General features: G+C 40.9%; 2 protein-coding genes and 1 pseudogene across 15 annotated transcripts in view; all 3 read right to left on the reverse strand.

Annotated features, from left to right (window-relative positions):
• Nucleotides 1-15,723: 15,723 nt before the first annotated feature.
• ZNF280B (zinc finger protein 280B) lies at nucleotides 15,724-35,970 on the reverse strand. The gene is made up of 3 exons (XM_027575922.2): nucleotides 35,864-35,970; nucleotides 34,999-35,059; nucleotides 15,724-17,548 (listed from the first exon to the last, which is right to left on the reverse strand). The coding sequence occupies exon 3, from the start codon at nucleotides 17,476-17,478 to the stop codon at nucleotides 15,844-15,846; it is 1,635 nt and encodes a 544-aa protein (XP_027431723.1). The 5' UTR covers nucleotides 17,479-17,548; nucleotides 34,999-35,059; nucleotides 35,864-35,970; the 3' UTR covers nucleotides 15,724-15,843.
• LOC113912979 lies at nucleotides 35,756-49,645 on the reverse strand (annotated as a pseudogene).
• Nucleotides 49,646-68,481: 18,836 nt separating this feature from the next.
• PRAME (PRAME nuclear receptor transcriptional regulator) overlaps nucleotides 68,482-72,089 on the reverse strand; it is a 13,131-nt gene continuing 9,523 nt past the window's right edge. For 13 of the 14 annotated variants that reach the window (XM_027575929.2, XM_027575930.2, XM_027575924.2 and 10 more), the window contains 3 exons: nucleotides 71,498-71,817; nucleotides 70,485-71,093; nucleotides 68,482-69,349 (listed from right to left, as the gene is read on the reverse strand). In XM_027575929.2, the coding sequence (XP_027431730.1) occupies nucleotides 68,773-69,349; nucleotides 70,485-71,093; nucleotides 71,498-71,817 (1,506 nt within the window). In that variant the 3' untranslated portion in view covers nucleotides 68,482-68,772. The remainder of the gene's footprint in view (nucleotides 69,350-70,484; nucleotides 71,094-71,497; nucleotides 71,818-72,089) is intronic. The other variant, XM_027575936.2, reaches the window with a different exon arrangement.

Consider the following 72,089-nt stretch of genomic DNA (forward strand, 5'->3'; position numbering starts at 1 on the left):
TGCAGGGCATGGAGGACACTTGTAAGTCTTTCGGTGTAACAAATCCTCTCAATCTTTGTTTCCATTATTTTTCCTTATTATATCTTTGAGAACATTTAAATATTGATGTTCTAGGGGCACCTAGCTGGCTCAGGTGGTAGAGCATGCAACTCTTGGTCTCAGGCCCTTGAGGTCAAACCTCATGTGGGGCATGGAGCCTACTTAAAATTTAAAAAAAAAAATTGAAAAAAATCTTGATGCTCTATTTCATTAGTTCTAGCTCATGTTGTTAAAATGTTGAGTTGATGCCTCTTTTTATATAGTGATCCTTTTTATTTAGTGTATACATTTCTACGTGTCTTTTTATTTTTGTGATCATTCTACAAGGATATCAGCTATTTAGATTAGAAAGGTGTCAGGAGAAGGCACTGAAGTGTTACCTCTGTCAATTTAAGTAAGGAGGAGTGATCTGCTCAGGAACAGAGCCCAGGGCTTAGAGTATAGTAGAATCCACTCTCTTCTGTTGGTTTTGCCCCATCAAGGTGACTGTAGACCCCACCACTCCCTATCTCTGTTTCTCTCCTCCTAAGATTGCTTTTTACAACCTGTTCATTTTTTTTTTCTTGTAAATTTAGGGCCTAGAGGAGGACGAGTGAAGGAAGAAATACTTAAACATTACCTGCTGTGCAGCTCATCCCTGCTGCCCCATTGTTAGGCTGCAAATTCAGTTTGGCCTGAGCTGGGTATTTTGTTTCTTATCTCTCAGTGGTGAAGTACAAGCAGCAATCCAGCCAGGACAGCAAGGGGGGAGAGAAAAGAGCCTAAAATTATTTTGCCAACTCTTTGTCTCACAAAGAAGCCTGATCTTCTAAGTCCTATGCCCCAAGATGATGCTTTCTAGATGTAAACAAGGTCTCTATGTCCTGATTCCCAGTCCCTCTTTCCTTTAAAAAAAAATTATTTCCACAGATTGGTGCTTGCTTCTCTCTTCTGAGCTCTTTCCATGGAGGAGTGGGGGTTGCAGCTTGTTATTCTACACACACACACACACACACATACACACACACACACACACACACCCCACACACACATGCCCCATTCATTTTTCAGACCTCTGCAGAAGGATTTCCCTGTCTGTTACCTCCTCAAGTGCTCTGATTAATGATGTCAGGAAGGAGCTTCTAACTGACAACTTCACGGGTACATTTTACTTTTCATCTAACTTGCCCCCTTACTATCTGTTAAAAGTACTAGGGTGCCTGGGTGGCTCAGTCATTAAGTGTCTGCCTTCGGCTCAGGTCATGATCCCAGGGTCCTGGGATCGTAGCCCCGCATCGGGCTCCCTGCTCCGCGGGAAGCCTGCTTCTCCCTCTCCTACTGCCCCTGCTTGTGTTCCCTCTCTCACGGTCCCTCTGTCAAATAAATAAAATCTTAAAAAAATAATCTTTAAAAAAAGTACTGACATCTTCCTTCTTGAAAACATCTTTTCCTTTATTGTTTTCCTAAATTACAAGTATGCTCCTGACACTTCTCCCTTCAAAAGTCACATACACAATCTAAGACTTCAAGTCCAAAAGCCTAACTGAGATATTCTCAGCCCTTTTCAGCATTTGTGACCCAAATTCTCAGCCCCATCCTTCAGTCCAGTCCAGTCAAGTTACTTTCAATTATTTGGATAACACATTTCTTTCTTGCCCCTAATACTTTATGTAGGATGATCTCTCATTCAGAATGCACCATCTGACCAACCCCCACCCCTCTGCCCAGCATCCCCTTTATGTCTGTCTCCATGCTGGTCTTTCTCAAAGGTTGAATTTCATTCAGATTTTTACCTCCTCTGAAAAGTGTCCCTTGACTTCTCCAGACAGATTTGCCCCACTTATTCATGTGTGATAACATATTTTCTCAGCTATATATTTTTCCCAGTCTCTTCTCAAATAGACTCTAAATCCAAGAGGATGGAATTTGTTTTCAAATCATTTTCTGTTTGTAATAAAAATTTTATGAAGTTGAATGCATGGATGAATGAATATCTAAATCCTTTAGTTTCCAAAGGCTCTATCACATCAGCACCTCCATGACTGGAATCATCTTGATGTACCCCAGGAAAATCCAAACAATCATAACCTCTCATTTCAGATATGGTCCAGAAGTGGTTGTGCTGCAAGACTGTAAACCTTTTCATGACAGGATCTGTTGCCATTCTGCTCTCTGATATATTCCTCCTGGTACCTAGAAAAATGTCTCCAGTACAGGAGCTGATGAGTTTTCATCCAATGAGTGAACTCAGGCATGAATGTATTCTTGAATGAAGGTTCCTCCTCAAGATATACCCATCAGTTGTTTTAGTAGGAAACTCTGCATACAAGGGTGAAAAAAGTGTCCAGGACTAGCTGTGTGAGCCTAGGGGAAAAAAAAAACACATTTCTTTTGTGCCATCCTCAAAATATCTTAACACCCAAGTCTTAAAAAGGCCTCATCAAAAATTGACAGTAGTCAGGGCCTATCAGTGGTTCCAAGTGTTTATTTCATTCCTTTAATCTTTATGTATGTCCATCACTGTCAGCAATTAACATGTGTTCCATCCATGATGAAAAATTTTTGACAAAACTATAGAGATGGAGAGACTACATTAGGGTTGCCAGGTAACAAAGATGGGAGAGGTGTGCAAATACAAAGGGGTAGCATGAGGTGATGCCTTTGTCATGCTGGAACAATTCTGTATCTTGACTGTGGTGATGGTTACACAGATGTAAACTTAAGATAAAATTCTGTAGAACTAACTACACACACATACAACACACACAAAAATGTATGCATGTAAAATATGGTGAAAAGTAGACAAGGTCTGTAGTCTAGTTAACAGTACTATACCAATATTAAGTTCTGGTTTTGATATTGTTTCATGTATGTAAGATGTCACCAATGTGGGAAGCTGAATGAAGGGTACTTGGGACTCCATGTACTATTTTTGCAACTTCCTGTGATGATATGATTATTTTAAAATAATTTTTATAGAAAGGTTTTTTAAAATTAGTGTTCAAGAAAATATAATCCAAAATTTGGAAATACAACAAAAAGGTAATCATATGACTCTAGAATGTCACACTAGAGATTTTTTAATGGTCCCATCTGACCTTAAAAAATTGTTTAATTTATTTGTCTAAGAATTGATTAGGGTCCAGATATTTTATAACTGGTATGTTTACATTAGCATATAAAAATAGATTGAAGTAAAATAAAAAAGATAATCCCAAGGGTTATTTTTTTAGGATTTTCAACCAGCTTTGTATTTAATTTAGCAGACCTACTTTAGCTATCTTATTTCAACATTTTCCCCACTGACTATACAAATGCTACTCTGAAAATAAATAAATAAATACAAATAAATAAATAAATAAATGTATGTTGCTCTGTATATCCTTATTGAATCAGCTTTGCCATTCTGGTTGCTCCTTCATTAATGGGATACTTAAATTAGGCATGTACTCACTGTTTATATGATAACTATGTTTTCAGTAATATGAAAATTATATTTCACAGTACTTGAATGTACCACCAAAATGTGATTACCTCATGAAAAATCCCTGGGGTAGGCCCTATGTCAAAGAACAACATGACAAGCATGCTTTCAAGATCCTTTATGTTTCCCTGAACTTCATGATTCATGAAGTTTTAATTGATACATAGAAAATAGTATTCATTTTCATTGCTTGGACACGCCAAAGCCTGATGACCTAACACATGTCTACTCTTCATACAGAAATATATGCATCCTCTCCCAGAAAGTGTCAACTTGTGTTGTCATATTTTAATGACTTATTATTACATAAAAAGTAAAATATATGTTACTGGAAACTTCCTTCTTAAAAAGCCATTAAAATGTTACCAATGAAAGTTTGTGAAACATTTTATGGAAGGGACCAAGCTTACCTAATGTTCCTCATCGAGGTGAAACCTGAATTAAATCAGAGATTTCATTTTGATTCAAAAAAAGTGAGGAAGACATAAAAATTGGAAAGGAAGAAGTGAAAAATTGTCTCAATATTTTTAAGATATTACATATCTCCAAATTGTAATAGACATTCAAACCAATCCCAAAATTCCAATGGGTTGGCAAAAATTATTAAATGATTTTAAAGTTACCTGGAAATCTAAAGGACCTAGACTAGCTCTAGTAATCTTGAAAACTTCTATAAAACTATAGTAATCAAGACTGCGTGGTATGGGAAACGACAGATGTTGGCGGGGATGCAGAGAAAAGGGAACCCTCCTACACAGTTGGTGGGAATGCAAGGTGGTGCAGCCACTCTGGAAAACAGCATGGAGGTTCCTCAAAAAGTTGAAAATAGAGCTCCCATATGATCCAGCAATTGCACTACTGGGTATTTACACCAAAGATACAAATGTAGGGATCCAAAGGGGTATGTGTACCCCAATGTTTATAGCAGCAATGTCCACAATAGCTGAATTGTGGAAAGAGCCAAGATGTCCATCAACAGATGAATGGATAAAGAAGATGTGGTATATATATACAATGGAATATTATGTAGCCATCAAAAGGAATGAAATCTTGTCATTTGCAATGACATGGATGGAACTGGAGGGTACTATGCTGAGTGAAATAAGTCAATCAGAGAAAGACATGTATCATATGACCTCACTGATATGAGGAATTCTTAATCTCAGGAAACAAACTAAGTGTTGCTGGAGTGGTGGGAGGTGGAAGGGATGGGGTGGCTCGGTGATAGACATTGGGGAAGGTATGTGCTATGGTGAGCGCTGTGAATTGTGTAACACTGTTGAATCACAGACTTGTACCTCTGAAACAAATAATACATTGTATGTTAAAAAAAGAAGAAGAAGATAGCAGGAGGGGAAGAATGAAGGGGGGGAAATCGGAGGGGGAGACGAACCATGAGAGATGATGGACTCTGAAAAACAAACTGAGGGTTCTAGAGGGGAGAGGGATGGGGGATGGGTTGGCCTGGTGATGGGTATTAAAGAGGACACATTCTGCATGGAGCACTGGGTGTTATACGCAAACACTGAATCGTGGAGCACTACATCAAAAACTAATGATGTAATGTATGGTGATTAACATAATAATAAAAAAAAGACTGTGTGGTATGGGTGTTTCAAAAATAAACCAACGCTTTATACTGTATTGTATACTTTAAATTTGCTAAGACAATATATCTTAAGTGTTCTCTTCACATACACACAAAAAGGTAATTATGTGAGATGATAGATGCGCTAATGAACTCAATTGTGGACATCTCTTCACAATGTATACATATACCAGATCATCACACTGTACACTTTAAATATATACAATTTTATTTGTCAATTATACCTCAATAAAGCTGGAGAAATAAACAAATAAACCAAGACATTTAAACAAGTGTTACAAGTTACAAGTGTGACTACTTGATTTTTCAACAAAGCTACCAATGAAAGTCAAAGGAAAAAAGTGCTTTTAATAAATGATACTAGAACAACTGGATATTTGTATTAGAAAAGGAAAAAAGGAAATTTGACTCCCTACCTCACACCAAACACAAAATTAATTCAATATGGATTATGGACCCAAATGTGAAAGCCAAAACAATAAAGATTTAGGAAAAAAAGAGAGAGAGAGAATATTTTTATAAGCTTGCCATGGACAAGGCACAAAGATACCAAGGATACAAGAAAAAAAATATGATAAATTGAACTTCATAAAAAGTAAAGCTTCTCCGGTACCTGGCTGGCTCAGTCAGTAGATGCGACTCTTGATCTCAGGGTCATGAGTTCGAGCCCCACATTGGGCGTAAAGCTTACTTAAAAAAAAAAAAAAGTAAAAGCTTCTGCTCATCCAAATATACCAGGAAGAAAGTGAAAGGCAAGCTACAAGTTGTAGGGGGAAAAAAATCAAAGGAATTAAAACAATATTTGTTAGTTGAATGAATGAACAGATGATCCTTCATTCTCCCTATTTCCCATCACCTCAGCATTCACCTTCTCTTGAAGAAAGCCCTCATGAAGCCCTCATGTGGCACTATGCATTCCCTCAGAAGTAAGCACAGTCTGAAACAAACTCAGAGCTCCAAATTACAAGGGTTCTGGACTCAATGGCCCACATAAAAGGTTGCTTCATCAGGTAAACTTGTCTCTTGGCAAGGGAGCTGCTTTTCGAGCTGAGGACACAGTTGAGAGACTAGTAAATGGAACAGATTGGCATAATGCACCACACAGATATCCTTCACCCAGGGTATTGAGGAGGGAATAAAAGAGCCAATAGAGAGCTCAGCATCAGCTGAGAAGCCAGTAGATCCTTGGGATGTTTGCACCATGGCCTAGGTCCCTCCCCTTGTCCTCCCTCTACTCGTTCATTGTCCAGGTTCATGGAGATTTCAGAGGCTGGTCTTTGGAGTGATCCTTCTGCTCCTGTTCTTCATTCCTGAGTCTGTTTTCAGTTTCAGAGACCAGTCGTCAGGCTATGGTGACTCAAGAGCCCTTCTGACCATCCCCAGGAGGGACAGTCACTCTTACCTGTGACTCCAGCACTGGAATAGTCACTAATAGTAACTATCCTCACCGATTCCAGCAGAAGTCTGGACAAACTCCCGCAACACTGATTTATGACAAACACAACAAACACTCATGGACTCCCACCCAGTTCTCATGCTCCCTCCTGGGGTCAAAGCTGCCCTCACCTTTTTGGGGTCCCAGCCCAAGAAGGAAGCTGAGTACTACTGTATGCTGGTCTATCCTGGTGCCTGGCACAATGAAAAACCCAGATGAAGAATGGTGGCATGAACCTGCCACCTGGCTGAGCCTGGGTCTACATATTATCAATCTGACTTGATTATCAAATGGATAGACATTTTAACTCACCAGGAAATTTAAATGTTGGTTACTTATTTGGGACAAAAGTCAAGGGAAGGGGGCTAAAATGATTCAGTGAATATTTTGGGAGAAGGTGGATATAGGAAAAACAGAACCTAACTATTTTGTCAACCCATAGGGCACAATGGAAGCTGTAGTAGTTGAAGAGTTTATAATCAATTCCTGCCCTCCCACCCTGTCCCCCCAAAAGCATGTAAGATATATTTCCAACTGCTAGTTGGAGCAAAGAAAGTAAGCTCCTCATTTTATATGAATAAAATTTTCAAAACAATGCAAGCTCACTGCATAAAATCTGGAAATATTTTTAAGGAGTGCTTGTTCCTATCCTATAAAGACGAAATAATTCAGAAGTTGGATGAGTATAGAAGTTACTCTTTTAGTCTTTTTTCCTTCATGTATTTTCTCCATAGTTCAAATCACAATGTATACAGAACTTTGTATCCTGCTAGTTTTACTTCATACTACTGCAATCTATCTTTAATAAATATGTGTATATGTGTGTGTATATATAGCTATTAAACAGGAGTACCAAAGCATTCAATTTTTGGGCAATTATTCCCACTTCCTATAAGTACAAACTACAATCTTGGATTTTCTTGTATGCTACATTTCTGATATATAAACATTCTGTGAATTTTTACTGAATTTGTAAAATATATCTATGAAAGAATATGACATTATTGCTTTTTAATTCACATTTTAAAATAACTTCCAGAATGATTTATACCCATTGGCACTTTTCATCATATTCTCATTGGCAATAGACATTATATTTTCTAGAATATCCATCAATAAGATACCATTGTTTAATTTCCACTTCTATGTTTACCATTGAGATTGAGTATTTTGCATTTATTTATTAAGTAGTTATATTTCTTCCTTGTGAAATAGCCAGGTGTTTTTTTTTCTTTACAATAATTTCCTATCAGTGCATTAGAGATTGCTCTAAGTAATCTTTAGAGACACTTCAAAAAAGGGACACCTGGGTCACTCAGTGGGTTGAACGTCCAACTCTTGATTTTGGCTCAGGTCATGATCTCAGGGTCCTGAGATCAAGCCCCACATCAAGCCCCGTGTCAAGCCTTGTGTCAGCCTCTGCACTCAGTGTGGAGTCTGTTTGTCCCTCTCCCTCTGCTCCTCCCCCACTCACACACTTTTTCTCTCTCTCTAATAAATAAATATCTTTAAAAAAGATATTTCAGAAAAAAGCTTTTAATTAGTTCTTTCATATTTTTAGGTAATGATTTTGCCAATTTATATGCCATAAGACATTGTGAAATTGTTACATTTTCAAAAACAAAAAAGCAAGGTGAGAAAAACTTAAAAAAGTAGAAAAAATAAATTATCTAGAAAGCTAAAAAAGAATCTGAAAATTGTTACACTTTTTGATGTTTGAAGAATGTGAATGTATTACATATTCAAAGTTTTTAAACTAATGTACTTACTCCTAAAAGAATCTCATCTCAAGCTGGTCAGTGTCAGCCAAAACAGCAAACTGGAGAGTGGGAAGGTAAAACCATGATCATTAACTTGATTTTATCTGCATTCCCTGTGGAATGTCACAAAAATTTCTAACGTTCCCTTCTCCCCAAAGTAGCTCCAAGATTGCCCCCAAGGATTCCCCACCCCCTGGTATTCCTGCCCACATGTGGTCAACTTCCATATTACACCAAGATTGGTCTGTGTGACCAATAGTATATAACAGAAGTGATGTTATTCATCTCCCAGCTAGGTTGCAGCTCCTCCTTGCTCTCCTTGCTCTTCCTTGCACTCAACTATGCTAGAAGCCAGCTGACAGGACACAAGGAACATGTGACAAGTAACAGAGGCCTCCTGCCAACAGCCATGTAAGTTTAGAGGTTGATTGCCTTAGTCCATTCAAGTTACTGTAATAAAATACATAGACTGGGTAGCTTATAAATGAGAGAAATTTGCTGCTCACAGTTCTGGAGGCTGTAAGTCCAAGAGCAGGGTGTCAACATGGTCAAGTGAGGTGAGGCTTCTCGTATCTTCGCATGGTGGAAAGGGCTAGGGAGCTCTGTGCAATCTTTTATAAAAACACTAATCCCACTCAAGAGGACTGTACCCTCATGACCTAATCACTTCCCAGAGGCCCCAACTACTAATACCATCACTTTTGGGGCTTAGGATTTCAACATGAACTTGGGGGGAACAAAAACATTCAGACCATAGTACTGATCCTCCAGCCCCAGTCAAGCCTTCAGATGCCAGAGCTGTAGCCAACACCTTAACTGCAACCTCAGAAAAGAAGCTGAGCCAGAGCTACTCAGCTAAGCAGATTCCAAATTTTTGACTCTTGAAAACTGTTTTAAACTGGCAAGTTTGCCCTGATATTTTACACAGTCATAGATAGCTAATACAGATTTTGGCACCTGGAAGGGGAATGCTGCTATAACCAATATCTAAAATATGGCTTTGGAACTGGGCAGTGGGCAAAAGCTGGAAGGACTTTGAGGAGAGTATTAGTTCAAGACTGAGTAAAAAAACAAACAAACAAAAAAACTGAACTTTGAGAACACTCCAGTATGGCTTAAAAAGGAGGAACAAGCTATTAGAAAATTGAGAAAGGGGTTATGTAGTGGTAGAAAGTTTGGTAACATTAACACCTTCCGTTATATGAGAAGGAGAAAATGTACCTAACTAATTGAGTCATCTCTCTAAGGAGATTTCCAGCCGGAGAGCTGGAAAGTACCACCTGGCTTCTTCTTATTGTTGATTATAGTACAATATGAAGGTGATGTAATGTATGGTGATTAACATAACATAATAATAAAAATGTAGGTAGGGTATAAAAATAAATAAAAAAAAATAGGGTAGGACTATTAAATAAAACAAGAGCCAGAACTTGCAGGTTTTGAAAATTTCCAGTCTCTTCAGATGGCAAAAGATGCTGAAATTAATGGCTACCAAGCAAAGAGCATACCCAGGGCACTGAAATAATGTGGTCTAAAGATTCCTGGAAATATGACTATAAAATTCTTTAAGGCTCAGAAGGATGAAAGGTGATGCACCAGAGCACCATCCAGTCAGGCCAAGGCCCTCTAAAGATCACCTCAATCACACAATAGGGCTTCTACTAAGTTTAAGGGTGTTGTCCCTCAGCTGTCTCAGCACAAAACCAAGATGGAAAAGGTTGTATCTTGAGATGTGTGGTTGTGGCTTTGGAGTGGACTTCTTTAGCATGAACACCAGTAAGATTAACAGGAGACAAAGTTTCTAAGAGAATATACTTGAAGAAATGTCTCTAGCTTACACTGAAAGGGCCAGAGAGTACAAAATAAAAGAGAACTTTGGACTTCTACCTGCTATGAGCAGGAAGCAGGCTGAGCAAACGATTCAGCTATAACCATGTACTGCCTTTCATATAAAAGGAAGTATGTCGTAGGGAAGGATCAAGAGTCCTGAGATCAAAGCCAAGAGAATTTCCAGGCCTTGACTCCTAATCAATGAACACCAGCATGTACTTAGTGGGATTTCAGAATTGCTGACAAATGACTGCCATCTCCCCTTCCCCTTTATGAACAGGCATGTCTATAAAGGTTGTCTCATGCCTGTCCCACCTTTGTGTTGGATGGAGATGTAGGTGGGCAGATAACTCATCTCTTTCGTTCACAGGTCTTAAGATCTAGAGGAACTGTTCTTGAGATACTGCACATGAGGAATACCACCCTAGAGCCTGATCCACATCTAGACCTGATTTAGATGATGAGATTCAGGAGGTGAATGTATTTTGCACATTAGGAGGTATGTAATAAATAATGTGGCCCAAGTATGAAACATGGTAGTTTAAAATTTAAAAATGCCCGTATTTTTTTCCCCCTTCAAAGGTTGAGCCTAATTACCTTCCCCTTGGTGTGTGGGCTGGACTTGTGGCTCACTTCTAGTGAATAGAATATTGTAGAAATGAGTAAAATGTCTGAGACTAGGTCATAAAAGACAGTGCAGCCTCCTTGCTCACTCCCTGGGAATACTTGTTCTATAAGCCAGCTAGGCATGTCCTAAGAACACATAGGTAATCCAGTAGAAAGGCTCATATGGAGGAACTGAGGCTTTCTCCCAACAGTGAGCAAGGAACTGGAGTTTCCTGTCAATAGCCATGTGAGTGAGCCATCTTGGAAGCAAATCCTCCAGGTTCAGTCAGGCCTTCAGGTGACTGTACCTCATGGAACTCTGAGCCACAACAACCCAACTAAGTTGCTCCTGGATTCCCAAGTCTCAGAAAGAGTGGGAGATAATTTTTTTTAAGCTGTTAGTTTTGTGGTAATTTGTTATAAAGCAATACTCCCACCTTGGGCTCTGCCTTTAGTCGTTTTAGCAAGAATCCTATTGGGTCAGTTTAGGGAAAACTCCCCACCATTGATACCTGACCACACTTGATATCTGTTCAAACCCCTTATTCCACACCCTAGATGTCATGAATAATTTTTCTTTTAACATTTCCAAGCTTTGTTATTAGGAATTTCCTTCAAATGAGTATTTTCATACTTTTACCTTTTATACTGTATTCATTTTGGGGGGACAGATTTCTAGAATTAAAACAGTTTATATTTTTATCAAATATTTTTTAATAACCCATGTAGTAATTTGAAAAGGATGTGTGTATATAAAGACATTTAGTGTATACCCACACACAGTGTATAACCTCAAAGCTCCAAGGAAAATTTAATTCACAGTAAACTGTAAATTCAGACTAAAACATTCAGCCTGCATACCTTTGGGATTAACTTACTCAAAAAAGTATGCTGAATGAAAACTTTAATAAAAATGAAAACATGCCATCAAAATATTGGGGATTCAAAGCTGTAAACAAAGGTAGGCAAAGTTTAAATACTTTATTAAAGAAAAAATAGATTTTGACAGAGAGAGACACAGTGAGAGAGGGAACACAAGCGGGGGAGTGGGAGAGGGAGAAGCAGGCTCCCCACGTGAGGAGCCCGATGCGGGCCTCAATCACACGACCCCAGGATCATGACCTGAGCCGAAGGCAGACGCTTAACGACTGAGCCACCCAGGAGCCCCCAAAAATAAAACTTTTAAAATAAAAGGTCTTTATAAAAAAAGAACAATCCTAAAGAAAGTAGAGTATAGAATGAATTAAGACAAAAATAGAGAAAACAAAATTAGTTGAGATAATAAATCAAGGGTTGCTCCTTGGAAAAAGGAAATCAGAAACATTGATAAAACTGTGGCAAATCTAATGAAGGGAAAAGGAAATCCATTTCAAAATTAGAAATGAGAAAAGGAATGAGATTCTGAGTAGAAGTGGAAATATTCAGGAGAGGAAGGTTTCAGGATGCCTGGATGGCTCCTTTGGCTAAGGTCATGATCTCAGGGTTCTGGGATCAGAAGCATCTTGCCTTTGGCTCAGGTCATGATCTCAGGGTTCTGGGATCAAGCCCTGTGCCTGGTTCCCTGCACAGTGGGGAGTCTGCTTGTCTCTCCGCCTCTCCCCCTACCACTTGGGCTCTTGCTCTTGCTCACTCTCTCTCTCAAATAAATATTTAAAAAAAAAAGGAGAGGAAGGTTTCTAATAGAAAAGTTGTGAATCAGGCTGAGCATAACTTCAGGATAGTAAAGAAAATGTAAATGACTGTCTCAACAGACATTGTAAATTATCCAATAAAACTAAGCAATTTTCTTTAAAAATTCTAAAGGCAGAAATTCATTAAGCAATATGAGCATTACCTTTAATGGTAAAGCATTTCTCACTAAAACCAAGAACAGAAAAGCTCATTTACATCTCACTGTTTCGAAGTTTTGGCCAATGCAATATGATTAAAAATAAACACAACTGGCAGGAAGGCAAAGAATCCACATAGTGGTACCAAATAAAATTTAACTTAAACTTTACTGGTGAAAAGATAATAAAACAAAAAGTTTTTTTTTTCAAAACATTTTATTACTACAATTGCTATTTTACTTACAATTTTTGGCAACATTAACAAAATAATAAATTTCATCTTAAAGAACAAGCAAGCAAAATAGACATGGAAATTCACAAAGGGCAATAACAAAATAGTAATCTTGACAGATATTCAATATATTTGTAAACAAAACAAAGTGACATTGCATTAAAAAAATATAGAGGTATCAGTAGAAAAACAGAGAAAGCTCCTGAAAGAACTGAACTCACTATATTCAGTTTCTTTTGGTTATAGGCACGGAAATTGACTCAAGCTAGCTCAATTCTAAGAAAAGCAAAGCTTTTGATGATTATCTTCCCAGCTTTTTGTGAAAATCTAGGAAATTTAACCAGGTTGGAGAGGAAACAGGGAGTGGGGAGGCTTAAAGTGCCTTTAAAAGGGTGAGTAGTAAGGAGGATGGAGATTTCATTGTATCTTTTAAGAACATTGGTGAAGCTCAACAAACTAAAGGAAGTATCAAACAATTAAGCGAGGTAGCAAGCCATGCAGGCCTAAGAGAAAAGCATTCTAAGAGAAGAGCAGTTGCAAAGTCTTTGGAACAGGAAGAAATGTGATTTGCTTAAAGAAAAGCAAGGCCAGTGTGTCAAAAATAGTGCACCAGTGGGGAAAATGGCTGAGTAGCATGGCAGAGAATGGAAAGGCGAGAGGAGGTAGACAGGGGCCATATCACCAGAACCTGTAGTTGGCAATAAATAACAATTTGTACTCCTTAGGGTCATACTTCAGTTAAACAGCAAACAACAGTTAACAGTGTTGATAATACCAAGCAACCACAAAAAGACAGAACTAAAATATTTCATATTTTCACTGTTTTCAAAACAGAATTTCTGTTATAGGAACAGAATAAGGGAGATAAGTATGCAAAAGTCTGCATATCTATTTATATACAAGTTTCTACCTGAGACTAAAACAAGTGTGCGCATACACACACACACTCTCTCTCTCTCTCTCTCTCTCTCTCTCTCCACCTAAAAAAATAGGCTCAGGCTAAAATATTAACAAAGTGCCTTGGCCCAAGCAAACTAATAAAAAGGCCTAGTAAAGTGTTTAAAGTGCAAATCAATCAATCAAGCATTGAGCAAATAAATATAATAGAATCTACACTCAGGAAATGCTTTAAACCATAGACAATAAACTCACAACTACCTATGTTATCTGTCCTCCTTCCCAATTCTATAAGGGGTACTAAAGCCCCTGATGACTATCACTTCCCAGCTTTCTGTGAAAGCGTAGGGAATTTAACGAGATTGAGGAGGGAAGAAAGCAGTGGGGAGAGATAAGGTACCGTTAAAGAAGAGGAGAAAGCAAGGGAAAATAGGAGACATTTCTCCTTGCTCAGGTCTATGGACAGCATCCTAGTTTCCTTAAGTCATGTACAGAGGCTTCTAGGTACTTGAGTCAAGGTGGAAAAAAAAGGGATGGCACTAGAAACTACCCAGGAGACTCAATCCTGGGAACCCACAGAAACAGTCACGGGTGATGTTCAAGAACCAATACTCAGAGAGCACTCCTGTTATGTGAAAGTCCTTGGAAATGGCAAGGGGAAAAGGTTCCCCCCAACAGTACAGTCAAGGATTAGACAGTTGGATAGATTAGTTGAAGGACAATAACTCTAAGACCTAATACCTAGTGAAATAAACGGGACATTTCTTAACACATCGGAGGGTGTCAAGGACGACTTTAAACTCAACTAGTTTGATAAGGGAAACTATACAGAGTAACTGTTAACTGTAATACATTCATGTCTAAGGCAAGAAACAAAATTGCAAATTTCACATGTTCAACTGGGCTAAGATATATGTACGTGGAAAAATATAAGGAAAAGTCCTATAAAGGGTTTAATTCTACTCAGTCACCATGGGCTGCTTTTATCCACTGTACCTACTATTCTTGGACAACCCCCATTCCAGCTTAATAGTAAGAGAACTAAATTTAGCCTAGTCCTTGAACTGGATAGATACCATTTGTTTGGCGCTTTTCAGTTCAAACTGTGGGTCCAGTGCAGTTCAAACTATGGATGTCAGGGCTTCTTTCCCTTGAGAAATTTTACTTGCTTTACTGATGTGACTTAGAGGTATACAGCTAATTCGTTCTGACCAAAGGCCAGCCAAAAGGGAGAGGGAAGGGAACAAACTGAATTCTTCTTTGGATCACTCAACAGGAGGTCCACTGGCACCAGGCCCCATTCTATTCATTACCCCTGCTTTTCCATCTGAAACCAATGGTACAGTGATTGTTTCCTATCTGCAAGAGTCCCTTGCCAAAATACCAAGCATTTTATTTTAATGGTTTTGCTTCCTTGGATGTTCTTGTGCTAGGAAAAGATACTCTGAGACAGTGGTCCTTCTGCCTTGGCTCCAAGAGTAGAGTGAGTGAGTGTGATAGAGTGTGTGTGTGTGTGTGTGTGTGTGTGTGTGTGTCCTCAACCAGAATAAGAAGCCACTGCCTTCCACTGACTAACCTCCCAGTTTCTGGTTCCCATTCATGCCACACCTTGTCCCTCAACTTCTCCACACTCAGGATCTCAGAGTCAGATTACGTTAGACAAGCACAAGACAGACACTTCTGGGAGCTCAGCAGCAAATGGGACCATGATGTAACAAAGCCATTCAAGTCTGACTAGAGTTAATATTGAAATCTTCAAGGCATGGAAAAAGTTGAAGATAAAATTAAGTACTTAAAAAAACTCTATAGATTCTATATATAGAAATTAGAGCTTTCAAACTTAAAACATGAAATATCAAAATAATAAATAGCTTTCCACTCTTTTCTCTCACACACATACATACACAAAACATCTTTTATGTGTTAAGCCAGATACAGTACATGAAAACCAGGTAGCAAATTTTTAAATAACATTTCAAAATTCAGATCAGACAATACTGCATTTCATGAATTTAAAAAGAAACTCATAAATGACTCATTGGTTTCACTATTTTTGATGCTACTGAATACTGTATGGTTTTTTTTTTAATGGGTTTTTTTTATTTTGATTGAAATACCTGCTTTAGATTTACTGAAACTAGAATTAACGAGGTTTTTTTGAAATTCTACTTTTAGATCTGGGGGGTGATGGTTCAGAATCAGATGTGCTCACAGTAATGGATGCTACTTCCACTGATCCTGGTTGAAGAGGTCCCAGTGACACTTGAATAACAACCTTTGTTTCAGGGGGCAATCCCTCTAGTTGCTTAGGCTTCTTAAACATTTGATGACACTGAGTCTTGTGCTCCATTTTCTCCTTAAAAGTTAAAAACTGTAGCCGGCATTTGGAACACTGGTGAACACTCTTTTCCCAGTGTCCCCTATAATGACACATGTACGGTGTTGCAGTTTTAAAGATTTTGAGACAGAATGGACAGAGCAAATTTTTAGTGTTTTCATGGCATTTTCTGAAATGTGTTTCCACATCAGCAAAGGCTGACGATCTGTAATTGCAAACCTGGCACACATAGGGCATTTCGCCAGGCTTATGATTGTCCTTCATGTGCTGTAAGAGAACCTGATCTGTTTTGAATGACAATTCACAAATTTTACAGACAGCAGAAGGCTCCTGGATGGTGTGTACACTTTCAATGTGACACTGCAGCTGGAAGGGAGTGGGAAACTGTCGGTGGCAGTGCTGGCAGGTGGTGTGGCTTTCCCAGCTGTCACCCCTCTGCTTCTCAAGTTCCAAATGGTGCTTCATGTGATTCATAAACTTGACATTTTTTAGAACTTTCAAGCAGCTGAGGCATTTAAAGGTTGTATGAGTCTTCTCTTCTGGCTGACCGTCTCCTTTATGTTGCCCATAATAAAAGTCACTAAGTAATATGACCAGACTTCCTTTCTTGGGATCAACAATCTGGTTTTGACTTGCTAGACTCAAAAAGTCTGTTTTTGCCGGTCTATTTTCCTTAACAGGATTTATAGGCTTGAAATGGACACTGTCCTTTGGAAAAGCTGTTGGAAAAGGTGCTCCATTCTGAACATGGCTTAATGAGGTATGAACACTGTCTGAGAATGTGCTTTGCTGCGAAGTCATTGTATGAAAGATACCTGAAGGGGACAAAGCTGAAGCATGTCCCTCTATGATTCCATCACTGAGTTTAGGCCTTTTGGGATTTATGTCATTTACTTCAGCAGGGGAGAGTTGCTTTGATATGCAAGGACTTTTATTCATACCTCCTACAGAAAGTGCTGTTCCTACTGGATGCTGTAATGAACTTGTGAATGTAATCAAAGGAGAACATAACTCTGAAGAGCTATTAGGCACGACTTGTGGTGAATTATTTTTATAATCGGGTTTAGACAAAGGCTCAATAATAATGGGACTATCTGTTGATCTTGATTCAGATTCAGAAACTGGCAAGGCAGTCACTGCTTCTGATATAGGGGTCACATGACTTATAGGCTGAAATTTGTGAGTAGTACCTTTTCTGAGGTGACCATACTTTTTTCTCCTTGAACATGAACCTGGGGTGACTCTGTTCAAAATATTTGAAACAACTGGTTTTGAATTTGAAGTCACCCCAACAAAGATCAGCTCAGCATCGTCATTTACACGTTCCACCCCAACAAAGATCAGCTCAGCATCTTCATCATCTACTTTTTTGGTTTCTTCTATGTTCTGCTGTGGTTCAGGCTCTTGTTCTTCCTCACATAATATAGAGGGCTGTTCCATTTTCTAATTTTTTTTTTTATTCTTGAAGGTGTGGCCACAGTCCCAGTGCTTTCTTTATATAAATTGCCACCTAAGTACAAACACACTAAACATCAGTAAGTACGGAAAAATGCATTATCTTATTTAATTCTCTCCAAAACTCTACGGTAGTTATAAACACCCTTATTTTATAAGATAAGGACACTAAAACTCATAGAGGATAAATGACAGCTTTAAAGCCTGCTATTATTATAAGTCTGTGCAACTCTAGAATCATAGCTTTGCCTTAAGCTGATTATGATTTCTTCTACTAAAAAAAGAGGAAAAAACTAATAACTAATCACTAGGTGAAATCATATGTAAAGGATACGTTATTTTACAAAGGCATCATTGTGCAGTGTTTAGAAACATGGGTTTTGGAGTCAGAGAAGATTAAGCTGGAATTCTAAGTCAGCCACAAACCAGCTGCATCTTCTTTGGCAAGTTTAAAACTTTTAAATGTGTTTTATCTTAAAGGCAAAAGTTCTTATTTCTTAGACTTAAGGTAACAGCTCTTTTTAAAAAGCACCAACAATTCAATGGTACCTTATTTTGTAGCTGAATTAAAGAAAATTTTATAGTAAATGTATATATCCCAATTGATTCATACATACTAATTTTGTAATATTAATGTAGAAAAAAAGAAGTGTCAAATTCAAAGAACAGAGTAAGAGTAAGAGTGCTTACCCACTGTCAACAAACAGCATAATTCAATGTCAAGTGCTTAACACATGCCTAGCAAATTGGGAACAAACTCTCTTGATAATCTCATCTCAACTCAAGACCTTAATTATAGTCCATTCACTGATGTCTCCTAAATTTCGCCCTCTAATCCTAACTTCCCCACTGAACTTATATCCAACAGGACTTCCTCCCTCAGCCCACCTCAGTCTCTTTTCCACATAGCAGGCAAAGTAATTCTGTCAAGTCACATTCTATCACTGCTCAGCTCAAAACCCTCCAACGGCTTTCTAGTTTACTCAGTAAAAGGCCAAGTGCTTCTAATAGCTCCAATGCCTGTAAGACCATGCTTCCAAGCCTACGTACTGCCCTGCAATTATGTCCTACTCCTCTCCCCTATCCATCTCACTCTAACCACACTAACCACCTTGGTATTTCTTGAACACATTAAACACTTTACCTTGTTTAGGGCCCTGTATTTGCTGTCCTTCTAATATGAATGCTCATCATCCAGATACCTGCATGGCTGAATCCTCACCATCTTCAGACGTCTGTTGCAAGTCTTCTCCAAGAGGTTCTCAAATACTCCAACCAACTGCTAATTCACATTCCCAATCTCTCTTCTCTTCTCCTCACCTTCAAGTCCTTATCACCACCTAACACATAAACTTTATCTATCTTGATTATTTTCTACTGTCCATCCAGTAAAATGTAAACTCCAAAAGACAGAGATTATCTTTTGTTGACTGTTGTATCCTCAGCACAAAGAACAGTGCCTGGCACAATATGGGAGGATTTGTTAAATGAATTAACAGTAACTTTCATTAATCAGAACCTTTATTTGTAGAATAGACTGTACTCCATTAATTCCACATTTTCTATTTTTACTCTTAGAACCTTGTCCATGTCAGATACTCTGTAGGCCTGTGAAGGACTGAAAGCTGCTAGCTTTTTACAAACATTTTTTATCACAACCCATAATGAAAACAATGTATATGGAGTCTCACTACACAAACATATAAATAGCAATTGCTTTACTACATGGGATGCTTATTCTAATATTTTCTATTTCATTTTTCTTAAATTGACCATGACCTACAAAATTAATTATGACTCATCAATGGCTCACTACTAGTGGTTTGAAAAACATTGGTTTTAGGCTAGCAAGACATAGGTACTTTAAACTCTGGATCATAACTCACCAGTTTCTGAAAACCTGATGTCAGAATTCACTGTAGTCCAATGTAGACCCTTCAAACCCCAACTATAAAAATTAAACTGGCATCTAATATGTGCCATGTACCTCCCACCAATTTAATTAGCACAACAGCATATAATTTTGGAACAAATAGATATTTAATCCTGAGATGTGTGTACCAACTTAGAAGTCAAAAAATAGAATATGAAGCAGAAAAATTATTTATTATTTTCATCACTTGTTCCACAACTATATTTTGCTTGCCCAACAGTGGTATGACACTAAACACAAGTACTAAGTAGAAAGTGGTGAATGCGTGAAGCTTACAGTCTAGTGTGTCATGAATAGTGATTTACAACCTTAAAATTAATATCAAGTACATAATTAGGAAATATGTAATGCAAGAAAGCATATAAGGCACACCTGAAAACACTGCTCTTTAGAGTCACTGAAATTGGTTTGGTCTGACTCTATACAATTTCAATCATCTAACTCCAGGATGATGCCACCTAGTCCACTGTTTCCCAACATAAGTACCACTAACATGTCTGGACCAGATAATTCTTTGTTGTGGGGGGGCTGTTGGGTGCATTTAGGATGTGTAGCAGTATCCCTGACCTCTACTTATGAGATGCTAGTAGAAATGCCCTACACGTGCATCAAAAATGTTCTATGGGAGAACTTCCATCCTTAATCTAACCTCCTGAGTATCACCGTCCACATTTCTAGTGACTATCTTCTAGGTAATTCTACATGATGCTCTAATATCCTCTCCCAAGAAATAATTCTAAGTAGAAATTATTAATATTCTCCCTGATATCATAAAAATCAAAATAAAATTTAAAACTTGAACTTAAAAAATAAAAATTTTAAATAAAAAATAGAATAAAATCTAATTTGACAACCAATATGACCATAAGAATTATCTGAGGATAAACTTTTCAAGCCTAGAAAAATTTATGATTCACCTAAATTTACATGTAAAGTCTGGAGACAGAGTTAGGACTAAAGTTCATGATTCCTGAAATCTAGTTCTGTGTTCTTTCCGCTAGAACTCTAACTTAATGCATGTCTAAATTCTGGTGATGGTGCTATTAATTGCTTAGTCTCTAAGGATCAGAGTCTCACTGGATTCAATTTTAATCTCCTTGTATTTTATAAAAACTGTTCAAATCTCCCCCAACCTCCATCAAATTATTCAAAGAAACTTATAAGTGGTTCTAAATAACTTTTTAGAGCATTAGTCATTCTACCTTTCATTTCCATTCCTATTAAAGCTCCTCCCCCAATTTCTAAGTTTGAGTCCACCAGTTACTTCATGTTTGTACATCTGCACTAGGCTCCAAATTGTCATCTCTCTGTCCTTCAAATTATCGCCAACTGCATACCACCACTAGGTGAATCTTAAAACAACTCTGTTATTATATCACTCCACTATCCCTACATGTTAAATGACTCCTCCAATTTTAGAGAATACATATTATAGTATGCTATGAACCAAACTGTGTCCTTCCAAACTTCATATGTTGAAGCCCTAACCCCCAAAGTGATAGTATTTGGAGCTGGAACTTTGGGTTCCCATCTAATTAGGTTTAGATAAGTTCATGAGGGTGGGGTCCTCATGATGGGATTAGTACCAAGAAGAGATATCTGAGAGCTTGCTTCTTCTCTGTCTCCCACCCACTATGTGAAGACACAGTGAGAAGGTCTGCAAGCCAGGAGGAAGCAAGCAAATCAGCCAGCACCTTGATCTTGAATTTTCCAGGCTCTAAAATCATGAGAACAAATTCTGTTGTTTAAAAAAATAAAAAATAAACTGGGTTCCAAGAACATTGTCAGATTTTTCACCCAAATGATCTTGGTAGGATTTTATAGCTGTTGACCACATGGATTAACTTTCCATCCAACCAATTATTCAAGGTGAAAAAAAGAGAAAAAAATCAAACCTAAAGTGAATAAATAATGAATGAGTTCATTTAGAAAAATAGTAACATCAGGCCATGGGAATTTTCTTAACACTTCTCTTCTGGTACCTTTATTTTCTACAATTTACCAGAATCTTAAGATACTTGGGGTCATGAAGTTGGACATGCCAAAGACCTACTAGATCTAAGGAGTTAATCCTCAAAACCACTTCATATCCCCCATCAACAAAGCTGCCAAGGGCTGTGGAAGGAGTTAATGAGAAGATTTCATGCCAAAGATAGCTGAGATGGCAGTGGGTGATAATTCATCTCCCAGGTTATTCCTATGCATTTAAACAATGTCCCTCTTCATGGGTCTTTGTTATAGCTACACACCACCTTTATTTCAGGCATCAGTCTTTCTTGAGTAGCTTCCTGAGATTAGGCTAACAGGACTCCTTTGATACCTATCCTCATTCTTCACCCTGCTACCACTCCTTCAAATTCCCATCCCTACCCCTTCACTCTTTCCCCATCCATAGCACTCATGTCTCTCTCCCACTACTCTTCTTACATCTGCTACCTTAGAATTTAATGCCCATTAAACATATCCTTGGGGAAATGAGAGCCTCACAGGGTCCTTAAAACTACATTAAACATGTATATTCCCCTTTAGGACAACTAAGAAAAAACAAAAATAATGTTCTCATGAATATTTTTTAATAAATATTTGTTCATAAATAAGCTCAGAATGGTAGAGGAGTATAAAAATGGGGTTTAGGGGCGCCTGGGTGGCTCAGTTGGTTGAGCAACTGCCTTCGGCTCAGGTCATGATCCTGGAGTCCCAAGATCGAGTCCCGCATCGGGCTCCCTGCTCAGCGGGGAGTCTGCTTCTCCCTCTGACCCTCTTCCCTCTCATGCTCTCTCTCTACCATTCTCTCTCTCAATAAATAAATAAAAATCTTTAAAAAAAAATGGGGTTTAATCTAGCATGGGAGTCTAAAAAGGGAACAACTATTAAACCAAGGTTTTTCTTTGCCAAAGACAGGATTATTTCTGTAGATTGGACTAAGAAAAATTAACAATTTATAGACCCTCACTACCTATTTTCACTCTTGCTACCTCTCTGACTTCTTTTTCCATTATTCTAACACTCATTCCCTGCAATCCAGCCACAGTGGCTTCCCTGTTGTTCCCTTTAGGCTCTGCCTGAAATTCTTGTCTCCCAGATATCTCCATGGCTAACAAGACTTGCTCTGATCACCCGATCTACAATTACAACACTTCTACCTACCCAACATTCGATCCTATGACCCTGCTCTATTATATTCTTCCTAATTTCATAACATCACCTTCTATATCACCAAAGCTTGTGTTATATGTATATATAAATATATGTGTGTGTATATATATGTGTGTGTGTGTATAATGTTATATTATATTATATACCTTTCTTCTCCACTGGACTGTCAGTTCTTTCCATTGGAAAAATTCTGTTTCGTTTTTTAGCTTGTTTTTGTCTGTTTTGTTCATTGATTTCTCCCAAATTCCTAGAGCAGTCCTGGCACATAAATCTTAAATATATGTGAAAGGAAAACGATTACCTAGGAGTTAGAAATAAATTCAACAAAGGAAAGTGGGCTGAGGGAAGAAGTAGGAAATGTTCAAACCTGAGGAACAGGCAATTTTTTCAAGTCTGGGAGCCACTGAAGTGTACTATTACAGCAAATGTGAGAACCCTGCAACCCTGGGACTCAGGAGAATGACCACAGTCACTTTCAGCCATTTTCCCTTGTCCTTCCTTTCCTCCCAAGAGCAGGATCTTAGCAGAATCCACAAACTAGAGATGAGCAGGGTGGCAGTTCAACCTAAAAGTGGCCTATTAGTTCAGAAGCAAGTTCTTTCTCTAAGACCAAGTGTTTAGAGAGGGTTTGGAAGTATCAGGTGACTGGTGAATGATTTAAAGAGGGGCTGCAGAGAACCACAAAAAAGATGACTTAAAAAATAAAAAGACAATGTTAATTTGTTAAATGCCAGCAAAAGGTAAGGTCATAGGGAATGGTGAAATATGAAACTACAAACATTCCTTCCTTCATAAAAGCAAAGAGAACAACAGCAAAAATTGTCAAAATCAAGCTTTTTCATCCCAGAAATTAACCAAAGGTTTGCAAAAACCAGAGGATTTCTGTGGAAAACATTATGGCAGTTCCTCAAAAAGTTAAACATTGAATTATCACATGACCCCACAAGTCCACTTCTAGGTATTGCCTGATTAGAACTGAAAGCAGGTAGGTACTCAGACAAGTACATGTAAAGTACATGCTTGTTTATAGTAACATGACTCACAAGAACTTTATGGTGAAAATAATACAAATATCCATCAGTGGATGAGTAAACAAATTGTAGTATATACAAACACTGGAATATTATTCAACCATAAAGGGAATAAAGGCTCCTCCATGTTCATTGCTGCATCATTTATAATAGCCAAGATACAGAAACAACCTAAGTGTCCACAGATTGGTGGATAAAGAAAATGTGGTATGTACAAACAATGGAATACTATTCAGCTGTAAAAAATATGAAATCTTGCCATTTGCAACATGATGGACCTGAGGGCATTATGCTAAGTGAGATAAGTCAAACAGAGAGAGACAAATATTGTATGATCTCACTGATATGTGGAATCGTAAACAACAATAAGCTCATAGATAAGAAGAACAGACTGGTGATTGCAGAGGCAAGGGAGAGGGGTAAAATGGATGAAGGGGATCAAAAGGTACAAACTTCCAGTTATAAAATAAATAAGTCATGGAGATGCAATGCACAACATGGTAACTATAGTTAATAATACTGTATTGCATATTTGAAAGTTGCTAGGAGAGTAGATCTTAAAAGTTCTCATCACAAGACAAAAAAAAAATATGTATGGTGACAGATGTTAACTATACTTATTGTGGGCATTTCACAATTTATATAAATACCAAATCATGCTGTATACCTGAAACTAATATAATGTTATAGGTCAATTATACCTCAATAAAAATAATTAACTTAATTTTTAAAAAGTGGAATGAAGTACTGATACATGCTACAACCTGAATAAACCCTAAAAACATGCAAAGTGAAAGAAGTCAGACAGAAAAGTTCACATATTGTATGATTTCATCTACAGGAAATATCCAGAATAGATAAAGGCATAGAATCTAAACACAGATTGGTAGTTGCCAGGGGATGAGAGAGGAGAAATGGAGAGAAACTGCTTAATGGTAAAGAATTTCACTTTGGAATGTTTGAGATGTTTTGGAACTAGATAGAAGCAGCAGATATACAATGCTCTAAATGCCACCGACTCTTTCACTTTAAAGTGACTGATTTCATGTTATGCAAATTTCACCCTCAATATATTATTTTTTTAAATAAAGAGGGGATATTACTACCAACCACACAGAAATTACTACCAACCACATAGAAATTTTTTTAACGTTTTTTAAGATTTTATTTATTTGAGAGAGAGAGAAAGAGAGCACGTGAACAAGCAGGGGAAGGGGCAGAGGGAGAGGAAGAAGCACAGAACAGGGAGCCCCCCAGGATGGATCCCAGGACCCCAAGATCATGACCTGAGCCAAAGGCAGACACTTAACCAACTGAGCCACCTAGGCCCCTGAAATTAATTTTAAAAAAAATTAAGGGAACACTATGAACAATTCTATTTCAACAAATACGATAACCTTGATGAAATGAACAAATTCCTAGAAAGACACAAACTACCAAACTGACTGAAAAAAACCTAGAAAATATGAATAGATCCAAAACAAGTAAAGAGATTAAGTTAGTAATAAAAAAAATTCCCAAAAGAGAAATCCAAGATCAGATGACTATCCTGGCAAATTCCATCAAAACAATCAAGAAGAATCAACTCTCCAAAAATTAGAAGAGGAGAAAAAACTTTCCAGCTCATTCTGAGGTCAGTACTATTTATACCAAAATTAAACAAAGGTATCACACACCAAAAAACAAACAAACAAAACCTAGACACCAATATCCCTTATGAATAGAGGCAAAAATCCTTAACAAAATACTAGCAAACACAATTTAATAACATATAAAAAGGGCTATACACCATGACCAACTGAGATTTATGTAAGAGATGCAAAGTTGGTTCATTATATGAAAATCAATCAACATTATACCATTTCAGGGGCGCCTGGGTGGCTCAGTCAGTTAAGCGGCTGCCTTCGGCTCAGGTCGTGATCCCAGGGTCCTGGGATCAAGTCCCACGTCGGGCTCCTTGCTCAGCAGGGAGCCTGCTTCTCCCTCTCCCTCTGCCTGCCTGCCGCTCCCCTGCTTGTGCTCGCTCTCTCTCACTATCTCCCTCTCTCTGTGTCAAATAAATAAATAAAATGTTTAAAAAAAATTATACCATTTCAACAGAATAAAGGACCAAAAAAACCCATATCTGCCCGCTAAAAAAGCACTGGACAAAATCTAGCACCCTTCTGCAAGGAGAGAATAAAAACACACTCAACAACCAGGAGAAGGGAACTTTCTCAGACAAAGGGCATCTGTAAAAGACCCACAGCTAGCGTTACACTTCATAGCAAAAAGACTGAAAGCTTCTCCTCTAAGATCAGGAACAAGACAAGGATGTCCACTTCTACCATTCTGATTCAACATTATACTGGAAGTTTTAACCAGGACAATCAGACAAGAAAATAAAAATAAAAAAGCATTCAGACTGGAAAAAAGAAATAAAACTATACTGAAGAGGACATGATTTTGTATATAGAAAATCCTGAGGAATTAGTATTAGAACTAATAAACAATATAAGATCAATATAAAACATCAATTATATTTCTATACACTAGCAATAAACACTATGAAAATGAAATTAAACAAGCAATTCTATGTACACTAGCATTAAAAAGGGTAAAATACTTAGGAGTAAGTTTCCAGAAAAAAATGCTAGACTTTCATACTGAAAACACTGAATTATACTGAATACATTGCTAAGGCAATTAAAAAAGATCTAAGTAAATGCATACATCCCATGTTCATTCATAAGATTTAATATTGTTAAAATGGCAAGATTCCCAATAGTGATCTGTCAAAATCCCACCTGGCTTCTTCACAGAAATTAAAATTCAGATGGAAATGCAAAAGACTCAGAATAGCCAAAACAATCTTGAAAAAGAAGAAATGAAAATCTCACAATGATTTCAAAACTTACTGCAAAGCTACAGTAATCAAGAGTGTGGTACTAGCAAAAAGAAAGAAACACAGATCAATAGAATACAATTCAGAGTCCAAAAATAAACCCATACACTAATCGTCGATTGATTTTCAGCAAGAACAGCAAAAAATTAAGTTGGGAACAGATAAGTCCTTTCAAAAAATGTTGGAACAAGTGAACATCCACATCAAAAGAATGAAGTTGGACCCCTACTCACAGCATATTAAAAAAAAAAAAAACAAAAAACTCAAAATAGACTGTAGAACTAAATGTAAGAGCTAACTGTAAGTCTTTTTTAAAAAAATAGAAGAAAATGGTTTTTTAGACAAGGTACCAAAAGAATAATGACAAAAGAAAAACAAACAGGATTTCATCAAAGGGAAAGCTCTCACACTGTTGGTGGAATGCAAGCTGGTACAGCAAGTCTGGAAAAAAGTATGGAGGTTTCTCAAAAAGTTGAAAATAGAGCTACCCTATGACTCAGCAATTGCAATACTAGGGATTTTTTTTTTATTTTTTTATTGTTATGTTAATCACCATACATTACATCATTAGCTTTTGATGCACTACTAGGGATTTACCCCAAAGATACAAATGTAGTGATCTGAAGGGGCACCTGCACCCCAATGTTTATAGCAGCAATGTCCACAACAGCCAAACTATGGAAAGAGCCCAGATGTCCATCAACAGATGAATGGATAAAGAAGATGTGGTATATATATACAATGGAATATTATGCAGCCAGCAAAAAAAAAAAAGAAATCTTGCCATTTGCAATGACATGGATGGAACTAGAGGGTATTTATGCTAATCAAAATAAGTCATTCAAAGACAATTATCATATGACTTCACTATTATGTGGAATTTAAGAAACAAAACAGAGGAGCATGGGGGAGGGTGGGAAAAATAAAACAAGACTAAATCAGACAGGGAGACAAACCATAAGAGACTCTTAATCATAGGAAACAAACTGAGGGTTGCTGGAGGGGAGTGGGGGGATGGGGTAACTGGGTGATGGGCATTAAGGAGGGCACAGGATGTAATGAGCACTGGGTGCTATATAAGACTGATGAATCACTGAACTCTATCTCTGAAACTAATAATACACTATGTTAATTAATCAAATTTAAATAAATTTAATAAAAGAGGATTTCATCAAATTAAAAACTTCTGTCCTTCAAAAGATACCATCATGAAAGTAAAAGGACAACCCACAGAATGGGAGAAAATATTTGTAAATCATATATGTGATAAGGGAGTTGTATGCACAATACATAAAGACCTCTTACATAAGAATAAAAAGACAACTCTATTTAAAAATGGGCAAGGCGGTTGCCTGACTGGCTCAGTCTAAAGAGCATGTGACTCTTTTATTTTTTATTTTTTTAAAGATTTTATTTATTTATTTGAGAGAGAGAGAGAGAGAGAGAGAGAATGAGAGATAGAGAGCACGAGAGGGAAGAGGGTCAGAGGGAGAAGCAGACTCCCCGCTGAGCAGGGAGCCCGATGTGGGACTCGATCCCGGGACTCCAGGATCATGACCTGAGCTGAAGGCAGTCGCCTAACCAACTGAGCCACCCAGGCGCCCAAGAGCATGTGACTCTTGACCTCATGGTTGTGAGTCTGAGCCCCACGCTGGGGTGGGGGGTAAGATTAAATAAAAACTAAAAAAATGGGCAAGGGAATTAAATAGAAATTTCTCCAAAAATGATATACAAATGGCCGACTATATGAAAAGATGTTCAACATGACAGTAATCAGAGAATTGTGAATCAAAACCACAATGATACATCACTCACACCCCTTAGGATGGCTACTATTAAAATATATAAAAATAAATAAATACACCAGAAAATAACAACTACTGGTAAGGATATGAAGAAATTAGAATCCTTATGTGCTGTGGTTGGAATGTAAAATGGTGCAACTGCTATGCAAAGCAAAAGAGGTTCCCCAAAACATTAAAAATCGAACTACCATATGATCCAGCAATCCCACTTCTGGATATATATCCAAAAGAAATGAAAACAGGATTTCAAAGAGATATTTACACACCCATGTTCACAGCAGAACTGTTCTGATAACTAAAAGGTGGAAGCAGCCCAAATGTTCATCAACTGATGAATAAATTTTAAAAATGTGTATATACATACAATGGTATATTATCCCACTATAAGAAGGAAGGCCTGTCACATACTACAACACCCATGAATCTTGAGGACACATTATGCTAAATTAAAAAAGCCAGTCACAAAAAAGACAAATACTATATTAATTCCACTTATGTGAAGTATCTAAAGTAGTCAAAGCAGGGGCGCCTGGGTGGCTCAGTCGTTAAGCGTCTGCCTTCGGTTCAGGTCATAATCCCAGGGTCCTGGGATCGAGCCCCACATTAGGCTGCCTGCTCAGTGGGAGCCTGCTTCTCCCTCTCCTACTCCCCCTGCTTGTGTTCCCTCTCTCACTGTGTCTCTCTCTGTCAAATAAATAAATAAAATCTTAAAAAAAATAAAATAAAGTAGTCAAAGCAACAGAAAAGAAACAAAAAGTAGAATGGTGGATACCAGGATCTAGGGAGAGAGGGAAAAAGGAACTTTGTTGTTTAACGGGATGGATACAGAGTTTCAATTTTGCAAAATGAGAAGTTCTAGAGATCTGTTTTAAAACAATGTTAATATATTTAACACTTAAATGGCTAAGATGGTAAAATTTATGTTACCTGTTTCTTACCACAATAAAAAAATGAGCAAAAAATTTGAATAGACATTTCTCCAAAGAAGATATACAAATAATATAATACAATAAGATGCTGCTCAACACAATTAGTTATTAGGGAAATGTAAATCAAAATCACAATGAGATACCACTTCATATCCACTGGGTTGACTATAATCAAAAAGAGAAACAGTCAAGAGTGTCACAGAGAATGTGGAGAAATCAGAATCCTCATATATCATTAGTACAACTGCTGTAAAATGGTCAGCCACTTCGGAAAACAGTTTGGCAGCATCTCAAAAATTAAATATAGAGGTATATGCTCCAGCAATTTTACTCCTAGGTATATACCCCAAAGAGTTGAAAACGTTAAGTCCATACAAAAATTTGCTCAACAATGTTCACAGCAGTATTATTCATAATTGCCACAAAGTGCAAACAATCCAAATGTCCATTAACTGATGAATGGACAAACTGTGGTATAGCCAGCCATACAATGGAATGTTATTCAGCCATGAAAACAAATAAAGTACTGCTGAACATGTATGACATGGATGAACCTTGAAAAGATGCTAAGTGAATAAAGCCAGACACAAAAAGGCCACATATTGTATGATTCCTCTTACAAAAAAATGTCTACAATAGGCAAATCCACAGAAACAGAAATAAATTAGTGGTTGCCATGGGAAGGGGTGGGGGGAGAATGAGGAAATGTAGTTGGTTGAATAATGACCTCAAAAAATATTGGATCCTAATCCCTGAAACATATATATGTTATCTGGGGAAAAGGGTCTTTGCAGATGTAATTAAGAATCTTGAGATGGGAAGATTATCCTGGATTATACAAATGAGCCCAAAATACCATCATAAGTATCCTCAGTAAGAGGCAGAAGATATCACATATACAATAGGAGAAGCTTTGTAACAAGACTGGAATGACATGGCCACAGCCAAAGAATGCCAGTTGGAAGAGGCAAGCAATGGATTCTCCCCTAGAGTCTCTGGGGTAGGGTGGCCCTGCCAACACCCTGATTTAGGTCAGGTGAAACTGATTTCTAACTTCTGGGCTCCAGAACTGAGAGGGAATAAATTTTTGTTGTTTTAATCCACCAAGATTGTGGTAATTTGTTATAGTAGCCACAGGAAACTAATACAGGGTTTTAGGGTTGATGAAATGTTCAGGAATTAGATAGTGGTAAAGACTGCACTATTTTGTGAATAAACTAAAAATCATTCAATTTTGCATTCTACTGAGTGAACTGTATAGTATGTGAATTATATCTCAAACAAAAAAATGCCTAGCAATAGGCTGGTGTGACCCCCCACATCCCAACAACTGACACTAAATTTTCAAAGCCCCTAAACAGACTCCATTCATGTAACAAGAATTAGGTAGTTAGGATTATGGTAACAAGGCAAACTAGTCTAGCCCACAAAGAGAGTTAAACTAGTATCAAGTGGTCAATTTACAAATTTGTAGTGGGAAGTATACATTCCTAGGGATGGACGGATATCTTCTTGTAGAGTGGACACCATTCTGATACTAAGGTCTTGAAACATCAATTATCATTAGGACTGCTAAATATCCTGATTTGACCAGGACAATCGAGTTTGACCTGCTGCCCCTATGTATTTTTTTTTTAAGATTTTATTTATTTATTTGACAGAGAGAGACACAGCGAGAGAGGGAACACAAGCAAGGGGAGTGGGAGAGGGAGAAGCGGGCTCCCCGCTGAGCAGGGAGCCCAATGCGGGGCTCGATCCCAGAACCCTGGGATCATGACCTGAGCCAAAGGCAGACGCTTAATGACTGAGCCACCCAGGCGCCCCCGCTATGTATTTTTTTAATAGTGCCACTTTTCACTCTTAAAAATACCCCGATCTCAGGGAGTCTGGGTGGCTCAGTTAAGCATCCGAATCTTGATTTCAGCTCAGGTCCTGATCTCAGGGTTGTAAGATCAAGCCCCATGTTGGGCTCTGCGCTCAGAGGGAAGTGTGCTTATTTTCTCTCTCTTCCTCCCCCATTAATAAAACAATTTCAGTGATAAATTAATCAACCTACTTGTAAGGAATCTGGAAGTTGTGAAAGTGGTGACAGCATATTCTATGCACCCTAGATGTGCCCTGACATGAATCTCTATGTAACATGTATCTCCCTGCTATTGGAAAGCTCCCAAAGGAAAAATCCTGGTAAGACTTCCACAAAGCATCCATACTTTGTTTTCAAATGTATACAATTCTAATGCTTAAGCTGAACTCTCAGAACTCTACTATTCAGTGTTACTCAAATGACTAATTTATACATTTAAAGGAAAGAATAAGGAATGCACCTAAGAATACTTGTGGTTGATAAGTGTACAGAACTTACAAAGGATGGCTTAAAATAACTTATACCCAAATTTTTTAAGTGTTATGAAACCAAAATATGATAGTCACTATTATTTTTTTCATATCAAATTGACCCTAACATAATAATGCTGTGTTAGAACTTCTGGGTGCAAAAAAAGGAGGAAGGGGTAATTTCTTTTTCTTTCTTTCTTTTCTTTTCTTATCTTTCTTTTTCTTTCTTTCTTTCTTTTTCTTTCTTTTCTTTCTTTCTTCTCTCTCTTTCTTTTTCTTTAAGAAATTAGGAAGAAAAGTGTTACTCTATGGAAAGATCATCATAAGTTCTATGAGTGGTCATACATACAAGGTTGGTAACATTCTGATGTTCACTATTTTGGATGAACTACAACTATAAAACATATTAAATTAGTAGAATTAGAACATATTCCTGTCCACAAAAGACTGAGAAACAAAGAAATGACACAAGAGCATAATCGTAAAGAATCATACAGTTTTGACAATCTCCTAACCCTAACCCCTAACAGAGAAAAGGGGAGGGAGAAGCATCAAGATAGTGTTTGTGAGGAATTTGAGTATTAGGAAGTATTTGGTGATCCTACCATATGCCAGGTACTTGTCTAGGTACTGGGAATATAGTAGTGATTGAAACAAAGACCCTTTCTTCAAGGAGCTGACACTGCAATAGAGGTAACTGGAAAATACATTTAAGAAAATATACACACATAATGTTATTGCGTGCAATGTTATAGTATCACATATCACATATTTTAATACATAAATATAAAATATAAAATATTTTATATTATTATATGTGTGTATACATAGATATAAAATTTCGAATGGTTATAAATGCTATAGAGAAAATAAAGGCGGAAATGAGCCAGGTAGTATGAAGGCAGGCTGATATTTGTATGGCATGGTTATGGAGGTCCAGCAGAAGGAAGAACAAATACAAAGGCTCTGAGACTGGAGCATGCTTACCAAAGTTAAGGACTGGTCAAGAGGCTAACACAGGCAAGCCAATGGAAAGGGAGAGAAACTGGAGAGGAGATCAAAGAATGAGTTTGTTGTAGTATGTTAATGTAGTCCATTCTAAGTTCTTTGGTTTTTACTCTGAGTATAATAGGTCACTGGGAATTTTGAGTGAGGAGTGATATGATCTTTCATTTCAAAAGGATTACTCTGGCTGCTGTGTGAAGAAATAAGACTTTAGAAAGTAATAACTGGAAGCAGGAAGGCAAGTTAAGAGGCTACTGAAATAATACAGACAAAAGATTATTATAATACAAGCCAGGGATACTGAGAAGGGGTCAAATTCTAGATCAAAACCTGCAGGTCCACAAGATTTGCTGAAAGATTGGATTTGGGATGTGAAGAAAAGGATGACACATATAAGGGGTGATGCTGAGCAAGTAAATATGAGACCAAAGCTCAGGCAAAGACCTGGGCTAAGTACACAAATTTTGGAGTCTTTGGCATGTAATGTTATTTAAAACACAAGACTGGATGAGGTCATCTAGGGAAAGAGGTCTGATATCCAAGTCCTGGGGCATTCCATTGGTTAGAGGTCAGGAACATGAGAAGAAACCAGAAAAGGATACGAAGGAAGAGTTACTTAGAGCCAACTAGGGGTGGGGTGGTGGGGAGTGATAAAAGGAGAATGGAAAAAAGCATGTTGTAATCCAAATGAAAAATTATTTTCAGGGAAGAGGAAATGAATGACTCTGATAAATGCCACAACAGATCACATAAATTAATAACTAACAGTTCAGAACGCCTGGGTGGCTCAGTCAGTTGAGCATCTGCCTTCGGCTCAGGTCATGATCTTGGGGTCCTGAGATCAGGTTCCGCAACAGGCTCCCTGCTCTGCGGGGAGTCTGCTTCTCTCTCTCACTCTCCCTTGGTGCTCTCTCTTTCTCTCTCTCTCTCTCAAATAAATAAATAAAATCTTAAAAAAAAATAACAACTGACCATTGGGTTAAGCACTGTGGAATTCACTGGAGATCCTAACAAGAGTGGATTTAAAGGAGAATGGGAGAACCAGAGGAAGCAAATATGGACAACTCTGGAGAAATTTTCCTCTAATGAAAAGCAAATATGAAATAAAATAAGCAAAAGGGAGATGTGCAATTAAAAGATGGATTTTTAATGAGAGGTGACATTACAATCAGTCTGTTCGCTGATGAGAATGATCCAGAGAACCTGAAAACTTAATCCAGGACAAAGAGGAGACTTGCTGGAACAATATTCCTGAATAAACAAAAACTGCTTGGATTTAGTACACAAGGGGAGGTTTTGCCCTTAGCCTGGAGCCAAATAATTCACTCATAACAATAGAACAATATGGAGAAGAGTTGAAATGGTGGATAAATGGGTGTGGTAGCCAGTCTCCAAGATGGCCCCAAATGATCTTGCCTCCTGGTATTCACACTCTTATGTAGTCCTCTCCCACACTACCACAGGGTTAGCCTATGTGACTAAGCAAATACAGAAGTAATGGTATGCAACTTCTGAAAAAGACTCTACACTTCATCTTGGGAGCAAGCTCTCTCTTGAATCACTCACTCTGAGGGAAGCTACAGCTGCCACGACAGGAGCAGCCCCATAGAGAGGCCCACAGAGTGAAGAACTACAGTCAAGTGAGCAAGCTCAGACACTGATCATCCAACAAAACTCAAGTCTTCAGAGACGGCCAATCCTGCCAAAAGCTTCACTACAACCTCATAAGATACCCTGAGCCAGAATCACCCAGCTAAGCCAGTCCTAGATTCTAGAGTATACCAGTGAAATAAACATTTCTTAGGTCATTAAGTTTGAGACAATGTGTTACACAGCAATAGATAACTAACTATATAATGGGTCTCACTGCGCTTATATACACAAGTTACTGGGCATACAACTTACTTATTGTTTTGCCTACTGGTATGAAATGAATTCATATGGCCTCCCCTACCCAGTCACATTCAATTACTTCATGAAATAAAGCCCTTAGGAAAAGGTTGTAGAAATGAACAAACTAAACCTATGTAATCATTTTTAACCAATACACATTTACCCTGAATGAACCATTTTAATACTTTAATACATTAGCTGAAATCTTAGGTATGCATAACAGCCCATTTTAGCCTCCTACTACCACTGTAAAAGAAGTCAGTTTTACATAGCTTAAAATGTATGATCCTCTTACTTTCTTTTTCCTTTCAAGAGAGCAGGTGAAAGAATGCCACCCTTCCTGTTTTTAAGGAAGCAATATAGAGAACTCCAGAATTACCTAAATCAGTGATTGGCTTGAATTTATCAGACATATTCAGGTCATACACACTCAGGAAACACTGTCTAAATAGTAGTATTTTAACACAGAAGAAAATAAGAGAAAACTGAAGAAAAGTGGTACAATCTTGGTCCTTATAAAGACCTCTCATCTTACCTCAGGTGTGCACTGAAACTTCTAAGAACTTGACATATTCCAGGCAGGAGAAGGTCACATCCTTGAGGCAACCATAGAGGAGGATTAGGGCTACTTACACGTTACAGGAATATTTCATATCCCACTGCCTACCTGATGTTGCCATCTGGATGTTCATCAAGCATCTCACACTTAACCAGAAGAGAATTGGTGTCGTTTCCCCCACACCTGTTCCTCCCCACTACCCCCTCTCAGGAAAGAAAACACTATGCCTGCCAACTGCCCAGATCCAAAGCCTGGAAACCACCCTGGGCCCTGGCTGTCAGGAGGACTTCATTAGGGTGAAAGAGTCTGAAATAGAGTCCAGGCAGAGATGCAGTAAACCAGAAAAATTAACAAGGCGCTGAGGCAGGGGCGAGGAAGCAATAAATGAATTTACAAATGCTTGAATCGCCTTAAAGGGTCTGGGCCGACAGATGCCCAGAACGGGGAGGAGGCTGGCTGGGGACGTTTAAATGTCTTAAGTTCCACAAGAGACCCCAGCGGGCCGGGGGAGGGGAAGGTATTAGGAGCCAGAGCAGGCCCCTTCTCCAGGAGGCCCAGGCTGGGCCCAGGCTTGGGGGATGGGGGCGGCCCGCCAGGGTGGGGGAGGGGATGCTGCCTGAAAGGCGCCCGCAGAGATCGGGGAAAGGGGTGTGCGTGAAGGGGGTCTCAGGACCCGCCAGAGGCCGCTTACCCGACACTCCCTTCGGAGGCCGCAGCAACAGGCACAGGCCGCTCAGGCAGAACGAGACCAGGAGCGGTGTGGCCCGCGGGGCTGCGGCCGCGCAATCCCTCCCATCTCCCCTCTGGGAACACTGGGGCCGCGCCACGCCCCCGTCCTTACCGGCCCCGGTCCGCAGCAGTCCCTGAGCTGCCTGAGGCGCACCGCCCCGAGGCGCTCCCCAGGCGAAGCCCGAGGGGACGACGCCTCCTCAGGCCCCAGGCGCCGCCGACGCCGCCGCCTCCGCACGCGCGCCCGCTGCGATCTGTGATTGGCTGCCAGGTGCGGGCCCCAGGCCGGCGCGGCTCTGGGCGCTGCGATCTGATTGGCGGAGAGGCCGGTCCAGCGCCTGCGCGCGCTCTGGCGCCCCTGGTGGCGATCCCTGGGCGCGGGGTCAGGCTGAGATGGTTTAGGGCGTCAGCGATGACCTTCAGTCCCCGGAGGAGTCTTGGGAAGTCAAGGTTGCAGAGCCGACCAGGGTTCAAGGATAAGGGCAGGCTCCCAGCCCATCAGGGGATACCTTTGCCCACCTGGAGGTTAGTTCTCATAATCCTCAGGTGTGGTCCCTTTTTCGTAAAACACTAGCTGCCCGCCCCATGTTTAAGAGAACTTGACCACGCAACTGAGTCTTGACGCCCATACTCTTGATGTTGCATCTAGTCAAGCTATACAAAAATAGACTGGCACCTATTTTTGTATAGCTTGCAGCGACCTAAGAATAAACTTTATGTTCGTTAATGTCTGGGAAAAACCCACAAAGAGAATGTTATTTTGCAACGTGAAAATTACGTAAAATTTAAATTTCAGTGTCCGTAAATAAAGTTTTATTGGAACACAGACATATCCATTCCTTTAGGTATTGTCTATGGCTGCTTTCCTCTTAAAACGGCAGTTGATTAATTGCCAGAAATCATATTCAAAAGCCTAAAATATGTACTATCTGGTCCTTTACAGATTTTTTTAAATTGCCATTTCTGCCAGAGGTCTGTCTAGTTTAGTCATGTTTCGAAAAGAAAAAAAAAAGACAGCTTTTGGGTTTGTTAAACTATAATGCGATTTTCATCTCTAGCTCATTTATATTTTCCACTCTTTACTTTAATCTCTATAGGTTCTGTGGTTCCTCTTTACAATATTTTTAAGTTTTTTTAAATTGTAGTGTAGTTGATATATGATGTCATATTAGTTTCAGGTGTACAATGTAGCGATATGACATTCTATCCATTACACAGTAATCACCGTAAGTGTGGTTACCATCTGTCACCATACAAAGTTATCCTCTTTACAATTTTTTGAGATAAATGCATAGGTGGTTTATTTGTAAAATCCCAATTATTTCTCTTGTATGTAATGCTATAAATTTACCTTATTTACTTAAGTACCAATTTAACTGTCCTATAATGTTTGCTTCATAATATGTTCATTATCATTCAATTCTAAGTATGTCTTAATTTCCCTAGTAATTCTCTTTTTAACGCAAGGGTTATATAGTAATATGGTATTTATTTTCCAAATGTGTGGGATTTTAAAAAGCAATTCCTCTGTAAATTTCTCATCTTGTATTATGGTCAGATCACACAGCCTAAATATTATTGATCCTTTGCATTTGAGGATTTCTGTTCAGTGAAGTATACCGTGGGCAAAATGAAGAGGTTATAGATACAGAGAAAGCATTTTCAGTGTCTAAAATGTGTATTTGGGAAATTACCTCCTTTAGGCCTCAAAATTACTTCAATATCCTTCATTAGGTTGCTATAACTATGCTCCAGGCTTTATCCAAACATCACTAGTTTTTCTACTAACGTCCTTTTTCTGTTCCAGATTCCCATACAGGATACTGCACTGCACTTAGTCATAGTGTCTCCTTAGCCTACTCAGGTCTATGACAGTTTGTTAAACTTTCCTTGTTTTTCATGACCTTGACAATTTTAAGGAGTCTTTAAGGATCAGATATTTTGCAGAATGTCTCAATATGCGTTTGATGTTTTCCTCATGGTTACACTGGGGATATAGGTTTTTAGAATGATACTACGGAGGTGTTATGTCCTTATCACTTACCATCAGGGATACATGGTATCACTGTGACTTACCACTAATTTCTCCACTGTAAAGTTACTTTTTTCTCCTTTCCATATTCCACTCTTTGGAGGCAAGTCACTAAATCTAGCCCACCCTCCAGAAAGGACATATAGTCTCATTGAGGGGAGAGTGTCTATGAGATACACAAATTATTGAGAGTACAAAAATTATCTGGACTTCATTTATAAGGAAGATTTGTTTACCTTACCTTTAAATTTAATTTTAAATTAATCAAAATTAAATAAATTAAAAATCCGGTACCTCAGTCATACTATAGCTACATTTCAATGGCTCAGCAGTCACATGTAGCATATTGGCCACAGCAGATATAGAACATTTCCATCACTGCAGAAACTTCTATTGACAGAACTGTTTTTTTTTTTTTAAGATTTTATTTATTTATTTGACAGAGAGAGAGCAGCAGAGGGAGAGGGAGAAGCAGACTCCCCACTGAGCAGGACTTGATCGCAGGACCCCAGGATCATGACCTGAGCTGAAGACAGACACTTAACCAACACAGGCACCCTCAACAGCACTGATTTAGATCATTATTTTTCCGAACTTTCTTCTCCTTCTCTTCCCTCCTCTTCTTCATCGAGGGACAATTGACATAAATATTATATTAGTTTCAGGTGTACAACATAACGATCCAATATTTGAATATCTGTATATATTGTGAAATGATCACAATAAGTCTAGTGAACATCTGTCCATCACCAAACATACCTACAAATTCTTTTTCTTGTGATGAGAACGTTTAAGATTTACTCTCTTAGTAAATCTCTTCTCATTAGTATACATATATTCTAGAGAAATGACTACATGTGTCTACCAAAAGACATGTACCAACTCATGGCAGCTTTATTCCAGATAGCAAAAGAATCAGCCTCAAAGTCCATCAGGAGTAAAATGGACATATACAACTCTACCATATTCATTCAATGGGATTAAGCAATATCGTATTATTAACTATAGTCACCAGGCTATACATTACCTCCCCATGACTTATTTTATAACTGGAAGTTCGAACCTCTGGATCCCCTTCACCCATTTTGCCCACCCCAACCCTTCTTCTTTTCAAATATATGCAGTTTAAATATGAATTCCTTTTAACTGCTTTAGCTCCATTTTATAATGAGCAAAGAGAACAGTATTTAAGAGATTTGTGTAAGTGCAAAAATGGTCCTTTGCACTTTAGGCCCCTGGCTTCCTATACCCTAGTCCCAGCCCTGTTTTTAATTATATTGCTTAATTTCTGAACTTTGGGTTTTTTTTTTCTCAATTGTCTTTCTGTTATTGATTTCTAGCTCAATTCTCCCAAAGTCAGTGGGTAGCTACAAACAGCCCTACAGCTAACACCATGATTAATGATGAACTATTATATATGAGTCTAAGAACAAGACAAGGATGGCCATTATAACCACTTCAATTTAACAAAGCACCTGAATAGCCAAGACAACTTTGAACAACAATGCTGGAGAATTTAAACTCCCAGATATTTGTATTAGTCAGCGTTCTCCAGAAAGACAGAGCCAATAGGATAAAAAGAGAGAGAGATGGGGTTTATGCAATTATGGAGACCAAAAGTCCCACTAGATGCTGTCTGCAAGCTAGAGAACCAGGAATGCTAGTGGCGTAATTCAGTCTCAGTCTGAAGGCTCAAGAACCAGGAGCTCTGATGTCCAAACGCGGGAGAGATGGATGTCCCATCTCAAGAAAGGAGAGGGGAAAATTTCTTTTCTTTCACTTTTGTTCTCTTAGGGCTCTCAATGGATTGGATTGGATAATGCTCACCCATGTCCCTGAGGGTTTGTCTTGCTTACTCAATCTGCTGATTCAAATGCTAATCTCTAAATGCAAAAGGCTAAACTGTAAAGCTTCTAGAAGAAAACTTAGGAGGAATATATTTACATTCTTAGTAGACAATAATTTCTTAAATATAATGCACCATGAAGCACCAACCCTAATGCACATATATACACCCATGAAACCACCATCCAGGTCAAGATGTGGGACATTTCCAGTGCCCCAGCAGTTCCCTCATGTCCTTCCCAATTGACAGTCTATTTAAAAAAAAAAGAAAAAGAGAAAAGAAAGATGGGGCACTGGGGTGGCACAATCGTTTGGGCATCTGACTCTTGGTTTCAGCTCAGCTCATGATCACAGGATCCTGGGATCGAGCCCCGAGTTGGGCTCTGCACTCACTGCAGAGTCGGCTTGAGATTCTCCCTCTCTCTCTCTCTGCCCCCCCCATTCCTGCTCTTTCTCTTTTTCTCTCTCTAAAATAATAAATAAATAAATAAATGAGAGGGGGCAATTAATAAAACAGGATGGTATTCAAGTGGCCAATGATCATAAAAAAAAAATATTCTCCAGGTCATTACTCATCAGGGAAATGTAGATGAAAACAACAATGTCGTACCACTACAAAACTTCAAGAAAATGGCACTAATGGAAAGGACTGACAGTACCAAGTATTGTATCTGCAACAATGGAATTCTCAATACTGTTGGTGGAAATATAAATTATGTCAATCACTCTGACAAAGTGTTTGGCAAAATCTGCACTAAAAAGCTAACTCAGTGTAGTTCTAGAATTTCTCATTAGCATACATATATTGTAGAAAAATGACTACATATGTCTACCAAAAGACATGCACCAACTCATGGCAGCTTTATTCCAAATAGCAAAAGAATCAGCCTCAAAGTCCATCAGGAGTAAAATGGACATATATGACTCTACCATATTCATTCAATGGAATTCTACCCAGCACTGAAAAAGAACATCCTATGCTTACATACAGCAAGAATGCATGCATCCCACTTATTTAAAGAAAAACAAAGACAAAAATCTATTGTGTGATTCCCATTTACTTAAAGCTTCAAAACAGGGGAAAAAAAATGAATCCTTGGTAGTAGAGGTCAAAATAGTGGTTACTTTGCAGGGAGAGGTTGCCTGGGAAGGAGCATAATGAAGCCTTCTATGCTACTTCTTTTATTTATTTATTTATTGTTATGTTAATCACCATACATTATATCATTAGTTTTTGATACAGTGTTCCATGATTCATTGTTTGTGCATAACACCCAGTGCTCCACGCAGAATGTACCCTCTTTAATACCCCTCACCAGGCTAACCTATCCCGCCACCCCCCGCCCCTCTGAAACCCTCAGTTTGTTTTTCAGAGTCCATCATCTCTCATGGTTTGTCTCCCCCTCCGACTTACCCCACTTCATTCTTCCCCTCCTGCTATCTTCTTCTCTTTTTTCTTAACATATATTGCATTATTTGTTTCAGAGGTACACATCTGTGATTTGACAGTCTTGCACAATTCACAGCGTTCACCATACCACATACCCTCCCCAATGTCTGTCACCCAGCCACCCCATCCCTCCCACCCCACCCCTACTCCAGCAACCCTCAGTTTGTTTCCTGAGATTAAAAAATCCTCTTATCAGTGAGGTCATATGATACATGTCTTTCTCTGATTGACTTATTTCACTCAGCATAACACCCTCCAGTTCCATCCACGTCCTTGCAAATGTCAAGATCTCATTCCTTTTGATGGCTGCATAATATTCCATTGTATAAATATACCACTCTTCTTTATCCATTCATCTGTCGGTGGACATCTTGGCTCTTTCCACAGTTTGGCTATTGTGGACATTGCCGCTATAAACATTGGGGTGCACGTACCCCTTCGGGTCCCTACATTTGTATCTCTGGGGCAAATACCCAGTAGTGCAATTGCTGGATCATATGGTAGCTCTATTTTCAACTGTTTGAGGAACCTCCATACTGTTTTCCTGAGTGGTTGCACCAGCTCGCATTCCCACCAACAGTGTAGGAGGGTTCCCCTTTCTCCACATCCCCACCAACATCTGTCGTTTCCTGACTTGTTAATTTTAGCCATTCTGACGGGGGTCAGGTGGTATCTCATGGAGGTTTTGATTGGATTTCCCTGAAGCCGAGTGATGTGGAGCACTTTTTCAGGTGTCTGTTGGCCATTTGCATGTCTTCTTTGGAAAAATGTCTGCTCATGTCTTCTGCCCATTTCTTGATTGGATTATTTGCTCTTTGGGTGTTGAGTTTGATAAGTTCTTTATAGATTTTGGATACTAGCCCTTTATCTGATGTGTCATTTGCAAATATTTTCTCCCATTCTGTCGGTTGTCTTTTGGTTTTGTGGACTGTTTCTTTTGCTGTGCAAAAGCTTTAATCTTGATGAAGTCACAAGAGTTCATTTTTGTCCTTCATTCTCTTCCCTTTGGCGATGTTTCTAGGAAGAAGTTGCTGCGGCTGAGGTCGAAGAGGTTGTTGCCTGTGTGCTCCTTTAAGATTTTGATGGACTCCTGTCTCACATTTAGGTCTTTCAACCATATGGAGTATATTTTTGTGTGTGGTGTAAGGAAATGGTCCAGTTTCATTCTTCTGCATGTGGCTGTCCAATTTTCCCAACACCATTTGTTAAAGAGACTGTCTTTTTTCCATTGGGCATTCTTTCCTGCTTTGTACAAGATTAGTTGACCATAGAGTTGAGGGTCCATTTCTCGGCTTGCTATTCTATTCCATTGAAATATGTGTCTGTTTTTGGACCAGTACCATACTGTCTTGATGATGACAGCTTTGTAATAGAGCTGGAAGTCCGGAATTGTGATGCTGCCAGCTTTGCTTTTCTTTTTCAACATTCCTCTGGCTATTCGGGGTCTCTTCTGGTTCCATACAAATTTTAGGATTATTTGTTTCATTTCATTGAAAAAAGTGGATGCTATTTTGATGGGGATTGCACTGAATGTGTAGATTGCTCTAGGTACCATTGACATCTTCACAATGTTTGTTCTTCCAATCCATGAGCATGGAATATTTTTCCATTTCTTTGTGTCTTCCTCAATTTCTTTCATGAGTATTTTATAGTTTTCTCAGCACAGATCCTTTTTCTCTTTGGTTAGATTGATTCCTAGGTATCTTATGGTTTTGGGTGCAATTGTAAATTGGATCGACTCCTTGATTTGTCTCTCTTCTGTCTTGTTGTTGGTGTATAGGAATGCCACTGATTTCTGTGCATTGATTTTATATCCTGCCACTTTACTGAACTCCTGTATGAGTTCTAGCCGTTTTGGGGTGGAGTCTTTTGGGTTTTCCACATACAGTATCATATCTTCTGCAAAGAGTGAGAGTTTGACTTCCTCCTTGCCGATTTGGATACCTTTGATTTCTTTTTGTTGTCTGATTGCTGTGGCTAGGACTTCTAATACTATATTGAATAGCAGTGGTGATAGTGGACATCCCTGCCGCGTTCCTGACCTTAGGGGGAAAGCTCTCAGCTTTTCCCCATTGAGAATGATATTTGCTGTATGTTTTTCATAGATGGCTTTTATGATATTGAGGTATGTACCCTCTATCCCTATTCTCTGAAGAGTTTGATCAAAAAAGGATGCTGTACCTTGTCAAATGCTTTTTCTGCATCTATTGAGAGGATCATATGATTCCTGTTCTTTCTTTTGTTAATGTATTGTATCACGTTGATTGATTTGCAGATGTTGAACTAACTTTGCAGCCCAGGGATAAATCCCACTTGGTCATGGTGAATAATCCTTTTAATGTACTGTTGGATCCTATTGGCTAGTATTTTGGTGAGAATTTTTGCATCCATGTTCATCAAGGATAGTGGTCTGTAATTCTCCGTTTGGATGGGGTCTTTGTCCGGTTTTGGGATCAAGGTAATGGTGGCCTCATAAAATGAGTTTGGAAGTTTTCCTTCCATTTCTATTTTTTGGAACAGTTTCAGGAGAATAGGTATTAATTCTGCTTGAAATGTTTGGCAGAATTCCCCTGGGAAGCCTTCTGGCCCTGGGCTTTTGTTTGTTGGGAGATTTTTGATGACTGCTTCAATTTCTTAGTGGTTATAGGTCTGTTCAGGTTTTCTATTTCCTCCTGGTTCAATTTTGGTAGTTGGTACATCTCTAGGAATGCATCCATTTCTTCCAGGTTATCTAATTTGCTGGCATAGGGTTGCTCATAATATGTTCTTATAATTGTTTGTATTTCTTTGGTGTTGGTTGTGATCTCTCCTCTTTCATTCATGATTTTGTTGATTTGGGTCATTTCTCTTCTCTTTTTGATAAATCTGGCCAGGGGTTTATCAATCTTGTTAATTCTTTCAAAGAACCAGCTCCTACTTTCATTGATCTGTTCTACTGTTCTTTTGGTTTCTAGTTCATTGATTTCTGCTCTGATCTTTATGATTTCTCTTCTCCTGCTGGGTTTAGGCTTTCTTTGCTGTTCTTTCTCTAGCTCCTTTAGGTGTAGGATTAGGTTGTGTATCTGAGACCTTTCTTGTTCCTTGAGGAAGGCTTGTATTGCTATATATTTTCCTCTCAGGACTGCCTTTGCTGTATCCCAAAGATTTTGAACAGTTGTGTTTTCATTTTCATTGGTTTCCATGCCTTTTTAAAATTCTTCTTTAATTCCTGGTTGACCCATTCATTCTTTAGTAGGATGCTCTTTAGCCTCCATGTATTTGAGTTCTTTCCGACTTTCCTCTTGTGATTGAGTTCTTGTTCAAAGCCCTGTGGTCTGAAAATATGCAGGGAATGATCCCAATCTTTTGGTACCGGTTGAGACCTGATTTGTGACCTAGGATGTGATCAATTCTGGAGAATGTTCCATGAGCACTAGAGAAGAATGTGTATTCCGTTGCTTTGGGATGGAATGTTCTGAATATGTCTGTGAAGTCCATTTGGTCCAGTGTGTCATTTAAAGTCTTTATTTCCTTGTTGATCTTTTGCTTAGATGATCGGTCCATTTCAGTCAGGGGGGTGTTAAAGTCCCCCACTATTATTGTATTGTTGTCAATGTGTTTCTTTGCTTTTGTTATTAATTGCCTTATATAATTGGCTGCTCCCATGTTCGGGGCATAGATATTTACAATTGTTAGATCTTCTTGTTGGATAGACCCTTTAAGTAGGTTATAGTGTCCTTCCTCCTCTCTTATTACAGTCTTTGTATTAAAGTCTTATTTGTCTGATATAAGGATTGCCACCCCAGCTTTCTCTTGGTGTCCATTAGCATGGTAAATGGTTTTCCACCCCCTCACTTTCAACGTGGGGGTGTCTTTGGGTCTAAAATGAGTCTCTTGCAGACAGCATATCGATGAGTCTTGTTTTTTAGTCCAATCTGATAGCCTGTGTCTTTTGATTGGGGCATTTAGCCCATTTACATTCAGGGTAACTGTTGAAAGATATGAATTTAGTGCCATTGTATTGCCTGCAAGGTGACTGTTACTGCATATTGTCTGTGTTCCTTTCTCGTCTATGCTTCTTTTAGGCTCTCTCTTTGCTTAGAGGACTCCTTTCAATATTTCTTGGAGGGCTGGTTTCGTGTTTGCAAATTCCTTTAGTGTTCGTTTGTCCTGGAAGCTTTTGATCTCTCCTTCAATTTTCAATGAGAGCCTAGCTGGATATAGTATTCTTGGCTGCATATTTTTCTCATTTAGTGCTTTGAAGATATCATGCCAGTCCTTTCTGGCCTGCCAGGTCTCTGTGGATAGGTCTGTTGCCAATCTAATGTTTCTACCTTTGTAGGTTACATATCTCTTCTCCTGAGCTGCTTTCAGGATTTTCTTTTTGTCTCTGAGACTCGTAAGTTTTACTATTAGATGCCGGGGTGTTGACCTATTTTTATTGATTTTGAGAGGGGTTCTCTGTGCCTCCTGGATTTTGATGCCCATTTCCTTCCCACATGAGGGAAGTTCTCTGCTATAATTTGCTCCAATATACCTTCTGCCCCTCTCTCTCTTTCTTTTTTGGGATCCCAATTATTCTATTGTTTCATCTTATGTTATCACTTATCTCTCGAATTCTGCCCTCATTATCCAGTAGTTGTTTATCTCTCTTTTCTCAGCTTCTCTATTTTCCATCATTTGGTCTTCTATATCACTGATTCTCTCTTCTGCCTCATTTATCCTAGCAGTTAGTGCCCCCATTTTTGATTGCACCTCATTAATAGCCTTTTTGATTTCGACTTGGTTAGATTTTAGTTCTTTTATTTCTCCAGGAAGGGTTTCTCTAATAACATCCATGCTTTTTTCAAGCCCAGCTAGTATCTTTCAAGTCATGATTCTGAACTCTAGGTCCGACATCGCCCTAGTGTCCATATTGAGTAGGTCCCTGGCCGATGGTACTACCTCTTGTTCTTTTTGTTGAGGTGATTTTTTTCATCTTGTCATTTTGTCCAGAGGAGAATAGATGAATGAGAGAACAAAATGCTAACAGGTTTACAACGTCCCCAGAAAATATACTCTAAACAAATCAGAAAAGACCTGAAACCAGGGGAAAAGAAAGGGAAAGAAAGAAGAAAGAGAAAAAAAAAAAGAAAAAGATAAAAACAAACAAAAACAGAACAAAACAAAACAAACAGAATATGATCAATTATGATCAGGCTGGTGCATAGATCAGTGCCACACACTAGATTTTGGGTATATTTTGGTCTGTTAGAAGAAACTGCCTCCTAAAACTTTAAAGAAAGAAGGACTTATATATGTACAAAGTAAGGGTTGATACAATGAAGGGATGGAATATGACTGTAAAAATGAAAAGTATAAAAAATTTTAAAAAAGGAATTGATCAGAAGGTGTTTGAAAAAATAAAGAAGAGGATTAAAAAAATGGAAAGAAAGAAAGAAAATAAAGGGGAGAGAACGTGATCAGGCTGGAAAAAAGCCACACACTAGAGATTTAGGGTATATTTTGATATATTAGAAGAAACTGTATCTCAAAATTTTAAAGAGATACAACTTATATATATATGCCAAAAATAAAGGTAACTACTGTGAAGGGATAGAATATGACTCTAAAAATGAAAAATAAAAATTTTTTTTTTAAAAAAGGGATTTATGAGATGTTGGTTGGAAAAGGGAAAAAGAAAAATTGAAAAAAAAAAAAACAGTTTAAAAAATTAACTTTGAAAGACTAATGAATCACGGTAAAAAAGCCATGAATTCTATGTGCAGTATTCCCCTAGCGCCGGAGTTCTGCCATTCTCATTGATCAGTAAACTTGGTCTTGGCTGGCTGTTCATGCTGATCTTCTGGTGGAGGGGCCTGTTGCCGTGGTTCCCAAATGTCTTTGCCGGAGGCGGAATTGCCCCGCCCTTGCCGGTCTTGGCTAAGTAATCTGCTCGGGTTTGCTCTTGGGCGCTTTTGTTCCCTGCAAGCTTTTCGTACAGCTTTGGAGGACGACAGCGAAAATGGTGGCCTCCCAATCTCCGCCGGAGGAGCCGAGAACTCGGGGCCCCGCTCCTCAGTGCGCCCCCAGAGAAAAGCAGTCAGTCATTCCCGTGTCCCCAGTCTCCGTCCGCACTCCGTGCTCACCCGGCCTGTGACCGAGCGTTTCTATGTCAGGCACCCAACCCCATGTGGAGTCTCCAAACCCAGCAGATCCCTGCGGTGCGCTCCCGCGCCGCTCCTCCCGGGGGAGGGAGGGGAGTCTCCCCGGATCTGCCGCTTGTTGGGTCCCTGCTGGAGGAGCAGTGGCCCGACTGGGCCGCGGATCACAGTTTATGGCAACCCCGAGCTGAGAGCCCGCGCCTCTGCTCCGTCTCTGCAGCCAGCTTCCCCGCTCCGATACCTGGGAGCTCTGCCGCACTCAGGCACCCCCGGTCTTTCTGTGACCCCGAGGGTCCTGAGACCACACTGTCCCGCGAGGGTTCCACCCCCCGCTTAGCCACTGGAGCGACGTCCCTCAGCGGAGCCGACTTCTAAAAGTTCCGATTTTGTGCTCTGCGGCTCTATCACTTGCCAGAAGCGGCCGACGGAGGCCTTCTCCCCCACCGTCTATCCTCCCGAATATCACCTCGGATTCACTTCTCCGCACGTCCTACCTTCCAGAAAGTGGTCGCTTTTCTGTTCAGAGAGTTGTTGCTATTCTTCTCTTTGATCTCCTGTTGAGTTCGTAGGTGTTCAGAATGGTTTGATCCCTATCCAGCTGAATTCCGGAGACCAGATGAAATCCAGGTCTCCTACTCCTCCGCCATCTTGCTCTGCCCCCCTCTATGCTACTTCTTGACAATAGGGACCTGAAGAATTGTCACCATAAAATCTGACTATTACTGACTATTATCATCCATAGACATGATGTACAGATGGCCTAGCCTCAATTCTGCCTTTCAGTATCTCTGGAGGTGGGCAGAACATAATTTGAGATATAATGCTTGCTGTGGTAACATCTGGAATAGCTAGAGTTCATGGCAGTCCTCTTTTTAGATTTTACAGTTGACAGCTAGAAGTGAGTGTTGCTCACAATAATGGATGCTGCACCTCTTGAACTTGGTTGAACTGAAGTTTGTTTCAGGAGGCAACCCTTCCAATTGTTTTGGCATTTTAAAAGCTTGATGCTTCTTGGTTTGATGCGCTGTTTTCTCCTTTGAAGTCAAAAACCGCAGTCGGCATTTGAAACACTGAAAGATTCTTGTTCTGGTGCCTCCAGTAATGATTTATGTAGAGTAGAGTGTGATTCATGTAGAGTATGAATGAAAGCTCTGAAAATGTTGAGACAGAATGGACAAAGCAAATTCTTAGTGTTTTCATGGCATGTTCTGGAACATGTTTCCACATTAGCAAAGGCTGACGATCTGTAATTGCAAATCTGGCACACATAGGGCATTTCACCAGGCTTATGATTGTCCTTCATGTGCTGTAAGAGAACCTGATCTGTTTTGAATGACAATCCGCAAACTTTACAGACAGCGGAGGACTTCTGGGTGGTGTGTACACTTTCAATGTGACACTGCAGCTGAAAGGGAGTGGGAAACCGGGGGTGGTGATGCTGGCAGGTGGTGTGGCTTTCCCAGCTGTCACCCTTCTGCTTCTCAAGTTCCAAATGGCTCCTCACATGGCTCATAAACTTGACATTCTTTAGAACTTCCAAACAGCTGAGGCATTTAAAGGTTGTGTGAGTCTTCTGTTTTGGCTGCCTGTCTCCTTTATGCCACACATAGTAAAAGTCATGAAGTAACATGATCAGATTTTCTTTCTTAGGATCAACAGTCTAATTTTGACTTGCTAGACTCAAAACGTCTGGTTTTTCCAGGCTTTTCAAGCTATTTTTTGTGTGTCTAGATCCATAAGATTGAAATATGTCCTATCATTTACAGAAGTCCAAGAAAATAATGCTCCATTCTGAACATGGCTTAATGAAGATGGAACACATTTTGAGGTTGTGCTCATGCTCACTGTAGGAGAGAAATGGCCACAGCTGAGGAATGTCCTCCTGGGATTCAATCACTGAGTTTAGGTCTTTTGGGATTTCCACTGTTTATATTGGAAGCGGGAAGTTGCTTTGAATTGCAAGGACTTCTTGCCTCCTACAAAAAGTATAACTCCAAGTAGACAGTGAGATAGAGAGAGAGCAAATCTGAGGGACAGTGAGGCATGACTTGTGGTGAGCTCATTTTAGAATCAGGTTTAGACGAAGGCTCAAAAATAATAGGATGATCTATTACTCTCCACGCAGATTGGGGTGGCCACTATGAGGGCCCATGGGTCATGTGGTTTGCAGGCTGCAATGCACAAGCAGGATCTTGACTCCAGTAGCCTTTCTTTCTTTTGGAATAACATTCCAGGGTCACTCTGTTCAAAATGTTTGAAATGACTGGTTTTGAATTTGAAATCGCTCTGATAAAGAGAATTTCTGCATCTTCATTTACATGTTCCACTCCTACTAAAATCAGCTCGACATCTTCATTTTCTCTGTTCCTGTGTTTGGATTCTATGTTCTTCTCTGGTTGGTTTTGGCACTTGTTTGTCCTCACATGACAAGGAAAGACCTGCCATTTTACAACTGCTTTTTGCCTGAAGAGGTCCCTTCAACTTCCAGTGCTTTCTTTTTGTAAATTACTATCTGGATAAAACTAATAGTATTTACTCCAAAAACCAAAATCATTGCCTATTTAATCCTCTCCTGAAATGCTGAGATAACTATTAGCATCCTTATTTTACACCTGAGAAAACAGGCTCCGACTATTTAGGTGACAAGATAGTCCTAGAGTTACCTCTCCAGCCCCCAGGTCTCCAGCAATTGCAAGCTCAACATGCCCTCTTGCAGGGCCATGACTGGGGTGAGGCAGGTGAGGGATTGGGGCACAATATTTAAGGGCAAGAGTTAAAGAGGCACAGGTTCAGCATCTCAGAGCACCTGCCTCCTGCATTTTAGCACCCTAGGCATCACGCTAGCCTCCCCCTACTCCCAGGTGTACCTTCTGGGATATTTAAGATCTCTAGCCAATCTTACCAAAACTTAGACCCTAAAAAAAGTCTTGCTCCTCCTGCTGTATTCCTTTTCTGAGTAAGCACTCCTAGTCCCTCAGTTCACAAACTTTGGAGACATCCTTTGTCAATCTTTCCCCCATACCCCACAGCCAATCAATTAGCAAACCCTGCCTGCTCTGTTTTCCAAAGATATCCAGGACCTGACCACACTCTTCTACCCCTACTGCCCCCTCCCTGATCCAAGACACCACATTCTCTCCCTGGAGCATGACTACAGGCATCTTATTCTCTCCCTGGATCATGTTTGAAGATACCATGTTCTGTCCCTGGATCATTGCAGAAGTTTCCAACCCCATACCTCTTTTGTCATATCTCCTCATAACGTCCCCAGTGCTCCTATTAAAATATGTAAAAGAGCTTGCAGGCAGTCTTTTGCTTATAGAACTCCAATGGCTTCCCAACTCACTCAGAAGAAAGGCCAATGAACACAAAATGTCAAAAAGAGCCCTAGGCCTTTGGCCCATACCCACCAGTCCTTAACTTTTCTGCCTCTCCTTCCCTCCACTGCACCTACTCCGTGAGTCTGGAAGGCACCACACCCTGTACTTCCTCAGGACTTTTGTGGCTTGCCCTGCCTTGAGTGTTCAGATACCCCCATCCTGGTTCCTGGCCTTCTTCAGGTCCACAGCTTCTCAGTAAGGCTTCCTTAACCATGCTATCAAAAATCACCACCTCCCCCAATTCACACGCCCTACTCACCCCAGTGCTATTTCTCAACTTAGTACTTATCACCTGCCTAAGACCCAATACAGTTGACCCTGAACAACATAGGTTGGAACTGCACAGGTCCACTTATATGCACATTTTTTTCAATAAATACGGCAGAGTGCTATAAATGTATTTTCTCTTGCGATTTTCTTTTTTTTTTTTTTAAGATTTTGTTTTTAAGTAATCTACACACCCAACGTAGGGCTTAAACTCACAACCCCAAGTTCAAGAGTCTCATGCTCTACTGACTCAGCCAGGTGCCCCTCCTTATGATTTTCTTAATAACGTTTTCTTTTTTCTAGCTTACTATGTTATGAGAATACAATATACCATACATGAAAATACAAAATATGTATGAGTTGACTGTTTATACTATCAGTAAGGCATCCAGTCAACAGTAGGCTAATAGTAGTTAGATTTGGGGGGAGTCAAAAGTTTACACAGATTTTCTACTGCGCAGGGAGTTGGTGCTCCTAACCCCTTCCATGCTGGTCAAGGGTCAACTCTATATAAATGTACCTTGCTTTTGTTTTCTATCTCCACCCACTAGGTGGAGGGAGGAAAGGGACTTGTGTTTCCTTTACTGCTGTATCCTAAGTTCCAGACATCCTAGATGTCTAGCATACTGTCAATGCTAAATCTTTGCTACACAAATAATTAGTAGCTGTTATCAATATAATCACTTACGTGTGCAATAGGCCCAAACCCACTAATTCCAAGCTTTCCAAGCATTTAGTGAAATCCACATCGAAATGATTTAACATTATCAGGCAAGGGAAACATTCCAGCCAGTATGTAGGGCTGGGTATGTGTAGCTGTAACAAAAGTTTTCTGAAACAATACCTCCCCTGTAGTGGATATGCAACCTTCTATGCTATTAACAAATTTTATCAATGCTAAAGAACAGTTAGTGTTTCCCTTTTCCCATTTCTGAAATAAGACTGCATCTCATCAGTGACATTTAATAGTTTGTTTGGCAGCATGTGTTCTTTGTATTATAGGGTGATAGGAGAAATAATGTTGTGTCTTACAGTTGATGGCATCTTAGATTCAATGAAAAATTCTAATTTTTTTCCATAAGCTCATTGTGGACCATTAAATTTATTTTGCAATTCACTAATAGGATGCTAGCTGCATTTTTGCAAATGGTTTAAGCCAGGGATTGGCCCACCTCCTGCTTTTGCATAGACAGTGAGCTAAAATGGCTTTTACATTTTTAAGGGTTTTATACACACACACATACACACACACACACACACACACACATATGTGTGTATATATATTTTTTTACTTTATATATATTATATGTTATATATATATCATGTCATATATATATATTATATATGTATATTACACTTATTATGTACATACTACATTTAAAAAAAAAAAACTTGGGTTGGGAAGACCCAAAGAAATATTTTGTGACATGTGAAAATTATGACATTCAAATTTCAGTGTCCACAAATAAAATTTTATTGGAACACATCAGTGATCACTGGTTTAAGGCTACTGTCGGTGGCTGCTTCGGCATTACTATGGCAGAGTCCAGCCCTGCAACAGAGCCTGCATGTCTCCTAATGCCTATAATATTTACTATGTTACAGAAAAAGTTTGTCCACCCATGGTTTAAAAGAAGCAAAGCGGAAGATACCAAACTTATTAGTTCACCAGTCCCAGGAGTGTTCCAGATGATTCGGTGGCCTCCATATTTCCCACTCTGGGCCGCAAGGGAGGCAAAAGCTGGAGCATCCTTGTTTCTGCTTTCCTGAGAAATTTCCCTCGCATTCAGCTGCACCAAGTCGTGCTCCAGTGGAGCTCTGACCTTGCTCTCCAAATGCCTTTCTGAGTGAGGTCTGATCACTCAGAAAGTGGGATCACTGAGATCCTGTTTGGATTTTCGGCTGTTGACCAGAGTGATTGCCAAAACCTTCGATGCAAATCGCCCCCACCAAGGAAAGAATGTGGGTGGGGGCTTCAAGGCCAGGTCCAGGGGCTGCCTGCCAGGTTGGAGGTGGGTGGTGGGAGTGCCCCCTCCTCTCTCTGTCCTCCCAAGCCCCACCACTTATCTCCAGTTCAGCTGGGTCTTGAGCTATCAGGGGTCAGCAGGGGCAAGGGAAGGGGGTCCACGCAGCTTTTCCAACAGAGCTCAAGCTAAAGGAACCGAAAAAGGCACATGTCTTCTTCCAGGCGCTAGAAGTTCTCACAGATCACTCCAGCTACGGAGAACAAAAACCCGTTCTCTCTGTCCCTGTCCCCACAGACAGCACGGGGAGCTGGTCTCACTCCACAATTGCCCAGGTGGTCTGAACTGGAAGAATCAGCTCCCAGGGGATGCCCAGGAGTCCCCACTTTAATCCCAAGAGCTTTTTCTAGACCTCAGCCCACTCCTTTCGGAATCCGTTTCCAAGGCTCAAAGGTCATATGCTGGTTTGCTCTGGTCATCTCTCGCCTCTTCACGCTCCCTTCCCTTAACATCTTCTAAGTTGAATCTCAGGCTATCCTTCCCGATGCCCTTAGAGCCCTCTTTGACTACCGACCTCTTCGGGGAAGGGAGGGCTTCAAGCTTCCCTGACAGCCAGAAAATACTTGTATTCCCACTCCTTCCAGTGCATCCAAGTCACAGAATTAGAACAGAAATCCAGTTTGCTAATTAAAATGTTCTAAAGTGCCATAACCTGATATGATTTCAAAAATACCTTTCTTACCAAACCAACATATTGTATACCTTAAATTTACCCAATATTATATGTCAATAAAGGTTGGTAAATAAATAAAATGTCATTATGTGTAAATGTGACAAATGAAACTCAAAGTGGCGTCGGAACAGAGGGTCCTTAATCTTGCCTGGGAGCTATGGAAAGAACTGCCTTTTGGGCTTTTCAAGTAGCCCTGGGCATCTCCAGTAGGAAAGCAGGGTTAAGTGAAGTGACAGGTTTCCACAGTAGAAAAGTCTCAATGGTAAGAAATTCCTCCTGGACCCCCATAGGTTCCTAGTACTTTGCCCTGTCCCACTCTGTTCCAGCCACACTGCCCTTTTTGCATTAGGACCTTTGCACTTGTTCCTTATTTCTGGAATATTTTTCAGACAGACACTCTCTTGGTTCTTGTCCTATATCCAAGTCTTTGTGGCAGAGCTGCTTCTCAATGGAGCCCACCTTGACCACCCTATTTAAAATGCCCACTCTCCCCCACCTAGAATGCCCCATTGCCCTGCTCTATGCCCTGTGCATCTTTCCATGGCTCTCATCCCCTTCTAATAGACTATGTGATTACTAATTTGTTATGCTTATTGCCTGCCTCACTTGCTGGAATCTGAGTCCCATGAACACAACGACTTTTGTCTGTTTCATTCACTGACCTATATCAAAGACCTGGACCACAGCAGACATTCAAGAATATTTGTTGAATAAATGTACATGGATGTATTTAGAAATAGATTCAGCCATTCTAACGGATTAGATGGTGCTCAGTTTTATATGATTTCTGCCTGGTGGCAATGCTGGCGGTTGCCAAACTGTTTTCCAAGCACAGCATTGAAATTTTAAATTTCTAAAATGTTTGAAAGTAATGTTTAAAGTTGTAAAATATGATGAGGCCAAATAAATCACATCTGTGTGGTTATTTGGCCTGTGAATTATCAGTTAGGCACTTCAAACTTAAAGATATGTTAATTTGGGCACCTGGGTGATTCAGTTCTTAAGCATCTGCCTTTGGCTCAGATCATGATCCCTGAGTCCAGGGATCAAGCCCTGCATCTGGCTCCCTGCTTGGTGGGAAGCTTGCTTCTCCCTCCCACTCCTCTCGTGCTGTCTCTCACTTTCTCTTTTTCAAATAAATAAATAAATAAATAAATAAATAATCTTTAAAGAAAAAAAGGTATGTTAATTTAAATTAATTTTTTTTAATATTTTATTTTTAAGTAACCTCTACAGCCAAGGTGCGGTTCAAACCTATAAGCAAGAGTTACTTGTTCCCCGGACTGAACCAGCTTCATGTCCCAAGACATGTTAATTTTATAATTCACTAGTTTATAATGTAGTCAGTGGTACCATGTAAGGTGGGATGATGTGCAACAATAGGGTCCAAAACTCTCCATAGAAATCCTTCTGGTGATTTTAGTAGTAGCTCAGTCTCAGAATCAGCCCAAATCCCACCTCCCATTGATATTTTAGGTTATCACTTTTGTAAAGCCATTTAATCTATGAGGATTAAGCCTGTGGTTTTTATCCTGTTGCACATTAGACTTGCCCAGGGAACTCTTAGAAACACACTTGCCCAAACCAGATGCTGGCCAATTAGATTAAAATTTAAGGGAGTCCCTTTACAAACCCTCAACAGCCATGTGCCCTCCACCTGAGAAAACACCCAGTGGCTTTGGGAGTTCCTTTTCCCACTTCCACCTAACAGGAGAAGGGCTTTCCCTGCACGTTTTCAGATTCATTTTAGCGTGCATAGCCCAGGGTGTCAAATCCTCCGTGGGCAACAACCAATGTGACAATTTGAAATAGAGGTAAGAACAGGAATGCCACCTCTAATGACTGCATGATAATCCTTTTGATTTGGGGCATATAGCCCAGAAGACATTCAAGGGAGTAAGTGAAGCTGCTATAAGAAAACCCCTTCTATCCTCATGGACTATTTATTATATATTTTCCAACATTTCCATCCAGAAAAACCAGAGTGGTGATTCTCAGCAAGGGGCAATTTTGCTCCTTAAGGGGCATTTGATCATGTCTGGAGATGTTTTGTTTTGTTTTTAAGATTTTATTTATTTATTTAGAGAAAGAGAGCATGCAAGTGTGGGGAGGGGCAGAGGGAAAGGAGAGAGAGAATCTCAAGCGGATTCGAGGCTCTATCTCATGACCCTGAGATCATGACCTGAGCTGAAATCAAGAGTCAGATGCTTGACCAGCTGAGGCACCCAGGCGCCCCTGGAGATATTTTTTGACTGTCATGGTATTTTGATCATCACTATTAGCATCTAGTGAGTAAAGATCAAGGATATTGTTAAAACATCCTACAATACTCAGAATGCCCTCCCTGCCACGACCCACCACCACCACCACAATGAATTATCCAGCTCAAAATGTCAATAGTGCCTGGGTTGAGAATCCCTGGTCCAGAGCAAAAGAAACTGCCCCACTCCTTCTCTGCATGATGTCCTTGGCAACCTCTTTATAGCAAGGAGTCAGCTTTCCTGACCAAGTGCTAAGACAGTTATCTGATAAACTTTAATAGGACCAAAATGTATTTTTGAAAATTAGTCATCCTTTCCCTGAGATGACTGCCAGTGAAGTTATTGACATTTAATCTTTTCCTTTTAGATTTGGTGTTAACAATGGTGATGACTAACTATTCTATTTTCCTACAAAATGTTCCTAACAAGAGTGAATCTTTGATTTGGCTTGCTTGCAATCTTTCACTTTGCAGCAAGACTGTAATAAAATGTAAGTGCTTGCAACTAAATCATCTTGAGATTTTCTTTTCTTTTAACAGAAATAAAAGCTATTTTTTCCAATAAGATTTTATTACGTCTAAAAATTACCTGTAAAAACTTATATTTATCTGGTTTTATCAATTCCATATTATTAATAATTATATGATAAATCAATAAAAAAAATTTGGGCCTTATGCTTCCAGGAAATTATTTTTTAAATTTCATTATCAACTTATAAATATGAGGAATAAGAGAGCGTTCAGAGAGGGTAAACAATAAAAGATTTTCAAGCATAAAATAGATCATGTTCTATAAAATTCTATGGGGGAAGTGGACTAGAAAGGAAGATTAAATGAGAAAAAAAACTAGTGTAAATGTTCTGTCCATTACTAAGCGCTCATTTTCATATTTTTTAAATGGATGATGGCGAATATCAGAACCCTATGTTATTTACATTCTTTTGGATACATGTAAAAAAGTGATATTAACAGTTTTATTTACTTAAAGTGTCCATTTTTATTTTAGGCCAGAAATTACATCCTTTACAGGGTTTAAACTTAGGATGAAAAAAATTTAGATGTCTACTTTAAAATGTTTGGTGATGAATATAGATTTGCAAAAATAGTTTAGGGGAAAAGAAAAAGAAATGAGTACTTACAGGTTTAGTTCCATGCCTCTAAGAGATTTCTCAAACCTCAGAATCACCTGCGACACGGTCAAACAGACAGATTCCAAGGCTGCATCTCACACCAGGGAGACTCAGATGGCCCGGGGAGGGGTCTGGGAGTCTGCATGTTCAATTTTTGCCTCTTTTGATTCTTAAGAGAGAATACTTTGGGCAGCTTTGATCTCTCCAGCATGATTAAAATATTCATACACCCACCTCTTCAAGGGAAGCCCAAGGGTGTGTCGAGGGTCAAGAATTCCTTTTTCTCTCATTGATCTGACACACTGAGCACCTATTTCAGGACAAACATATTGTTGGGTGACCCAATAGATAATTTGAAGCTGGAGCTTGAGCTGGGAGCTTCTCCTCTCCCTCTCAGAGTCTCCAGGAAGGACCTTCATCTCCTTTTCAGCCGCTTCTGGATGTCCACCAAGGTTCAGGAAGGCTGGGATATGTAAGCAAAGCCCAGGGATCTGGATCCAAACTTCTCAATTTGAGAAGCACTTTTGAATAACCTGGGCTGTGCTTCTTAAGTGTCAATGAATCTGAGGAATCACCTCAGGTCTTGTGAAAGTGTAGATTCTTGTTCAGTAGTTCTGGGTGGAGCCTGAGAGTGTGAATTTCTAACAAGCTCCGAGATGATGCCCATGCCTCTTGGCTGCATACCAAATATTGAACAGGACGGACTAGGGAACTTTTAAAAGTACTGATGCCCTGGTTGGTTCTGTTGATCCTACTCAAAAATGTGAGGGGAAATACCTGTGTTCTAGCCATCTACTGGAGTTAAGAAAAGGAAGAAAAACAAACTGTAAGCCATATAGCAGAATGGTCTGAAATCTAATCACGTGACATACAGAAGGAACTTAAAATGTTAAGTTATGAATAAGCAAGAGAGCTTAAGTTCAATTTGCTCTGTGTACACTAGGAGAGTCCACTGAGGGAAGTGACTATTTATCCGAAGTGGTTTCCATGGAGAAAGACGGGACGCCTTCTGCACACTGGGTTGACAGAAGACTGACTTATCAGAAGGAATTTGGGCCTGTAGCCAATAAAGGAATGTGAGTAGGGAGAGGGCCAGAAAGAGGGAGTGTGCTATTCTTTAGTTCTCTCCACCTGCAGGAGCCTCCAAAAAATGAGCCTTGGGCACAACGATTCCCTGGAGTCAGGGAAAGGAATGTCTGGTTTTGATTTCATCAAAGCCTGTCACCATAGGGGCTGCCTGTCACCAGTCAACATCAGGATACTTCTGGGCAGCATGCTGGGCTCAGGAAATTGCCTCCTCCCACCTTTCCTTCCATAAGTGGTCCCATAGCCAAAGCAACCCAGCTCATGATCAAAGGAGGCAGCTCTTTTGCCTTAACATTGTCTCTGGGACCCAAGGTCATGATAGTGAGGGTGATATATGGTCATTTTGATTATCCACCACCAGGTAGGGCTGGGCGTCTCAGACCGTCTGTGAACTTTGTACCCAGGAGGTGAGGTCCACAGGACTGAGGGGCTTCCTTATATGCAGACAAAAGCTATGTGAAAAGTGGTCTCTAGGACACGGCCCAGGGAGGCACCACTGTTCATGAGGGCACTAAACAGGGTGGTCAGCCTTTTTTGCCTTTCTCCATCTCCAGAGGAGGTCATTGCTCTCCAATGTTCTCACAAATTTTTTTCCTCCTACCCTCTCCCTGGAGACACTTGGCTTTTGTAATCAACGGCAGTGCCTTTGGCTTCCTGATACTTTTGTTCTCAGTTCTGTTTTGTCTTGTTCTTGGAGTAAGAAGTCACAGAGAGATGGTTTCCCAGCTTAAATGCATGGGTAGGGCACAGAGGCATCAAAATGCACAGAAAAGAGACACACTAAAAAATTTAATAAATGATGACTTATATCACCTGCTAACAAAACAGTAGGGAGATATTAATTTCCAGGGCATTCCTAGATGATAAATTACTGCGGCCCCTGTTAGCCCCAGCTCCTTCAGTTGCAAGAAAGGGGGAGATAGAGGGAGCTCCCAACTCTAATGGGTACCCCCAAGGAAGAGAACCCGAGAACTGGTCCCAGCAAAGTGCTGTGACGAGCAGGTTGAATTAGTTAAGTCTTAGCGCTGCAAGGTTGGCAGAGAAGCAGGCTTTAGGGAAATGCTGTCTTTTTTTTTTTTTTTTAGATTTTATTTATTTATTTGACAGAGAGAGACACAGCGAGAGAGGGAACACAAGCAGGGGGAGTGGGAGAGGGAGAAGCAGACTTCCCGCGGAGCAGGGAGCCCGATGAGGGGATCGATCTCGGGATTCCAGGACCATGACCCAAGCCAAAGGCAGATGCTTAACAACTGAGCCCTCCGGGCGCCCCTAGGGAAATGCTGTCTTTACCAGGTGGGTTAATTAAAAAACTCCAACTTACAGATGAATCGTGCCAAGGAGAAAAACTCCAAGTTAAATCAAACACTGAACACCTGAAATTGGATGTGACTCTTTCTTTGGTGATTGGGAATAGATTTCAGTCAGGCTTTGAATAAATACTTTATCTTGTACATGTTTTTATTAATTTAAATACAAAACAAAATAAAACATGTGGCGGAGATACTGGTGGCATAAAAACAAGTTTACAACAATGTCTTCAGGGATAATGCAGTGTGCCTTAAGAACCACTTTTCAATTAAAAGTCATACTTACATATGGTTAAAGATAAAATCAAACAACACAAAAGATCACTCATCAATTGTAAAGTCTCCCTCCTGCCCAAGACCACAGTTACCTGACACCATTTCCAAAATAAACTACTGTTAGGAATTTCTCCTGTGTCAAAGCATATTCTCTGCATCTGGAGACATACTTCCCTTCTTCCCCTGATGTTTTATGCAAATAAGTTTGCATACCCTGCCTCAAAATGGTGTCTTATTAACCTAATTATACTGAATGATTTCAAGTTGGATGAGGATAAATCCATCAGGGAGCTTGATGATTACTGTCATTTGATTTCAAATACTCAGAGGCAAACAGGAATGCACCTTCTCTTCTGAGGAGTTTGTGGGGAAATATTACAAAAGGAGGCACGAGATCCTTCGTTAACACAAAGGCTTGGGTGTCCCAAACTCAAAAGTCAAAGCAACTTATGTGTAAATATCAGAGGATGCTGTTTGGACTTACCTGTATTTGCTGGTTGTATATTTCTATTAGAACGGTTTCTAGGGCACCAGGGTGGCTTAGTCGTTAAGCGTCTGCCTTCGGCTCTGGTCATGATCCCAAGGTCCTGGGATCGAGCCCCACATCGGGCTCCCTGCTCGGCGGGAAGCCTGCTTCTCCCTCTCCCACTCCCCCTGCTTGTGTTCCCTCCCTCGCTGTGTCTCTCTCTGTCAAATAAATAAATAAAATCTAAAAAAAAAAAAAGAAAAGAAGTTTCAATTCCAAGGCTTTTCCAAAAGTGGCTTATAGTGCCATAAGGTCCCACATATACCCTCAAGAATGACTGCGTTACTAAAAACCTCATCAGGAGCAGGAGACATTGTTGGAGATAATAGTATCAATAATAGCAATTAATGTTTATTTAGCACTGACTATGAGCTGGGCACTGTTATTGGAGCTCTATGTGTTTTATTTCATTTAATCCAAATCCCAAGAAAGTGAGTATTATTATCATAGCCAGAGAGAGACTTTTTAAAATGGAAATGATCAAGATCACACAATAAATAGCATCCAAGCTTTAAAGCTAGGCAGTGAGACTAGATCCTAAACTCTTAATTCCTCTGGTATATCTTTCTTTTAACACATTCTCAAGTGCCTATGATCTGCCAGACATGATGCCAAGTTTTGGGGCACAGAGGTAAATAGTAACTGCCCTCCAGATTGTTGTGGCTATGAAAAGGAACAATGAATGCAAAAGGATTGGGTTTTTTTTGTAATTTTCTTTTTTTGTAATTTTAATTTTTTTCCGGTTTCATTGAGACATAACTTACAAATAACATTGTATAAATTTCAGGTGCACAATGTAATGATTTGATACCTGTCCATTTTGAGAAATGATTATCACAATAAGTTTAGATAAACATTCATCACCTCAGTAGAAGCTTTTGTGCTATTGTGAGAGCCAGCTTTCAAGACGGCCCCCAAGGATCCCTATCCCCTGATATTCAACCCTTGTAGAGTGACTTCTCATTATGAGCAGGGCACCAGCAGGATATTGTAGAATGGTGGTGTGTGATTTCCAAGACTAGGTAATAAAAGACATTGTGCCTTGCTTTCTTGAATCACCCGCTCCCATGGAAGCCACCCAGCTGTCATGTCATGAGGACATGAGCGGCCCTTTGGAGAGGTCCACATGGCGAGGAACTGAAGCCTCCTGCCAACAGCCAAGGGACAGAGCCATCCTGGAAGAAGAATTTCCAGCCCTATCAAATCTTCAGATGAATAAGCCAATATTTTGAGTGCACCCTCAGTGGAGACTCTAGGACCGAAACACCTAGCTAAGCTACAGCAATTATGAAATAAGAAATATTTATAGTTATTTTAAGCTAGTAAGTTCCGGGATACTTTGTTTTATAGCAATAATAACTAATTCAGCTGTGCTTGTCACGCTTGTCACGTTTGGTTCTCAATTATTATTATCACTACCACATCGCTACTATTATTATTCACCACCACATCAGTGCCTTGTTATAGAAAACAAATTCTATCCATTGAACTGTTTTCTGCCCCTGCTGAATTAAGCTGGCGGTCAAGGGGGAAAGTGCCCACTGGAGTTTTTGAAATGACTGGAATCATTTCGGCAAATACCATGTATTAGTTTGCCAGGGCTGCTGTAACAAAATATCACAGAATGGATCAATTAAACAATAGAAAATTATTTTTGCACAGTTCTGGAGGCGAGAAGTCCAAGGTCAAGGTGTCAGCAGAGTCGGTTTCCCCTGAGGCCCGTGTCCTTGGCTTGCGGATGACTGCCTTCTTACCGTGTCCTCTTGTGGTCTTTCCTCTAAGGGGGGGGGGGTCTGTGTCCTAACTCTTCCTCTCATAAAGACACGAGTTCTGGTGGATTAAGTCCTGTCCATATGACATCATTTTACTTTAATTTCCTCTTTAAAGGCCCTATCTTCAAACATAGTTGCATTTGGAAGGACTAGGGATTAGGACCCCAACATACAAATTTTGAGGGGACAGAATTCAGCCCATTAGAATATTCAACTTGAAAAAGTCAGCAATGTAATTTATATTATAGACTGGCCTGATTTTTCACTTAAGTGGCTAACCACTTTTTTTTATCATGAAAAACCAAGTTCTCTCAAGAAGCCTGAAGTGTTGGGGCGCCTGGGTGGCTCAGTTGGTTAAGCGACTGCCTTCGGCTCAGGTCATGATCCTGGAGTCCCGGGATCGAGTCCCTCAACGGGCTCCCTGCTCGGCGGGGAGTCTGCTTCTCCCTCTGACCCTACTCCCTCTTGTGCTCTCTCTCTCACTCCCTCTCTCAAATAAATAAGATAAAAATCTTAAAAAAAAAAAAAAAAGAAGAGAAGCCTGAAGTGTTGTGCAGCCAGCTTGGTTAACAGAATTCAGCTGCTTCCAATACTTGATTTTTCTCATCCTCAGAGAATGAAATCAATGGTGAATTAGGGAGTATATTCTATACCTACCTAATCTCCATGCAGCACTGAATAAGGAAAAAATACTTTCTAGGGCTGAATGCAGCTGAAGAGTGAATGGAAACTTATCTTCCAGTCGAGATCACTGTCATCCAAGCTGAAAACTCAGTGTTTGAGCCTCTGAGAGACACTACACTCATTGACTTTGTATCTGAGAGAGCACTTAATATGACGATCACTAGAGGGGGGCATATTGAACATGAATAGCAAAATCACTTGATGCAGCTTCCATATACTTGTCCTTGGAGTCTCCTTCCTCATCAGTGAAGTAGAAATAATATTCAGAATCTGGACATCAATTACAAGGCATAGATTTGGGTTTTTTTCCTCCCACCAAACATTTCTGTGAAACCAGCAGGGTGTCCTGCAATTCAACTCAATTCTGATGTTATCTACCTGGAAATAGAATCAGATCCCACAGACTCTTGGTCCCCCAAGACTGCCCCTTCAGATGCCTCAAGTCCAGGTTGTCACCTGTGCTTCTGACTGACTGGCTCTAAATCAGAGGTTCCCATGACCCCCTCTTTGGGTTTGATTCATTTGCTAGAGGCCCAGAGAATTCAGGAAGCCAGTTTACTCACTAGATTGCAGGTTTATTATAAAAGGATATATAACTTAGGAACAGCCAGATGGAAGAAATGTATCAGGTGAGGCATGGGGGAAGGACACGGAGCTTCCAAGTCCTCGAGGAGCACACCAGTCCCCAAATCTCCACATGTTCACCAACCTGGAAGCTCTCTGAATTCCATCTTTTTGGGTTTTTATAGAGGCTTCAATACAGAAGCATGATTGATTAAATCATTGCCTATTGGTGAGTGAACTCAATCTCCCACCCTTCCCCTCCCCAGAAGGCAGGGGTGAGACTGAAAATTTCAACCCTCTAACAACATGATTGGCTTCACAGGCAAACAGCCCCCATCCTTAGGTGCTTTCCAAAAGTCACCCCATTAACATAACACAAGACACCTTTATTGCTTTCACAACTTGGAAAATACCAAAGGTTTCAAGAGCTCTGTGCCAGAAAGAGGAACAAGGATTTATATTTCTTATTATAAATCACAACATCATATACACTCAAGAGGAATGATCTTGGGATTGAGCGAGGTTGTGCTCAATAAATGGTAGCTCTTGCTCCACATTAAAAGTTCTGGAATAGGGGCGAGAGTATCTCAGACTCTCTTTTCATCCCCTGGTCCCTGCTGTATAGGTTGTGTTTCTAGAAGTTGCCATAGTGCAGTCTTAGGAAAAGGAAAGCCTTGAGGGTAACCTTAGGTTGGGGGCCAGCTTATGGTGGCTCATAATCACACCCATGTTTCAGCCTCACTAATCCAATCCTGAGGCCATTGTGACCTTCCAAGTACTGCCAAGGAGGCAACCGTATTACCTTACATCCTAGGTACCCCTGGTACCTAGCACAGGATCTGGTATATTAGAAATGGTTAATGAACTTTTGTTTATTTGGCTAATGGTTGATAAACATTTTAGTATTTGTTATTGTATAAACGAGCAAACCAGCACACATTTTATCACATTTCATATTCACTCTTTCCACATCCTATGGTTTGACACCCACCAGCTAGAACAGGCACCCTACTGTGGAGCATGGGCTCCTTGCTCAGTGAGCTTGAAGGTTTGTTAAGCAATAGCAGTTATATGTCAATCAGATTTCATCTCTGTCCTGTTCCATTTTGGCCTTTTTAAAGGATTATATAGAAGCACTTCTCTACCCCTCAGCTAAAGCACTGGCCAAATTGAGCTAGGAGGAAGGAAGAAGCAAGCATAGCGTATGATTCTTTACCTAGGAGTAAAATGAAGAAAATATGGATCCACCTCGTCAAAGCAAGATCGGATATTGTTAACCTTGAAATAAAACTGTCAGTTATTTGGGGGATGAGGGAATGGGGAAAATGGGTAAAGGAGAGTGGGAAGTACAGGCCTCTGGTTATGGAAGAAATAAGTCACAGGGATGAAAGTTACAACATAGGGAATATAGTCAATGGTATTGTAATAGTGGCGTACGGTGCCAGATCGTGCGATGAGCACAGCATAACAAACAGAGTTTTTGAATCACTATGTTTTACCCTTGAAACTAATATAACACTGGTCATCAACTGTCCTTCAATAAAAAATAAATAAAAAGTATAAAAATATTAAAAAGAAAGAAAAAAACTCAGTTATTTAACTAGTGAAATGGGTTTATTCAGGAATAGCAGAGAATTGTAATTCACAAAAGAAGATGTGGCAAGTCTGGAGAACAAAGCAGAGGACCGCTCTTTTACAGAGGAAAGGTGGGCTGGGGGCTGGAAATGGTTATTAGAAACAAAAAGCCCATCAGAGTAAACTAGCATAGTGGCTTTTCGTTAGCTGAGGTGGGACTGTCACTTGCTGGCTGGGCTGTTGGCGAGGGAGGAGAGCATCTTCCTTCCTCCTGTTGCGGTAGCGAAGCATCCCCTTCTTCCTGCTGGGAACAGAAGGTAGGTCTCTTCCTGTTGGGTCTGCACAGGACTCCAAGAAGTGGTAGGCAGGAGAGGTCCCCTTTCTGGTCTCCAGACTCCATTCTAGTGAGGTTTCTCTTTATTAATTTTCAAAATATCGAATAGCCTGTGGACTAGAATAAGGTTGTGCAGGTACTCACCATGACCATGAGTGAGTGGCACCTGCAGAGGTCTGACAGACCCCAGGATCCACCAGGCACTTGCGCATTTCATGTGAAATCCACACTGATGTGTTCAGGACCCACACAGCGTTGATGGCCTGCATTTCCACAGTCTGCCCATGACATAGACACAGGGACCTGTGTCCCTGCTCTTTCTCAAGACCGGAAGCTTTATTGAAGAAAACATTGGAGAAAAGTCCTGTGGACAGCGGCTTTGTGCTCCAGCCCTCTGAGGTGCTGCCTCATCATATTATATTAAACTCTGCTTGTCCAAATGCTGAGTCGCCTCTCCCTCTTGTTCTTCTGCTCTTTCTAAATTCATCTTGACAACTCTTTGGTGTCTGGACCAACAGCCTCCTGTGAGAACCCCAGGTTTGTCTCCTCTTGATGCTGAAGTTCTCTCTCTGGAGCAGCAAATGAATCCCAACCAGAACTCAGCTCAGCCCAAGGGGTCTCCCGTTGCTCAGCTGATCTGTCTTTTTAAGTTTCACAGCCCAAGATCACGGGTAAGATACGAGATTGGTCAGGCGATGTAAATATGCTTCTCACAATGATTTCATGTCAGTGGCAGAGTCTGGCCTATTTCTCTCTCTTTCTGTTTGTACAGCCACCACCCCTGCCCTTATTAGTAGTACTAGCAGTAATCCGGCTTCCTAATACTAATCCAGGGGGCGCCTGGGTGGCTCTGTCGGCTGAGCATCTGACTCTTGTTCTCAGCTCAGGTCTTGATCCCAGGGTCTTGAGTTCAAGCCCTGTGTTGGGCTCTATGCTGGGTGGAACCTACTTAAACAAACAAACAAAACAACAACAACAACAAAACTACTACTGATCTGGATTTGGGGTCAAGTCAGCAGTTCTTGCTGGCATTAGGAAATAGTTCAGTTCTCCCCAACTGCCTTTCCCAGAATTATTTGACATTTTCGTTCTGCCCAGTCCTCGGGTCTCCTTTCGGTGTCTTTTCAGCCTCTGGATGATTCTCCAGGCTTGTTACGTGGGATTGCACTCTGATTCTTTTCTATCCATATTCTTCCCTCTCACGTCCTTATCCCCCAGCTGCCCTAAATCCAATCAACCTGCCTGTCTCCTGTGCAGATCAGGTGGCTCCAAGGTGAATTACTACTGAACAACCTACTGTGTGTGCCGTACCCTCCTGCCTGCTTTCTGATGACCTGGAGACTCCTATCTTCCTCAATAGGGCCTTCCTCTATGTGGTCCCTCTGCCATCAGCAAGCACTACCTCCCCAGGTCCCCTTGTATGATCATCCTTACTGATGAGGACTCTCCCCAACCAAACCCAGCTTTTAAAGCCTCATTGCCTTGATACCATGCCTCTTTGAACATTCTGATGGCAAAGTCTAAATTCCGAGTAAAGAATCTTGCCAGATTTCTCTCTCAAATGAGGTCTCCAGGCCAAAGAGAGTCCTGACTGTAGGACACCTGGCTTTAAAAACAAGATGCACTGTTGACTTTTGTTCTTCCTTTACTTGTGTTGGGCAGCTCTAATCATCACTCTCCTGCACGGGGCCATCCATGAACAGGGCACTCCGAGGCATGCTTTTCATGTGAGTCCCATGGGTAAATCTCAGTGTGTCATTATGGAGTATTGTCTCAATTTTGTGATTGAGGAACCCAGTGCTGAGATCATGTGATGCTTTGTTTTTTGCTCTTCCTCCCAGAGAACCTAACCATTTTGTAAACTTTTCCTCAAATCCTAGAGCTGCTGGTTCCCATTCTGGAAATTAGTCCCTGTAACTTGGGTCTAGGTAAGGAATGTAGGACAAGGTGCACATCAGGACAAAATGAGATATTTTCCTGACCCCCTTTTTCGGGGCATTCCATCAGTTACACAGATTTCTGTTTTCTCTTCTGCAGAAATGGCACAGTGTGTGCCACAAACTGATGGGCCCGTTTCTGGTTCTTTGGGTGTAGGATAGGAGGCTAGGAGGCAGAAGAGGGTAACCACTATAGGAAGAGATCAACGGGCCAGTTGTGTGTGGCAAAAGAAGGTGCTGACACCCAGCAAGGACAGTGGTACACATGCGCGCACGCGCACACACACATGTGGCTAGCACACACACACACACACACACACGCGTGGCTAGCGCACACACACACGTGGCTAGCACACACACACGTGGCTAGCACTGAATGAGAGGCAGTGGAAGAACAAGCAGGGCTGACTTGCTTATACTCAGGGAAATGTGCAGATGGAGCCCTGCCCTGGGCCTTGTTGTGTGGTCTTCTCTCCAGGTATTTCTCTGGGAGGCCATGCAGTGAGGGAGGTGAGGCAGCCTAGGCACAGGATGCAAGGGTGTGAAGACAGGGATCCCTCATGCTCACCGGACAGCTAACTACCCACTGACCATGGAGTCCAACCCCACAGTGTGATATCTTCATTTGGATGATTGGTCTCACCGGGTGGCCCCTCCACACCCCCAATTCCCAAGTCTGACATTTACCTGCTTCCACCCAAGCATTCCCCAGGACATGGTAAGGGTTTGCTTATTCATTCTTAGGACCCAAATCCACAGCATCTTCCTTGCTCAGAGCTGGCTTACTCTACCTTTGATAAGGAGGAAGGTGGATTTTCTGGAGAAAGTCAAACTCACATTGACGTGACCTAGCCCCCAAAAAAAGAGGTCATAATTTTAATGTGGGAAACAAATATGACCTTAGTATTTTGCTAAAAGGAATTTCGATATTTTTACTGACCACAACTAATTGAATTCAAGAAAGGACTGGACTTGGTGGGAAGACAGGAATGGGCTGGTAAGGCCCAGAGGCTCCAGCTCATCTGCAGGGTGTACATCCCCTCCAGTATTAGGGAGCTGACTTGTACACAGTAAAACCCTACCTCGGTACAGCCAAAGGTAGGGATGGAGACTTTGGATCCCCTGGGGAGAAGTGCTCAAGTCCAGAGTCTTGGCAGAGTTAGCGAGGATCCCTCCAAAGCGCCTTTCCTCCAGTGGTACTATTGGCCCCCTAGTATGTTCTAGGCCCTGAGGATATGTACTTTGTGTGTGTGGACCGCTTAAACAACCACAGAAATTAAGTGAGGAGGTAACAGATGAACCAGAGATAAGAGCCAAATGGAGGAATGATAAATGGTGCCAGGAACTGCTGGGGCTGAACCTCACCCAGCTTAGTGTCTCAGCATCATGGGAGCTATACCTTCTTATTTAATCAGGAACTGCAGATTCCTGAGGTTTAAACTTGAGAATAAGCTTCATGTAGCACAGAGGACATCAGATGGTTGACACTGAGGTTGTCTTTATTTCTGACCATGTCTTTACAACCATCCATGCAGGGATAACGCCCACATCTACCGCCCAAACCCAAATCTCCCTCTAGAAATTCAGATTCATATTTCTAACGCTCTAAGATGCATCTCCCCAGAGATCCTATTAACTCCCAAGTCAACATCCTCTCCTCCCAACAATCACCTTTCCTTTTCCTGCTCACATCGGGCAGATTTTCTCAAACTGTGGCTTCTGTGCTCCTTTAAGATACACTTACACCTGGGCTTCAGCGTCCAGTATGTGTCTCCAGCTAGGCAGGCATGTAACAGGGGCACAGAATGGGCTCTGGGTCATAGAAGGTCCTGTCGCCGCAGTGAGGGCAGGGGTTGGCACTGAACCAGACCATGCCTGGCCGCCCCAACTCCTGCAGCATCTGCTTCAGCCTGGCGTGCAGATGGGCAAGTCTGCCCAGGTGGAGGGTGCCATGGACATCCTCGTAACTCTCCAGGGGGGCCGGATACAGCACGTGACTCAGCTTGCTCAGCCCAATGGTGTGGCGCAGCAGGTTCTCCAGGACGGCCATGGAGATGGGGTTTCCACAGAAGCTGAAGGTTGTGAGCTGGGAGCAGCGGCCCAGGGCAGGCAGGATGACAGTGAACTGCGAGTCCATGATCCCACACTCATCCAAGTCCAGGTCCTGGAGGGTGGCGGAGGCTCTCTCTATCAGAACTCGGAGAGGCCCAGGACTCATATTGGTCAGGTTGACCCCGCTGAGACCCAGGTCCTTCAGCTGACTGACGTTCAGGTGCTGGGACAGATGTGTCAAGTCAGATTCCGAAAGCAGGCAATTAGTTATTGACAGGGTCTCCAAGGGGGTCTTCAGGCACCTGGGGAGAGACAAAGCACTAAGTTCGGGGGGGAACGGATGTGACAGGCAGAGGGACATGGGGATGACCTGGGCCTTGAGGAAAGAGAAGCCCATTCCACCCAGACCCAGGGCATTACAGATGAAGGTCAAGCCCCAGGATGCTGCCTGGGAAAAAAAAAAAGGACTCAAATCCATCCAAGTTTCAGGGGAGTCCTTTCTGCATTACTCATTTGCTGGATGACTCGGTCAAGTCAATGAAATCTCAAATGCCCCCTTTGCTGTCAAACGCAGCACAGCATGCCCCTCGGAGGTGCTGTGAGCATGAATCCATCCAACAATGTGATGCACTCAGAGGGCAGCCTGGCCCCACGTCTCCAAAAAAGGAAAGGAATCAGTGAGGTTTAGTACTGGGAGACAGGACTAGAAATGCTTTCAACTCGGGCTTCCTTCGGGCTGCTTCTACCACCCCAGTCAACGGTACCTGTTTCCGATGAGGCTAATGGGAGATGTGCACAAAGAGCTCATCTGGGCAAGGCCTGGCAACATGTAGCCTGCAGGGCCTAACTTGGATCACTGTATCATCCATGTACCAGCTATCACTTTCCACAAGTCTTCACTCCTGCTCCCTCCCTTTCATGCGCACCCCCACCCCCAGACATTCCCTCTCTATTGCCTTATGTGGAACCCAGAGTAACCCTTTACAGACAGGGATTTGGAGGCAGGTTTGGAGAGAGAGGCTCCGGTTGACAAAGCTGCCAAGCACAGAACTTGTGATCTGAAACCTCACAGCGGATACACTTTCCCTTCATCAATGCCCTCAAGTTTAGTTATTTTTGATCATCATAATGTAGGCATCGTTTTCTCAGGGAGAATTCCCAAAGCCACCCTGGCCTGCCCCAATGCCCCCCTTATACAGATTCCTAACCAGAATCCCCTTCGAATAGCATCTATCCTAGTTCATACCTCCAACCTTTATTTGGGAGACTACGTGACAACATGCGTGGAGACAGAGCAGGGACAGTGTGTGGACCTTCTAGTGACTCATGATACACTCTGGCGCTGTCGACGGCGGGCACCTGGCAGATGCCCATTATTGTTCACTGAAAGAAAAAAGGGCTTATGCTCGTCCGCCGAGAAACCTCACCATCCCTCACCTGAGCACCTGGTCCAGGCGGTCTTTGAGGAAGGAGATCGAGTCCAAATAGAGCTCCTCAAGGTGGTGCAGCCTGAGGAACTGAGCAGTGAACTGGCTGACGCACTGCTCCTCCTTCGCCGGGGTGCTGTGGGAAGACATGTGGATGTGCGAGAGGAGGAGCCTGCGCAGATTGCCCATCTGACCCAGGTGAGGAGCAAACTTCCCCAGGATGGACAGTTTCCAGGTGCAATTCACTTCCAAATCCTGGATAGAGTCCAGCTGTATGATTTTCAGGATCTTCTTGATGTTCTGCATGGACACTGCGAAAATCTTCAGCTTCTTACAGCACAGGTGCAGCAGACCCTTCCTCTGCTGGACTTTCTGGATGAGGTAGGCGAGGGACTCGTCAAGGGTACCTTCCTTGAGGCAAAGGTCTATCAGCACCTCCACAGGAGCCAAGGGTGGCTTGGGCCCTGGCTTGCAACCCTCCACTTTTCGCCTCTTCCTCATGGGTGGGGCCACCTCTGGCTCCAACAGGGAGTATATACTGGCCCTGGTCCCAGACCACACGGTCCAGAAGTCCTGATGAGCATTCTTCCGTAAATCTAGCACCTGCAGTTTCCACCTCCTGAAGGGAAGATGGGAGACAGACTGAGATGCTTTCAGCTCAGTGGGGAGTAAGACAGAATCTAGGCAAGGCCCAGACGCCTGACCTGCACTTTTACTCCACACCCTGGATGTCAGTGGCTCGCTCCTTGGGCTACTGGGATCCTTCTTGGTCCCACTTGCAGTACCTTTAGGTGCTACCAGGAGGAAGCGGGCAACATGTTCCTTTTAGTCACCCTCTGCATCTCAATCAGCCCGACATGTCCACAGCCTGTTCCCAGAGTGACCCCAGAGATGGCCCCAAGGCTGCTCTGAGCTTCCTCACAGAGGCCTCTGGCCCGCCCTGTGGCCCTGCAGTTTCCCTGACCCCAGCTGTATCTTGCTTGGATTCCCCAGGGCCCTCCCAGGCTACAGGATCACCCTCACCTGGGGCGAACCTCCTGGGAAAGCAGGACATCAAGTCCATCGAGCGCAGCCTGGAAGGTCGCCTGGTGAGGCTGCTGCTCCTTCATCAGGGCCCCCAGAGGGAGGCAGGCGAAGGGCCAGGCCTGCACCATCGCCTTCAGGGTCTCGCTGTGCCTCCCAGCGAAGGCCGCCATGAACAGCGGTGGGAAGAGCTCCATGGGCAGCATCTCCAGAGTGGCGATGGCCAAGGCCTGGTCCCTCAGCAGGCTCTGACCTGCCAGGTCCAGGAGTCTGGGTGGAGCCGGCATGCTCATCCTGATGAATCTGCTCCGAAAAGAATCCTGGCGAAATATTCAGGGAACAAGGCTCAGTGCTAGCAACCCCATTATCCCTCCACCCTTGAGAGGAACCAACTCAAGGCCAAAGTCACCGTTCTGGCAATAGTTGGGGAGCCCTCCGTTTACGCCAATTCCGTTCTCTGCTGGGTGGCCATAAAGCCACAGCTTTGCCCCTGCTGGCACCAGAATGTGCATCTTACCAGGCCCCGATGGGGGAGTAAGATCACCACTGCTCCCATCCCATATCCAGCGAGTGCCACATTTAATTCTAGCCC

This window comes from Zalophus californianus, chromosome 14 (genome assembly GCF_009762305.2).
Source record: "Zalophus californianus isolate mZalCal1 chromosome 14, mZalCal1.pri.v2, whole genome shotgun sequence".
Classification (NCBI taxonomy): Eukaryota; Metazoa; Chordata; class Mammalia; order Carnivora; family Otariidae; genus Zalophus; species Zalophus californianus.

Coding starts and splice junctions, on each gene's coding strand:
- ZNF280B (XM_027575922.2), bottom strand. CDS start 17,478: ATGGAACAGCCCTCTATATTATGTGAGGAAGAACAAGAGCCTGAACCA.